This window comes from Watersipora subatra, chromosome 8 (assembly GCF_963576615.1).
Source record: "Watersipora subatra chromosome 8, tzWatSuba1.1, whole genome shotgun sequence".
In the NCBI taxonomy this organism is placed as follows: Eukaryota; Metazoa; Bryozoa; class Gymnolaemata; order Cheilostomatida; family Watersiporidae; genus Watersipora; species Watersipora subatra.
The window spans coordinates 13,734,497-13,806,585 of record NC_088715.1 but is presented as its reverse complement, the minus strand read 5'-3'; the positions used below and the strand labels follow the sequence as shown (position 1 = coordinate 13,806,585).

At 36.8% G+C, this 72,089-nt stretch overlaps 1 protein-coding gene across 1 annotated transcript; it reads right to left on the bottom strand.

Annotated features, from left to right (window-relative positions):
• Positions 1–55,110: 55,110 nt before the first annotated feature.
• Positions 55,111–56,877, bottom strand: LOC137402308 (uncharacterized). Its single transcript, XM_068088805.1, has one exon. The coding sequence runs from the start codon at positions 56,875–56,877 to the stop codon at positions 55,111–55,113; it is 1,767 nt and encodes a 588-aa protein (XP_067944906.1).
• Between the last annotated feature and the right edge of the window lie 15,212 nt (positions 56,878–72,089).

Genomic DNA, 72,089 nt, shown 5'->3' with positions numbered 1-72,089 from the left:
TAGATGAAGAAGAGCTAACAAACTAAAGATTAATTTTTATACAGTCTGAGTTCATGTTCTCACATTAGATATGTTTACTATTATATACAGGTGGTGTTCATCACATCTCATGTTTTAGACAAAAAAGAGAAGCAAAATCCTATTTACACTACTCTAGTTCCAAAGTCAGAATAGCACCTTCTCCAACCAAATAAACCACAATATACAAATCCTCTCTGTGAAATGGCTTTAGTTGCATTTCTGGCATGAATCTACAACAGAGAAAAATTGTAGCACAATGAATAAGTGACATACTTTACTATTAGATGCCTAGTTTATATCACAAATATGGTTGTTATTTTTCTCTTAGAGAACATATTACATGTACACTGCCTCAAGTATAATAAAAGTTAAAACTGATTTCGGCATTTTTGTATTGCCTAGAATGCTAGTTGCTTTACAACACATCTGTAGCTACTTAATTTGTAGCTGTCTCCTTGCTGTAATCAGGAAAAAGGAACTATTATTTAAAAAATAAAATATCATGACAAGATATAATCTTTGATTTGTTCTTCAAATATTTGTAGCCATTTATTTATAGCTTTTAGTAAGGTTATAGTTAGATTAATAGCCACAGATTCAACAAGATACTTAATTTTTTAGCTCATCAACTGTTTAAACTATCAATAAAATTTGATTCAGAAAGCTTGACTAAACAACTTGAAAGTTGCTTTTTTATGAGGAACACAACTCCTAACATGTACTGCTTTAAAACTATACCTGCCCTACTTATATTCCCAGGACTTTAAAAAAACTTAAGCAATTCAACTGACATTGTAAATATGTGTTGTTACAGTTATGTCCAGAGTATATACCATTTTATTAAGGTTTCTAGCATACTATAATTTGCAAAAAGTATATTTACTCCTTAAATTCACACATTGCAAAGTTGTAGACAATGGAAGTTGCTTCCTATGGAACCCGTGAAATGACAATTTCTGCAAAAAAAAACATTTCATATCATGCATAAAGACCAGCTATTTAAACCATAACTGTCACGAACAACTTTTATCGTATTTACTAGGTAAATCAGACACGCTGATTCCAATTTTGTACGCAAAATAAAGATTAGTCCACTAACTTTCAGAGTAATGAAGGCTTTTTTACAGCGTTTTAATATTGGTCTTGAAAACAACACGATCGGCACAACAAGCTCCGCCCATAAATACGTGACCTAACCTAGCTTTTTAGGAACAGAAGTTACGTAGGTATGTTTAGACCGATTTAGAATCATAGAGATGGGTGTTTTGAAATCCATTAATATCTAAATTCAGCATTAAAAATAATATTGGTCTTTTCTGAAAGGTAGATGAGCTATTTAACATTGCATATTTAAAAAATCGCGATAACAACGCTAGCTTGTGATAAAACCGCGCTTGTTGAGCTCATTTTCCTCGGCGTCCAGCCCATTTAAACGTCATGTAACAAACTACGAGCAATTTTAAATAGTTTATATACCTTTCATAAAAATCTGAAATTATTTTACAGGCTGGGTTTAGATAATAATGGGTTTTAAGACACCCATCTTTATTATTCTAAATCAGACTAAACATTCCTAACTTCCGCTCCTGAAAAAGCTAGGTTTCGTCACATATTTATGGGCGGAGCTTGTAATGCCGATCGTGTTGTTTTCGAAATAGATATTGAAACGCTTTAAAAAGCCTAAATGACTTTGAAGGTTAGTGGAGTAATTTTTATTTTGAGTACAAAATCGGAATTAGCGTGTCTTATTTACCTAGGAACAACGATAAAAGTTGTTCGTGACAGTTATGGTTTAAAACAGGGAAATGAAAACAGGTACATCTATGTGATTCATTCATGTTAACTTATTTCCCCTAAACTATAATTTTTAGTACAATTAAAAAGACATATGTTACTAATTCCTTTATGTTCTTCACTGTGAACATTATTCTCTATGATCACATGACTTGTTAATTGCTAGTCACATTTGTGTCAGATCTACTTGCTAATCATCCCAACTTCCCATATAACTACCAAATAAAGAACCAATAAGATAAGATGCTATTAACTATAATAGTTTACAGACCTGCCATAGTTGTATTTTATTTCTACCGGACACGTAATGTATGTTTAACATGGTGTGAGCTCATTCTCACATTGCAAGCATATCGGTCGGCCTCAGGCAAGGATGCACAAAGCTGATGCAGAGCAATAAGACCTTCTAACGACTTACTAGAAAAGTTAAACAAGAATAATGGGAAGTAGTGTAAGTGTGTCAACAGCATGAGTGTCTCAACTTTGGCTAAGTAACAAGTTTGATCTCAAGTGCTACATGATTGCACCCAAGCCACTTCCCTCTGTTGCCATGAAGGAAATATGTCTGAACGTAGCTCAGCTTTCCAACTCTGGACTACAGAAGACTGAACCAATATATCTTTTTTGATGAATCTGCCATCCTGCAATTGAACTCTAAAAAAAGATTGTGTGAGTTCCAGCAGGTGAGAGTCACACACTCAGCGTACTGGGATTTCATAAAATCATCCTAAAGCTTCCTAATCTGTAAATAAAGACGCCACCTGATCTTTAATTTTCTGAGCAGATAACATTTTTAAACGAGAACAGGTACACCCAACTGTTGAAGAAAAACTGATACCATATATGGGCATTCGACAAACAGCAATTTTTATACAATATGTGGCTCATGGCTACAACATCAGACATATAAAAGTGTTTGTTTTGTAGATAACTTATGGTTCATTTGGAAAGATAAAGCAACCGAACTTAAAATCTATCACAAGCTATAAAATGTATTTAAATCTGTCACTATAATTGAAATGACATCAGTGTATTGCAGGATCATGATGTACTGTTTGATGGCAGCTATTAAATAGACTAAACACTGAGTTAAGTCTCATGTAATGATGGTTAGTGTTGGAACTATGATGCTTTAACCTACATGTATAGTGATAAATACCATAATAATAAACTATTAAAGTATAAAGAACTGCATTCAAACTGACATACGAATGCCAATTCATGTGAGAATTTTAAGCTACAAGGAAACTTCTGAGCAAACATTCGCTTTGAGACACAAAAAAAAGAGATATGAATATGTGAGTCAGTTTTTGAGTCAGTCACTGTAATTTTATCATAGAGATATTTCTAATAGATAGCGTACCAGTAGCCTCTTTTGCAGCTGCTTTAGCCTTCACGAGGTAAATACATGATAAATATCTGTAGCTCTCAAGATATGTTCATTCATCTGCAAAACTCAAATGCCAGGCTTGAAAAACAAAATAGTGCTACAGCTGTTCCTTTTCATTACATACACCTGTAGAATTTCTGTAAATTTATCTAGGAGTTGTTTTACCATTATGAAGTGACCAAACAATTGTTTACTATTTAAAAGCAACATAAAAAATAGGTTTGCAGATTTATTCTATATTATTTTCAATTTTAAATGATTCTAAAGCTTTACAAATAGTCACTTCTGTTGCTAATTTAGGGATGTTACAATACGGGTACAAAAGATAATAATCTACTTTAAAAGTAATAAAAACTTGTGATGAGGCAAGTTAAAGACTAACTAACATGCTATTTGGAGCAAATTAGTTAAACTACAGCTGAGCTAATTAGTTGAACCTTAGCCAATGTTCTTTGACATCCGTAACAATTCTAAGGTCTGTGCATTCGGCACTCTCATTCTTTGAAAAATACTATGAATGGAAATTAATCAACACTGAATTTACCATTTAAAATATTGTTTAAATAAAATATTTAAATAAGCCAAAAGAGATGATTAGGTCATTTCTTACATAGCTCAATGAGGGCTGAATGGGCAGGTTGATTGACATGTCAGGCAGGTGCTATAGGCTGCTAAAAGAAACCAGCAATGTGCTGACAACCTTGGCAAGTTTTCAAGATTATGCTTAGCCTTCTATTATACTGGCCACACATTAACTCTATCAAGATTGTGTGAGGTCTCAGGAATATTAGGTTAAACCTTAACCGCCATGAGCAGCTTCCATTGTTTTTTCTAAGTAAATCAGGCATGCTGATTTCGGTTTTCTACTCAAAATAAAAATTGGTTAATTAACTCAAAGTCAAGAATGCATCTTTACAGCGTTTCAATATTGGTCTCGCAAACAAAGTAATCGGCGCAACAAGCTCTGCCCATAAGTATGTGATGCAACTTAGCTTTTTAGGAACCAAAGTAGGGGATGTTTAGTCTGAACTAAAATAATAGATGAGTGTCTTAAAACTCATTATCATCTAAATTCAGCCTTTGAAATAATTCAAAAATTCTGTAAAATTTTTTTTCATTTTTTCATTCCGTTTGTATGTCTGTGAATTTTTTGAATTAAGGTGTCTTAGAACTGATCAAATTTTCCAAGGTCATTTTAAAGGTCACTAAAATTTAAAGCTTATCAATGTTGTTTATAATAATAATAAACAGACTGTCTTTCATCATTCCTTAGAGAATTATTTTAAATACTTTGTTGAATTTTAAAAACCCAACAGATAATATTTTTAAGATATTTCCATATTTGGTTTTAACTATTTATTATTCTAGATGGTTATTTACATTTTTTCATAAATAAAATTTAAAAACAGCAAAACACTTGTTTTTATATTTATTTGAACGTGTGTTGTTAAACAGCAATTGTTTTTTAAGAAGGACATTGCAAATTATTATTTAAATGTAAATAATGTTTAAAAGATTTACATTTAATACACAACATTTAATACAACACTGAATATTTAAAAAATTACATTTAATACACAACAAGTAGCAAATAATACTTTTAGAGCAGTTACATGAACGTAAAAGTCACAGGATCTCAGGCTATTGACAGTAGTTGAAGTATGGTGTAAAATACAGAAGGTATAATGATGTAGTTGGTTCTATTTTCACTTCATAATCTCTTTATATATTTAAATCAAGTTAACATAACAAACAGCAAAACAATCATTTTTACTTGAATGTAATAATTATTGTATTATTAACCAGCAGGTGCTTGTTTTAAGGTGGCACAGTCGAATTAAAATAACATCAGATCTAGGTCAATAACTATACTTACCGCAAGAAAAGTTGCAAAGAAAACTTGTTCATAGATTAAAGGCAATAGATTCAAAGCAAGTTCAATAACAATACTGCCAAAAAGCCATGTTCAGACATGTTCAGACACGTTCAGACACGTTCAGACACGTTCAGACACGTTCAGACACTCTAAGTCTATGTAGCTTAGTTTATATTGTGTATCCGCTTGCAACATAATGTTACAGCAAGAGTATACCTCTATGCTGCCAGAGAGTCAGCACCTCAGTGTACAATGGCTGAAGGTCTACTGCAACTGCAGAGTACATGATGTACCTAGATAAGGTTGTTACTGTTCGACAGAACTTACAGTGGAACTCTCCATATAGCTCATGACAGCTACCAGCCAAACATCATTTCGACCTTCATACGACCTCACTCAAACACTATGTTTCCATGGTGCGCAGTACTGCAAAGCAGCCCCCTCCGAAGTCGAGGGGATTGTACGTTTCCATGCTGCGCAGTGGTTTTCAGCAAATTAGCCATAGAAGAGAAATTGTATAAATCGAATCGCCTGATGGAGAAATAGAATCAATCAAGGATACCGAATGACCGAGACAGTATTTTTATGCTTCTGTCGTCATTATACTTTTATTTACAATACCCATTTGCAAGGTTTTACAAACCTTAACACAATTTTTACAAAGTAATATATTTTTAATAAGTAATTTCAAGTAATATATTATTTAAACATTAATTTAGGACTTGCGATCTATTTTTCGAAGTGTTGGCATCGATATCAAAGTCCAGGAAATTAATCACCTCATCATCCTTGTGAATGCAGACCATATTTAAATTTAGGTGAAAGAAGATCGGAAGAATAGAAAAAATAACAAGATTAGCGGGATAACTTTTGTACTAGTTTATGGCCCTCGAAGAATCTGTCTCCACAGCATGAGAGCTATGCGCAGCCACTGCGCAATCGCTGTTTTTTGCTGCGAATTTGCGCTGGCTTCGCACTGATCAGTGCGCAGTGATTTCAGTGCGAAGACGCCGTTTCCATGATTCAGAGATAGCGCAACTCCGAAGCACTGCGCATCATGGAAACATAGTAATAGTCAAGTAGTAGAGTAGGAAGTCTTTTGAGCAGCTTGATTTGTTCTACTTTTGTGTGAAGAAGATAAGATAGATTTAGCTTGAACTTTACTATGAATAACTTTATTAATTTGTGATTATCTCAACAATCTGCTAATTCTTATGCAATGCTTCCAGAGAGTAGATGACTCTCGAGAAGGGAGAAGATACGTACAAGACTAAACCTTCCGGTTTGTTCCATTAGTTACCATTTAGTAACCCATTGTAATGAGTAACTCTAATAAACCTGCCAATAACAATATCATGCTGTCTCACATGCTGTTCATCATGCTATGTTAGTTCACTGAGTCAGCAAATTTATTAGTACTTACTCTAGTGATAAGATAATGATCATGTGGTACATTTTAACTTACTGAGTAATTGTTATTATTATTGTATTCATATAGTTTATTATACTAGTATCTTGGTGGGAGAGATTATCAGGTGGAATAACTATGTAAATACATGTAATTATTCAAATATGTCGAATTGTAGCTGGTTACCAGATGTGTTACAATGTCAGTCTAGCAAGCTAAGTATCATGAGTTCAGATCTAGCACAATGTAATCTTTTTTCCCAATTTTCAATCAATGCTTCAGACAAGTGGACTCAACTCTTAATATAATAAATATTACATTTGAACAATTCTACAAATCGTTATACTTGTAAAACTTTGATCATTTTGTTAGCATTCCTAATACTGTCACACTTTCACATCGTCACACTTTCACACTGTCACACTGTCAAATTGTCACACTGTCACATTGTTATACTGTTACACTGTCGTACTGTCATACTGTCACACTATAATACTGTCACACTGTCACACCGTAACACTGCAACACTGACGCGCTGTCTCGCTGTCTCGATGTTGCACTGTCACACTGATTCATAAAACATAGTTTTTAAAGGTTTTGAACTTGTGACATTCAGGTTAAAATACCAAAACCCTAGGCTACTAACTGTGCCAATCAAGCTATTGTCTAATAATCTATACTATAACAATGATGGTGTTCTGTGAGTTTAATGAGTTTTGTATGATGGAAGAGTTTTAAAAACATACTGCCAGATTTTCACGAATTACTTTCAGCTTATTCAATGGGAAAAGTCAAGATCACTTCATGCAATGCCTGTCTCTATTGGCAATCTAAGAACATTAGTATTCATATAAATATGCCATGGTATATCTGAATAAAAACTCTAAAACGCTACATTGCATGTATTAAGAACAATTCTTCCCAGTCGAAGCTTTCATCAATTGTTGTAGCAAAAGCAAAATTGAAATTTGTGTTAAAAATAAATCACGAACAAGACCAAATTTACGGTTAAATTTTAATATAATAATAGACGTGTCTGTCTGTCTCTCTGTCTGTCCAACTCGACACCAAAAGAAATAAGATTTGCACCAGATAATAATTGAAATAAAATAATTGGATTCCAGTCAAGCACACTACTATCTGCAGCAGTCAACTGCTTGTTTGGCATCTAAGAATAAATATGCGAATATTTACTACACAGGAAGATCTCTCACGACGCGTGAAAGCAGTGTTGATGAGCTTACTAATAATTACCAATAAAACTAGGTATATATCGGAGTGACATTGCTGCATAATAATATTAATAACTGAAGTTGTCCCTTGCAATCTCTACAGCTGTTCTCTTTATAAAACAATTTTACTATTTTGCAACTGAATTGAAGAGTCATATTGGTTTAATTACTGGTAGAGTTACCAAGAAGCTGGTCATTCATCACTTGTACTATAATTATTATATACTGAGAACACAACTCCAACACACTGTTCATACAAACTTCGATACAGAACCAGACTAGAATATACAGCTTGGTTGGAGTGTAGCACTATTAGGAAATGAAACTGGTTTTTATGTTAATAGAATTGTTTCTTTTAGCACTGTGACTCAGTATTACACGTGTAAGGACTACGAGTACCCCTGATACCTGCCCCACAGTTTACCAATGGCAGTTCAGAACCTAATATCGTCTGCTACAATGGTTATGTCTACTACCCAACAATTGGAAACTGACTCAGACTATTATTTTATATGTGAGTATTAATCTCAATTCTTATTGGTCTAAAAACAACCCTGTAGACTATTTAAATCTCAGACTCTACCTACATGAGTATCACACAATAACAACACTGCACTGACAGTGGAAAAAATAAACATTAAAGTTTTCACATTTATGTTTCATGTGGAATTAAACCTCAACATATACAAATAATGTTTCACAGCTTTGATGAAAAATTTTAAAATTTTGGGTATTTATCTAATTTTTGCAATTTTGCATTATTTAATCGCTGTACTTTAGTCCAACTATTAATCATATAAACATAATTTTATCACAAAATATAATAATTTTGTTATTAATTTTATTATTTTGTAGCATTTTTTTTATAATTTTACATGGTATAATAATTGTATTTCAGACTTTATATTCTCATGAAAGTTGAATGTAATAAATTTAGTTTATAAAACTAGAAATTAAAAATGCAGCTTAAAAAATGCTTAATGGTGTTTCTCTATTTTCTATTCTTGTTCATTTTCTTATGAAAATAAACTGGTGTGATATAACAACAATTTTAAATCAAGATTTATATCTTATAGTAAAAACTTTTTTATAAATAAATTTGAAATAGAAGCGTAGAACGATTTGTTTATAATTATATATGCTTCCATTCAGAAGGTTCAGAAACTTCTCATGAAATGCTAATATTTTGGAACTATTTTTCACTTAAATTTGTATTAATGTATTCTCCTGGCCACTTCTTAATCTTGTTCATTAAGATTCCAAAAAACTTTTGAAAAGCTTTTTAACGCTGACACTCTGTGAATTTAAGTAAGGTATTGTATTCCAGGATGACAGTTGAAAACGCTTTATCTATTTAAAAGCTGCAACAACTCCCCAACTGCATCAGCAAAAATCTATATTTATTACTGCTACTTTTCAACAGTTGGAAGATATACTCAGTTGATCAGTGAGAACCTGGAATGACTCGACCTACTTAATGCATTCATGTTAGGATAACTCCACATTTCTATTATATATTTCTTTTAAGTTTAATTACTTAGACCGAAATCATCAGTATTCTTATACTTTTGTGTTTGTAATGTTTTACTATCAATTTCATTATTGTCCTTATGACTCCACACAGTCAATCATGTCTCAGCTTTTATGATTTTGTGCTTAACTCATTTACTAGTGTATTTATTTTTAGCTTTAACCAAGGTTTTTAATTCACACAAATGTTGACATATTATTGTCATTAATTTTGTGATAACTTGAGACGGAATGAAGATACCCACTCAAGCTAGAAAAACAGGTTGTTGATAACGAGATAATTCATTGGGAAATAAACCAAAGTTTTATATTTTCTCTATTACAAAACAACAGAAATTTCCAGAACTTTACCGACAATATTTTGCCAGCAGTTTCGATAGTCCTATTTTGACTGTCATCATAATATTCTAATGTTATACTGGTACTGCTGTTACTACTACTATACTGGGCTATTTCATAGCAAGATTCGTTGCTAGAAGATTTAGATTCACCCGATAAAGAGTTACTAGAGTCCAAATGGCTAAGAATGTCAGAAGCTACTAGAGCTGTAATCGGTCGCAGTATTCTTTTTCCGTCCAAGCTTTTTCTGTAGTAAATTTTCTGTTTAAAAATTAGTATGAAATCAGAGCTTCTAGTGAGAGGCCTGCTGTTTGGTCCATATTGTTAGCAACAAGTTTGTTTCAATGGAGACCAGAACTTATTGGGCTATCTGAAGTGAATACTAAGTAATTATAAATAAACTAACCTCGTCTAAAAGCTACAGAGAGAAGATAACCCGAGCCGATACACCGGCTTGCAGTAGTGAATGAGTATGTGAAACATGGCTTTGTTAGAATATTCACCATATCTTGATGTCCACATTATTGGAAGTCAGAGGATAAACATACTGTAATATTTTGGTCAGCTATATTATATTTTTGCCTGTATCACAGGTTAAAATGTCTGTTTTGGTAATATTTTTGTCGAAAAGCTAAAATTTTTTTGTATTTGGTTTTTTAGTTATTCTCATATAATTGTTAACACATCTATGTTAGTACTGAATTTATTAAAGGGCAGTACTTCTTACAGCAAAATTTGAATTAGCAAAATATTTAAGTAAACTTCCTGGGAGAGTATCAATATTTTTCAATTGTTTGTGATTTTTCTGTTTGAGGTGTTCCGACTGCTTGGATGTTTTGATGATAAAATTTGCGAAACTTATAGTTAATCGTTCATGGTTAAAATGCTTAGAAGAGAAATATGTTGAACGTGATGAGATCACTAGTTGCTATCACTGCTATAGTTGATATCTGCTATTGCGATCAAGTTAGCACATTACTTGTCTCTATTCTGTCAGTCTCTTTGCAACTATCACCGACGCCATGGTTATACTTTCATATGATCAAAGTATTTTTGTAACTTTCATGCCAATTTACTACATCACCTCCTATTTTTGTATTCTGCCTCAGAATGGACTAGTTCGGTGCCTCCGCCTGTAATTGATTGAGCCAGTAACATTCAAGGTGCAAAGGTTTTTGAGTTTGCCTCCTGGGCCGTCTGGTATGACCTTGAGAACTAACTCCGTCAACCAAAATTGGAGCTGTGTTCCACCATGTGTCGTTAGGGAATGGCAGCTGGGGTAATCCTTTTCCATTGGGTTAACATCTAAATCTAACTTTTCCGATTCTTCCAAATACAGTTTGATATGCCCTTCATGTTGTACTGTCAACTTCTCATTTCGCAGCATTTCATAAGTTTAATAAGGGAGACTTTGTGATATGGTAAGGACCGACATATTTTGGCTTGAGCTTAGTCCCTTGCCTCCTGAGTAAAATGATTTGAGCCAAACTCGATCCCCTTTCTTAAAGGTTGAAAGTTCATTGCTGGTAGTTGAGCGCATTATCCACTGTTATTGCTGTAGTCGCTGGCCTGCCACTTGTAGGTTAGTTTGCAACTGAGTGGCATATTCCGCTTAGGTAAGCAGTTCTGATGTTATACCTGTTTGTACCAGTGTTTCAGGCAATGTAGTTTCCGTTTCGAACATATTGAAATTTGCCTTTTGTTTAGTGCTGCGATGTGGGGATTTCCAGACTGCCCTCATAATTTGTGGCAGTAACTCGTACCTATCTCGGTGTTCAATACCACAGAAGAGTGCTCGTAACGAATTCCCCAACGTACGATTCAGCCTTTCGACCATGAAATTTCCTTGCAGATGATATGGGGTGGTTCATGTTTTCTTGTTTCCCCACAGCTTGCAACATTCGGCAAACACATGCGACTCGAATTGACTTCCCTGATCGCTATGTATGACTTCCGATATGATGAAGTAGGAAAACACTCTCTCGTCCAATGTTTTGGCAACGGTCTCTGCTTTGCCATCTGGAATGGAAATGGCGTCATACCACCTTGTAAAATGATCTGCTAAAACCAATATTTAAGGGTTTCCTCGGGTTGTTTTTGGGAATGGTCCGCACAGGTCAACAGCCACCACCTGCCAAGGTCTTATTACATGAAGATGATTTCCCTTTGAGCTATTTTATGTGTAATTCGCTTTGCTTGTTGACATTCTTGGCAGTGGGCAACAGATAGCCTCACATCCCCTCTCATTCCCGGCAAAGTAGTTTTAACTGTTCCAAAGTTTTTTTAAAGCCTAAGTGAGCCTGTCGGTGAACAGCTTGAATAGCACTCTTACGCTGCTCATATGGACAAATAGCTTGACACCTGCGCTGTCCTTTTATTGGAAGCATGATTCACAGTACTCCGTCCGAAATCAACTGCAATAGCTTTTGCTTATCAGCCAGACGCTTGGTGACCCAGCTAGCCTGTTGTGTTTCTGGTTCGATTCCCTTGACAATCGCATGGTAAACAGGCCCAATGTTTGCATCGGCCTGCTGCTGACTAGCTAAATCAGCTAGTTGGAGCGAGTGGATGTGTTGCTCGACCCTGTGGGAATTCATGCGGCTGCACTGCTGACAATCTGTGCAGGTCTGCCGGCTGAGCCCATTTGCGTTATTATGTTTCAAACCTTTCTAGTGACTCAGCTCATAATCCTATTTTGATAAGGCCTCAGTCGAACGCGCGAGCAGTCTGACAGGTGTGGGTTTTGTGCAGCAACAAAGTCAAGAAGGCATGATCGGTACATATCAAGAACTTTCACCCATACAACTGAGGACGGAAATGTTTGACAGCCTTTGCAATGGCTAGCAACTCCTTTCATGTGACACAGTAGTTGACTTCCTCAAGCTGGAACATCTTTGAGTAGTGCGCAATTACTTTTTCCTTGCCATTTTTTATTTGTGACAAAGCCGCACCAGTAGCCACTTGATTAGCATCAGTATTAAAAATGAAGGTCTTAAAATAGTCAGGATGTGCCAGTATGGGTGATTGTGTCAAGCGTTTTTTCAATGCATCAAAATAAGTTTGACAGGCTTCTGTCCAGACAAAGGGTGTGTGCTTCGAGCTTAATTGGCTTAGCGACCTGGATAACTCAAAATAATTAGCGATAAACTTTCGGTAATACCGGCAGGTCCCTAAGAAAGCTTGCACATCTCTCTTGTGTTGGATGAGAGGCCAATCCCTCACACATTGAACATTAAAAATTTTATAAATACTTTACCCTCTGTGCAAAGAGGGTATACTTGCTTGGCTTAAGCTTTAGTTTCGCCTCTCTCAGATGCATAAAAACTTCTTTTAGGCTGCTCAAATGACACTCTACGTATTTTGAGAACACAATGATGTCACCTAGGTAGATGAGAAAGGTTTTCCTTTGATACCCTTTTAGGATAGCCTCCATAAGCCGCTCAAAGGTAGAAGGAGCTAAGGTCAACCTGAAGGGTCGCACTTCCCCCCCCCATTAGCTAAGCTTGTTCGAGTCACAAAAGCTGACTTTTCTTTAGCTTTTTCATACAATTCAACTTGCCAGTAGCCACTGGTTAGATCTAACGCGCTAAAAGAGTTTGCTTCTGCCTAATGCATCCAGGCTGTCATCAATGCGGGACAGAGGGTAAGCATCTTTTATAGTTACATCGTTTATTTGGCGATAATCTACGCAAAATCGCCAGGTGTCATCTTTCTTTTTAACCAGGACTACAGGAAAGCTCCAGGCACCATGCCCATCTCTAATGAGCCCATGTTCTTTTAGCTCCTGAACTTGTTGTTCAACTTCATCCTTTTGTGTCGGACCATGTCGGTAAGGTCATTGCTTGATTGGGCGTGCATCTTTGATCGTGGGCATCTGATGTCTGGTAACACTGTATCGGCCCACGTCAAACTTTCCATCACTGAATACACTTTGATGCTTGATCAACAGAGTTTGTAGTTGTTCCTTTTCGAAGGGTGCTTAGATGTTGTCCCCATTTCTCTATGTGCTCTTCTAAACGCTTTGGAAAGTTTTTCTGTATCAAAGAGCGGGGGTGGTGGGTATGACATTAACTGCTAAGCACTTTCCCAATACTTTACTCAATTTGACGATGATGGGCTTATTAGTTGTATTCATTAAGCGAATTGGAATGTCTTGGCTTTGGGGTGTGTGTAGTGAAGTCACTACCATTAAGCCTGGTATCTGGCTTGCATCTTCAACATAGGCTGTTCCTTGTGTCCAAAGCTGATTCAATCTTGCCATAATAGTTGGTTCTGATTTTGGCTGTATAATGTTTTCCTGCTTAGCTTATACCTCGGCCAAAAGGGGATGTCCATCGGCGGTGCAACGCAATATAATTTCCTTGCCACACCCTAATTTTGCATTATGAAAGTCTAGGTAAAACTGATTAGCTTCCAAGAAATCCAGTCTGAATAAAACACGGTGATCAAGATCAGCGATCATAAATTTGTGTTGATATTGACCCTCTCCGAGTTTGAAAGTCAATACTACTGAACCACACGACTGAATTTTATTTCCATCGGCCAAAATGCTCATACCAGTTACCAGTCCCATTGAACCGTGGCAAGTACTTGGTAGTCGGTCTTAAATTGCTTTGGGGAGGACTGATTGGGTGCACCCACTATCCAATAGCATCACATATCTTCCCCCGCCAATGTGACTGCGAACGTAATAGGCATTGATCAATCGACATAATTATGTTGATATATCAATGGCCCAAATTGTCAGTTGATTCATAAAAGTTGGGCATTAACTTTCCTGGACAGTCTCGTTTCTCGAACTTTTGGGTTTTTTACAAAATCGAGTGATGTGTCTAATTTCGTTGCAGTTGTAACCGCACTAAGCTTCGGGACATTCTGACATTTGTACGAGCATCTAGCAACCCAGGCAGAAATTCTTTTTGTGATGCAGCGAGCCTTTCATGCGTATCTGCCAGCTGTTGACTAATGCTGGTTTGAAGATCAACAAATTGCTGCATCATTTCATTTGGTCTAGTCTGAAATGTTTCATTCTGCTTACTTAGTTGTTGATGCAAATCACTGGCTTCATCAAGCTTTAATTGGTGTATACTAGTGCTGGGCACGGGTAGTAATACTCGTTGAGCTCGCGGGTTTATCTTCTCTCGAGTATCGGGTAATAGAGATTTCGGGTATTCCGGTCCTTCGGGTTCAAGTTTTGACTTTTGAGTTCGGGTTTTGGTACACGGATCCGTCGGGTAGTGTGAACAAAAACTCGGTCTATTGCACCCTGCGCTCTTAGTCTGGGGCCACAGGGCATTTCTGTGTCATTTTTGCTAAGGAGGCACGACAATAGGGTATAACGAGTCTTTAATTTAATATATAGCATAAAGCATCTCATACCTTATTTACCATACCTAGCGAAGATATTGTAGTCAAGCAGTGATTATTTGTCATTAAAAGGTGAGCAGAAATACTTAAATCAAATTTAATTTGCAAAATTAGCCAAATCAGCTTCGTAAACAAATCTATGCCTTTTTTAATACGGCGCGTGTTTGCTTACACCGATAACACATAGGTCCTTAGTCTGTTTCCGCTATCGCCTTGTTAGAAACTGCCATCAGCGTTGGTAGTAGCAGTAAAGATTTAATAACTCTGTTTAAATTTATTAACACAGCTAGCTATTATGGATTACAAAATTCATTATAACCAAGTTTTACTAAGCCAACAAGTCTTACTAACGGAAAAAGCCGATAATGTTAAGTTTTTATGAGATTTGGAGCACCATCTACAGAAAATCAGAGAGGTCCATAGAACATGCTTAAGTATTAGGCTACCATAGACCCTATCTTCTGCCACCTGTTGACACGAAAGTTCCCTGTGGCCCAGATTATCTAGAGTGTTTAACAATCCGCCTGTTAACGCTGCGAGTACGAATTTCAGTCTATAAAAACTGAAAAATGATAAATAAATTGAAAAGAAATATAATTGCTTTGTAAATTTGAAGATATATCTGTTTAGAAAATTTAAACATAAAATCCATATCAACAAACCCGATACCCAAAAAACCCAAAGGCAAAGAAATACCTGAGCCTAGCACTACTAGCTACCCGATACTCGAAAAACCAGAACAGAAGGGGCGGGTTTAGACCCGTTGACCAAGAAGTACTTGTGCCCAGCACTAGTGTATACTCACATCTGTATCCACTAGAGTACAATATTTGTGTATGACATCCACTGCTTTAGCCAGGGTACTGGGTTGGTTCAATCGCAACGTCCAAGTTAACTGGGGAGGAAGCAACTGTGCACACTACTTTCAGTCTAACTTGCTGGTCTTGCTGCCCAGGAGTCAGATCGGGGTAAACCATCTGAACTAGTTTCAAGACTTGTTCTCCAAATGGGTGCATTTTATCTTCAGTTTGTAGTTTGAGGTTTTTTAATAATGCACTGGCTGTTTCAGCTGTTAGGTCATATTGAGAGCGCAGTTTCCTGTTTCCTTCCAGAAATCTCTTTGAACCCCACAACTAGCAGCTCTATGCATGCTAGCAGCTATCCATGCATGCATGTGTGTGTGCATGCGTGTGCGCGCAATTATTTGCATATGCGCATGTGTGTGCTAGTGTATGTGTGCGTATGTGTGGGTATGTGCATGTGTGCGTATGCGGGAGTGCATTAGTTTGTGTGTGTGCATGTGTGTACTTGAATGTGCATGGATTTTCAAGTGCAAGTGTGTATGAACTTATTGTGTTGTAATGAGATATTGCCTGAGAATATTTTTTAAAAATATATAATGTTAGCAAAAAGAACTGCCAGATAGTTTAGAACTAGAGACCAGGCACCCAGTCACATTTACACCTACTAGAAACATCACTCGCTCCACCTATCCTCTCATGTAATTCCATTCAAGCTGTAAGTCTCCTACAGCCATGTTCCAGTCAGTCTAATTTTTAATCAAGCAAATAATTAAAATATTACACTTATCAAAGATGGTGTAAAGAGCAACAATAGACAACAATAAAATTTGCTGTGAGAACCAACGACCAACCAAAAACTGCGCCAATCAACCTAACTAGAGACTCTAGCAGTTGGTAAGCAAAATGTGTACATTCAAATTTCTTACAGACATTGTCCTGTTAGTAATTCTGTATTAGTCACACCTTTCTCTATAATCATCGTGGCTGTTAGTGTGATAGAGCAACCTTTTTTACTTGAAATTGTTTGCTGTCTCATAATACTCATGCTGAGTTGAGTAGAGCATTGCTAAAGCCTTATTCCCATATACGCTGCAAAGCACCAGCAACAGCACCACAGGCTATCAGCGGTGAAATGTTAACCTACACGCCGAGTAGTGTCAGTAGCTGCCTTTATGTAAACAGAAGCCGCCGAGCCTAACGTTGCGAAAATTTTGCTGCGCAAGATTATTGCCGGGGTCTCGCAACCGATATGGAAACCAGGCTTTAGGCCTATGCTGATTGAATATGTTAATATATAATCATGAGATAGCCTAAGTTCTGAGTGAAGAATTTATTTTGTGGTGGTCCAACAAAGGTTCTGTGGTTATATTATATATAGGAAAAAGGCTGTTTGCAAAGTTTGTGCCCAAGTTCCTGTTTATGTTCCTTTCCATGCTCATGTCCCATATTCATGTCAACTTCAGTCCATAATAATTTTCATGTATTAAAATTATACATCAATTATTATCTAGTAATACGCAGCAAAACATAAATAAATAGGAAGGTAATTACTGTACAGGAATCTTGTTCAAAATCATCCTTATAATGAATAATGTTTATTAACCTCATTGTAAATGTATAATTTGATGATCACAAAAGTATATAAACTTCCTGTGCAAATGTGTGTTAACCCTTTGGCTGGGGAAACGACAAAAATGTTGTTCATCGGTTACGTGGGGAAACAATTTTTATGTCACTTTCGGTAGACGTTTATAAAGCTGTCGCCTAGTATTGTTAAACAAAGAATAGAAAGGCTAGTAAAATTTAAATATCATCAACAAGATATTCGTTAATAAATTACAATATGAAACAATTATCTGAGAGGCGTTGCCTTGTGCTAAAAGCTAAAGAAATTGCGCCTCCTTGGAAAAAAATGGAAGCTGGAAAAGCCAGTCAACATCGGCTAGACATTCAAAGCAGTAACAAAAAAACTATTCGATCCTGCGATCATTAGTGGCTTTTGTCAGATCAGTATAAAAAAATAAGTCAGATGATAGAAGTGATGTAAACTTTTAGAACTTTTGAATATACAGAGAAAAGTGATCATTATGGTAGCTCGCACGGCTACGATTTAGTGTTGGACTCTACCGAAAGGAATGCGTTCAAGCATTTCATACAGGAACAAATGTACATAGTCGTAACTTTTTTTGAAGTAGTACATATCTAAATGAATGTTTATGGACAAAATACTTTTTTAATAGAAATATTTTTCAGTTTCAGCAGTTTGCATGTTCATAAAATACTGATTTTATTGAGTTTTCAAAGATAAATTACACGATTTTTGGGTGTTTTTGCAGGGCTTCAACCCAGCAAAAGGGTTAAAGGGTGAAACACAAGTACTGTGCAACCTCGGTTCTCGACCATAATCCGTTCCTGAAGGTTGTTCAAACACCGAAATCATTTTTCCCATTACAAATAATGTAAATCATTTTAACCCGTTCCAACACCCTGAATGTTTACCTTGTTAGTACACATACATTTATTTGTACAGCAAAATGGCAAAGACACAAATAACATAAATGTAACCCGTAAAACGTAATGTAATTACTATCGTAATCTTCCATCTGAAAGATTACGCTAACATGAACGTGTAAAAATAAAAAAAGGATAAAGAAAGGAATTATGAATAGGATTTTTTAGGATACAGGATGTTCTTTTCTCTTAAAATATCTATCCAATGACACTTGCTTCTGCCTTCTTTTTAGCACTTTTCGGAAGTGGTTCATGATAGTGCCGTTAAAGTCATTGATGACTCTTGTGGCTGCAGCTTTATCGTGGTGGTGGAGTTCGCCGAAATTCTGTAACTCAGCCCATTTGCTACACATTTGTTTAATCTCGGACGTCGGGGCATCCTTTCTTGGCATCCTTTCTTGGCATCCTTTCTTGGCAACAACAGTTGGTCACGGTCAACGCCGCTCAGGATCCGGCGTTCGAACTCCGATTTTTGTTCGAACTAAGAAGCAAGAATTGCTTGAATTTTTTGTTTGGACTCCGATTTGTTCGAACTGAGAGTCGTTCGAAAACCGAGGTTACACTGTATCATAATTTAGAAAAAAATATCATGATGTAAGACCAAACAATTGGTTTGTTCTGCTCATTTTAACAAAAGAAGGCCGTCGCAGCGGAGCAGAAGGTAAAGTTTAACTTCTGACAGCACTACATCTAAATAAGCAGTTTAAGATCATACAGTCAACCATTTAGCTAAGAAAGTAGATAAAACTTCACTGTAGAGTAGTTAGTCTTGATTAAACCTGATCATGAATATTGTTATATGATGATTAATAAGAATGTGATCCTTATTTCTCACTCAGTTTATAGAAGAGCAGCTTGTCAATCTCCCAGCCACATTCGCAGAAGGCAGAAAATGAATGATAAGATACAACCAAAGTGTTACCAGTAGCACTCAAGCTTGTGATACGGCTTTCAAACCCACAACCATTATAAGTATCATCATCTATATCGAGATCAAGATGATCAACTGTCAACTCTGACACTTTCTCACCTGTAATAAAAGTATATGAATATCTTAATTATTTACTGTACAATCATCACACCTACACTTATTATATACTTGTATGGATAATCACTATACAGAGAGTACATGACAATACTTTTATTAAAAAGTTAGCATACACCTTTATTAAAAAGCTAATGCAACTCTGATTTAAAAATACTAATATTGTAAGTGATAACAATTAAATTTGTTTACATTTTCTATAATAAGATAGGTTTCAGGTTCTATTTGTAATCAATAAAAATTTAGCCATGGCTACCATTTAGTTAGCAAAGTGCAACCATAACTAGATTAATACAAATAAAAAAATCAATTAACCCGGGGAAATAGTGCTTATAGAAGAAAGCCATTCCAAAAGAACCTCATTTTCCTAATAAGTAGTCGCAGCATCAGAAAGCAACAAACATTGCTACCAAATTGTGGACGTGGCGGTCATTAATTGTAACTACCATCCCTGACACAACTTTTACATGACCACTATATATTATTACTGTAACATTCATTTGTATAATTGTTTTATTGCTTTCCAATACTCTTTTGCATGTCAAAACCGCCATAAGATGGCGCACATATTCCCATAAGAATTTACTGTATTTTCATAAATTCATTTCACAATAAAAAACTTTATGTTGGCTACATCTGGTAATCATATATAAATCTAAAAGAAAAGCATAAAATGAAACTTCAGCCAAAAGTTACTGTTATTGTACTTACAGTTACTTTAACATTCACTTGTATGATTGTTTTATATAAATTGCAAAAGTTGCTAGAGTAGTGCTCGCTAATAACTGGTTTAGTAGTGGAGAAGCAGCCCAGAGCTATCTTTCATTCTTATTTATATAAATATGGACAATAAAGTAAGACCAGATTCTTGGCCAGAATTTTATGCTGAGTTTAATGATATAGTTTCTACACCTATAACCGGTCACGTTTAGAAGTTCTAAAACGATTTTATTTTGAGAGAGGACAACTCCTAAATTTTCAGAAAATCGGTATTTTTCGTTTGAAATTACTGCTACGAGTCAAGTTTTCACATTTAAGAGTTATAAAAGCATGGATGATAAGGAGTGTGTCTCCCATTGTGTGGAAATTTGTGGGGAAACCTTGGTTAGGGTCACAGCACAGCAGTGGGAATCTGCTCAGGAGTACACACAGAAGTGGACTGAGTTGGATGATGAACTTAACATAGTAATTGCAGCTAACGTTCTTGAACATGAGTCACACATAAACCTTGTTTGTCACTATGCATGCTACAAAAAATACCAGCCAGCAGAGGAAATTATCAGCAAATTATCAGCCAGCAGAGGAACATCGATCTTAGAAAAGTACTTTCTTATTCCCTTGGCAATGTAAGCTGTAGCCTGGCAAATGCGGATGGATTGATGATGAAGACAGCTAAGTCTACCCTTATGACAGCATTGGAGAAAGAGCTAGAGCCTCATCCAACATGTTACACAAAATTTGAAAACCTTCCAAAATTTGATGCTCTGGTCATTGATGGAATGGCTGAGATTCAAGCTTTGAAACCCCCCAGCAACATTCGGAATGGTTGCTAGTGTCCTATTGAAAAGGCTAGCATCAATCGCTACGTCATATGGTTCTTCTCGGGTGGATTTTGTCTGCGACAGCTATCCTGAGGCTAGCATCAAATCAACAGAACGAATGCGTCGTGGATTGAAAGGTAGTCAAAAGGTGACAATTTTTGGATCGAATCAAATGGTACCAAAATGGTCAGACTTCCTGGCAGAGGGAGTTAACAAAGAAGCTTTGGTGGCTTTCTTGAGTAAGGAGTGGAGCAGTGCACAGATCAAACAGGATCTTGATGTATACATAGAATTTTCTTCCAAGTGCAACAAGATCAGTTTTCAAATGGATGGGAACACTAGTAATAAAATTATAGTGAGTCTAGCATCAGATCATGAGGAAGCTGACACAAGAATGATAGGACATATAATGTCCATCATGGAAGACAAAGGATCGAGCTGTACGGTGATGATAAAGTGACAAGATACAGATGTGTTTATGATTTGTATATCTTTGGTACATGAGCTTCCATCAGATCAATTGTACTACTTCCGTGGGAAGAAAGAACGAATGCGATACATACACATTGGAAATGTATCAGGTATTCTAACACCGCCCTACTGCCAGGCACTTCTGGGTCTACATGCACTCAGCGGTTGTGATAGTATCAGCGCATTTCATTCAAAGGGAAATAAATCCTTTTTGAATTTGCTCAATCAGAACCCTGAGTTCATCAATGTATTGAGCTCTTTGGGCTTAGAGTTTGAGGTAGATGATGATACTCAGCACTCTATAGAGAAACTCATATGCAGTCTTTATAATATTGACACAACTGAAAAGGTCAATGAAGCAAGATATTTGGTTTATTGCTCTCCCTCAAGGATTTCCCAAGCTTACTTTCCTCCAACCCAAGATGAATTGAGGCTGCATGTAATGAGAGCTGGTTACCAAGCAGCCATATGGCGTAGAACAGTGCAGCCAACAATTGATCCTCCCCTACCCACTAATCATGGCTGGACTTTGTATAATGGAATTCTCAAAATCACATGGATGACACAGAACCCAGCGCCTTCTGATGTGATGAAAGACATGTTTTGTCGATGTAAGACAGGATGTTCATCCAATAGATGCCAGTGCCAGAAGGCTGGACTCAAATGTACAGATATGTGTCAGTGCAAAGACTGTGGAAACAAAACTGGTGTTGAAGAAGAGAATACAGATTCTGATGAGGATGCTGGTAAAGGTAAGTTATTATACATTAAGTATCAGGTTATTTCTTTGAAAGTTTGCAGAATATTTTCACTCATGATACCTTTCCCTGATACCAGACAGAAAAAAATTCTACATCTTGGTCCAATCTTTAAACAGCTGTAACAGTTTTTGATTCATTTTTCCTTTTTGTAGATGTGTAGGAGATAACACACAGTCATGGTGCTACATCAGACCGACAGACAGACAAATTATGTAATCCATTATATTATATAATAGCATGTATAAGTTAAACTCTATGCAACTTGGAAAGATATAAATATTAAATCTGAAATATACAACAAATTCTGATCTTGATTGATGTTTTGCAACCTCTTTCCTTTCCCCAAATGATAAACAGGCGAAATTTGAAATTATATCATTAAATTTATGTATTACATAATACATTATGAAAATGTTGTTGCCAGTTGAAAGAATTGTCAATTACATACTTAGAACAAGCTCCAAATTTTGGTCCAAAAACACATAATTGAGTGGTATTCACAATTATATTTAATACATACTTCATGTTACGCATATAACTTACATAATAAAATTATGTAATATAAATTCAAATCCATCCGTTTTTGAAATCTCATAATATGATATTTGAAATCAGCTACAAATTTGGATCTAGTTTGATGTGTCACAGTCCCGCTCTGTACTGGTCGAACTTATAAATTATAAAAATTATATTATTAATTTATTGTATCACGTAATACATTATAATTAGTCTGGTGGCTAGTTTAGAAGTGTAGAAACTAGATATTCAGAATCAACATAAAATTCTGGTCTAGAACATTATTTCAGCATATTGTCCATCCTAATATAAAATAAATCACTTTTTTTGAGCACTTTATGGTAGGCTGCTGCTCCACTATAGCCAATTAAAAGCATTTTGTTGATGATTTCGGTGTGCATGCAGAGCTCTGACAATTCTGTGAATTTCGGCCAAATAATTCTGTGTATTTTGTTCAGTTCGTGATTTTGGTCAAAACCAACAAGAACATTGCTATGTGTGGCTGCACCTTTAAGGTACGGCCACACGTAATAAATCATTCGTTCATTATGACCAAAATTACGTAATGCAAAGAATTGTTTGAGCTGTGCATACACACCGAAGTCGTCGACAAAATGTTTTTAATTGGTTGAACAAACTATTTATGAGCCCAATTTTAGCATATTTTGCTATTGGTATAGTCCAAGACACGTACCACAACACACAAGAAAAGTATCAGCGCAATTCAACCCGATACATACGAGGCAACTGCCTAGATGCGCTAGAGATGGCAACTGTTGCTACATCGGAACGTCTGCTGCTAAAAAAACATATTAATAATGAAAAAATAAACGATGTGTAGCCATAGTGTCCGAACGATAAAAAATGAAAAATAGCAATCTAGGCAGTTGCATCGCATGTACTATGTCGAGTTGCACTGGTACTTTTATTGTGTGTCGCTATACGTGTCTTGGACTATATAAATTTTAAAAGCTGCTAGAATTGTGCTCGCTAATAATTTGCCAAATAAGCCAATTAAAAGCGTTTCATCGATGATTTTTGTGTGCATGCACAGCTCAGATAATTCTGTGAATTTCGGCTGAATAATTCGTTCATTTCGTGATTTTGGTCAGAATGAACGAAAAACTCGTTACGTGTGGCCGTACCTTCAAGCTGGTACCTGAGCCCTGGCCTGCCCTGAAAAAACTATAATTTGGCTTTCATTTAGGCGTTCACCAAGTTTACTAGAAGAAAGTTATCAATTTCCGTGTTTACTTGTACAAACCAATATGTAACATAGCCTGCCACTACAAGAAACAGAAGGATGTACCAATCAATACTAGACTCCATCTGTTAATATTTTAATTTAAGTATTAAATAAAATCAGTGTTGTAAACTCATCGTTACAAGGAGAACTGATCCTGACACAACAATTTAATAACCACTCCGTATTTTCTTTCTAAGTAAGTGAGCTTTTGACTCACAAAAAAATTATAAATATGAAATTTTACATCAAACATCTTCTGTAGCATATTGAATTGCTTTTGAACTAGTCATAAACAAAAAAATGACTTCTCATATCTCTTACGAAAACCCAACTAAAGGATATATCCATAATATCTTACTCGAAAGGACTATGATTAATATTCTAATTGAATTTTAAAAATCATAAATGGAGAAATGATGTATTTAAATATATTTATAACATGATTTTAAAACATCTCTTTTAATTTCAACACATATTTTAGCAAAATACTTTTACTAAATTATGAAATGCTTCATACGCTAACATGACACTCTCAATAAATGTTACTAACCAGCACCTCATACATACAACTTACCTGTAGCATAGCTGAGTGTGTAGAAGATATTGCTGTTGTAGGCAGCTACCAGTATGTAGTCTCCATAGCACACCAGATCTTGTGGACGAGCAGAATGGGTGAAAGTCCACATGACGTTACCAGCGGTGATGTTAAATCTGAAGACTTTCTTTGTGTTATAGTCAGCTATGATGACATCATCACCATGTCCAGTGCTTATCGAGACTTTACCACTACTCAAAAGGGGGCAGATGATGTTACGCAGAGTCTTACCAGTGAGAGAATAAATAGTTAGTCTCTTGTTACGAGAATCCGCAAACACAACATTACCTGCTACAGTCAACGTGCTACAGGAAGCGTAAGAGTACTGCCAGGTTGTGACTACTTGTCCTGACAGATCATAGACACTAACTGTTTGAGGCTTTGTAGGTAGACTGTGACACGCTATGTATAGTCTGTTCTCATGCAGGCTGATGGACTCAACATTATCAGAAGTGGAGATGAATGAGTCATGCAGCTTGTAGTTGCTATCAATCCTACTGACTGTACCATTATCCAATCCTACATATGTAACTCCTTCATGCTGACATACTGACACAGCAGATGATGGTAGTTCTATGGATTTGAGTAGAGTTATAGACTTTGGAGGAGGGGATAAATGAAGTCGTTGTGGTCGTGGAGGAACTACAGGGGGCTGGTTACTGTTAACTACTATGTCATCAGCTGAACCAATCTTCAACTCAATCTCACGCTTTTCACCTGAAATATTCATAATATAATAACATAATGACATACTTACAAGGTGTAATAAAATATTTGTATGTAGGCAGCACAACACCAAATCCTAGAAAAGAGTAAAGAAAAATTACTTACTCATTTAATTTAAATCATTAAGACTTAATTATTCACTGGCTCAAATCATCTACGAGAGACATCAGAAAGTTTAACATATTAAATTGTGTAATACGACAATAATAAGAATAAAAATACAAATTATTTTATAAACTGACTGAAATATAGAGGTGCTAAAAGTTTTGAAGTGGCAAAAATGTAGATTATTTAAATAAAGATACAATGTGTCCATGATGTTTTAGCCAGAGAGCAGATCATGCAAATAGAGACTGGGTAAAATTTGCTAGCTCAGCGTTCAAAGATTTTTAACAGTGGATCTGTTATATTTTAGCCTGAGAGAATAGATTGCATAAATATATATACATTTATGTAATATCATAGCCTGAGTGTAGAGTGTGCATATCTTTGCATTTTCATTGCATTTTATCATTTCTGTTAACTTAGAGGCAATTAAGGGATAAATTGTAAATATTTGTTAACTATTGAAAGATGGAGAGAGAAAATATTACTTATTTTATTCTACACTCATCTTTAACATAAATCATATAGTTGAAGTCTTAGTGTAGACTATAATTATTATTATTTATTTATTTTTATTTTAAAACACCTGTTGGCTTCACTTGGAGTTGTCCTCTCACTTCCAGTTTGGGCAACTCCTCCACAATAAACTTGTCCATTTGTTCCTTCAGTTCTTTGAATCCTCTCACAATGTCATCCTACATGATAGACTTATTATATAAACTGTTATAACCTTGACATGTTACACATACAACCAACATAACCAACAGATACACATGCTGTTGGTCTGTTGAACATAGACCAACAGCATGTGTATAAGCTATTGAAATAAAAAACAAATGTGGTTTATAGCAAAGAATACAATGTTACACCTTTTAGTTGATTAGCGTTCGTACCTGTTAAAAAGGCTAAACATTCATAAAACATCCACTTTCTGATGTTTTTATAGCACTTGTAGAACTGAAAAAATTTATAATAGCATTTGACTGATTTGTCTTGATCCTTTATAAACACAAATATGTTTAATGTTAATATATTATAACTTCTTGTAGCCTAGTAAAAGTTGTTATTTAATAAAAAAATTTGTGCAAGTAAAAAATTAATAAGTAAATGATAATGAAAATGAAATTTGTGTTAAAACCATAATTTTATTTAACATATACAACATATAAAATTGTAACAGTTAAACTTCCTATCATGAAAAAGTGTTTTTGTGCAGTTCAAATGAATTAGGAAACATAAATACAGAAGGAGTTTATGGAAGTTTGTGTATAAAAAAAAGATTACTTTTGCAGCAAAAGCTCGTGGTATCAAAGTTTTGATGGAGGATACTAGTACCACTTGGTAAAAAATTAAAAATGATATTGTACAGGACGCCGCCAGCCCTTCACTTTCCACAAGACTTATCAGATAACTTTACAAGCTAACTGTTTATTCAAGATAATATATTTAATTGTAGGTTCAAGCACAAACAAACATGCACGATGCATTAAAACTACTTGAAACTTTAAATCATTTCTATATATCCCGTAAAACCTCTACTTGAATGCCACTTTTTCATGGCCAATAAGAGAGAAGAGAAAAATAAAATGCTACCCTTTATCCGAATGCCACCTCTACTTTCAGGCCAAGTTTCAGGCCAAAAGTTACGTTTAGCGAGCAAAACATTTACGTGTTGCCTTTGTGTTAAATGCGGCGTGTAAAGGTTTTGCTTGGCCAAAAAAATGTTTGAATCCTAATACCAACTTGTTCAGCAGTGCAGTAGAAAATTTAATGTCAGAAGACAATGTGAAAGGTATTAGACAACCAAAATATGTTAATTCCTTCAAAAGCAACAATCAGAATGCAGCTATCTAAGCAAACAATGAAAATACTTTTGTTTTAAAAAGCGTTAATTTTTTTGCATTTAATATAACTATGGTTTGTTTATGTCGCTTGTTTATGAATATATATTAGTAGCATTTGATAAGTTATTATTATATAACTTATAGATTTGCAGGTTTATAGCATTTTTTAACAGCAATGCGGTAATCTGATCTTACAATTGATCAACTGTTGTAACTCATATTCCATTGCACATAAAAAGCTAGTTGTGGCTGCAATCTGTAGCAAACATATCAATGAATGCAATGAACCTTTATGCAACATTGGTAAAAATTCAAAAAAATAAAAATACTTATTAAAAAAATGAAATAAAATTTGCAAACTCGAACAAATTGAATAGCAAACCCCAGGTTATAATATCATTGCAGGTAAATTGTAAGCAACTGGTAGAGATAATTCTCAGTCTTTCAATGCATATTTATTAAGAGATCTTTGACAAGTTTGTGAAGAACAAAAGCAGAGTCCTTGCATCCAAAAAGTTTAATATCACTCCACCAAAAATGAGGGCAAAATATAGGCGACATTCTTACAATTCTGACAAGCCATTGGCAAAACACAAGACCAGCCTTCATTTGAACGCCACCTTCACTGTAGTTCTACTATAAATACTCAACTATATATGTACTTACTGGTGGAGAATGTTTGATTTTAGTTTCTAACATTTCTCTCTGATTCCTAAGACTTCTCCACTTGTCAAGAACCACATCCTCCAGAAAGTCAGTCATCTGCACTTTAGACTTCTGCCTGTTCTCAAGCACCTTCATCTCTATTTCATCATACTGCTCCGTCAGTGAGTTTATCTACAGTTATAGTCAACTCTAGTACAAACATGAATATAAACGGTACTCAAGAATGTTTTTCTAGGTATATAAAGTTGTAAACTCACTTTCAGCTTAGGCAGTTCACAGTTATATTGAGTTAGTTTTAATCTGAATAAAAGCCATTTGCTTTCTACTCACTTTTCTCATAGTGATATCATCACTATTAGAATAGTGATGTCATCACTATTAGAATAGTGATGTCATCACTTTAGTTACATGCAAAAGCACAATTCTCATAATAATCTGTGCAATAATTATGATGCATTATTGCTTGTTTGTTTGCTTTATTTAATTATTAATATATGAATATATATAAAAGAAATTAAAACTAGACAACGAACATCCAGAGAAGGTGATGATGAGGCTATGTGCGCGATAGCAAAAACTAATATTTAGCTCGGACCTAGGTGGCAGATTACAGGCAAAAATTAATAAAATATAGTTACAAAAACTATCCCAATAGCCATGCCCTTAAGCGCCTCTTAATATATATATAGTACTTTATTGGCAATAATTTCATTTCACAAATAGAAATTTTTTTTAAATTAGGCCATACAACAATAGTAAAACAAAAAAAAGGGAAAAAAGCAACAGTTAGCAATTAAAATTGAATAAATAGTCTGACAAATAGTGTTTAAAATGCCTTTCTCTGCTAAGAGAACGGATATTTGGTGGAAGATTGTTAAAGCAGCTGGCAATGACATTTTCAAAATGATTGTTAGTGATTGTATGCCTATGCCTCTTAAAACCTAACGTGTATTGTATACTGCAAATAGAAATGGGCAGAGTGTTCCATAAAACAGTTTCTTGATAAATTGTTCTTTTGTGACCAGCAGCGGAAGATGATTTGGGTAGAGGTAAATTGAGTTTAAAATTTCGAGTGAAATAGTGCTGTGAAAGATGAGAATATGATGAGTAAAAAAAGATATATGAGCTCTAAGCAAAGTCCAAAATTTAAACAACTGACTAACATTGAAAATTTTACATTTTTTAAATAGATCTCCAGTCGAGAAATAAAAAGGTTTCTTGTCAATGATGTGAAATGCTCTTTTTTAATAAACAAATAATTTTTCAATATAAATTAATGGAGTTCAATACAATATGGAATTGAGGCTTCAATACAATATGAAATTTTGGAATTGATCAATGAGTTATAAAGTAAAATTAGAATATTTTGTGGAAAATGAAAAGATAACTGGTGCAATAGACTACTAAGTGGACTTAATTTTTTATTAAGCTTCCTGTATGTAATTTCCAGTTAAAATTGTTGTTAATACTTATTCAGAGAAATTTAACAAGGTCTGTTTTCTTGTTATGGCCACCTTGACAATACCAACTATATGCATAGTGGAAACTATAGCATCACAATTGAATGCACAATTGTACAATAGAGTGTCCATATATCATACGGACGTCAGAGAGTCCATATGTCATACGGACGTCAGAGTGTCCATATATCATACGGGTGTCAGAGTGTCCATATATCATACGGACATTAGAGTGTCCATATATCATACGAACATTAGAGTGTCCATATATCATACGGACATTAGAGTGTCCATATATCATACGGACGTCAGAGTGTCAATATATCATACAGACGTTAGAGTGTCCATATATCATACGGACGTTGGAGTGTTCATATATCATACGAACGTCAGAGTGTCCATATATCATGCGGGCGTCAGAGTGTCCATATATCATGCGGGTGTCAGAGAGTCCATATATCATACAAACGTTAAAGTGTCCATATATCATACAGACGTCAGAGTGTCCATATATCATACGGACATTAGAGTGTCTATATATCATACGGACGTTAGAGTGTCCATATATCATACGGACATTAGAGTGTCCATATATCATACGGACGTCAGAGTGTTCATATATCATGGGGACGTTAGAGTGTCCATATTTCATACGAACATTAGAGTGTCCATATATCATACGAACGTTAGAGTGTCCATATATCATACGGACATTAGAGTGTCCATATATCATACGGATGTCAGAGTGTCCATATATCATACGGAAATTAGAGTGTCTATATATCATATGTACGTCAGAGTGTCCATATATCATACGGACATTAGAGTGTCCATATATCATACGGACATTAGAGTGTCCATATATCATACGGATGTCAGAGTGTCCATATATCATACGGAAATTAGAGTGTCTATATATCATATGTACGTCAGAGTGTCCATATATCATACGGACATTAGAGTGTCCATATATCATACGGACGTCAGAGTGTCAATATATCATACAGACGTTAGAGTGTCCATATATCATACGGACGTTGGAGTGTTCATATATCATACGAACGTCAGAGTGTCCATATATCATGCGGGCGTCAGAGTGTCCATATATCATGCGGGTGTCAGAGAGTCCATATATCATACAAACGTTAAAGTGTCCATATATCATACAGACGTCAGAGTGTCCATATATCATACGGACATTAGAGTGTCTATATATCATACGGACGTTAGAGTGTCCATATATCATACGGACATTAGAGTGTCCATATATCATACGGACGTCAGAGTGTTCATATATCATGGGGACGTTAGAGTGTCCATATTTCATACGAACATTAGAGTGTCCATATATCATACGAACGTTAGAGTGTCCATATATCATACGGACATTAGAGTGCCCATATATCATACGGATGTCAGAGTGTCCATATATCATACGGAAATTAGAGTGTCTATATATCATATGTACGTCAGAGTGTCCATATATCATACGGACATTAGAGTGTCCATATATCATACGGACGTTAGAGTGTCCATATATCATACGGACATTAGAGTGTTCTTATATCATACTAACGTTAGAGTGTCCATATATCATACGGACATTAGAGTGTCCATATATCATACGGACGTCAGAGTGTCTATATATCATACGGACATTAGAGTGTCTATATATCATACGGACGTTAGAGTGTCCATATATCATACGGACATTAGAGTGTCCATATATCATACGGACGTCAGAGTGTTCATATATCATGGGGACGTTAGAGTGTCCATATTTCATACGGACATTAGAGTGTCCATATATCATACGAACGTTAGAGTGTCCATATATCATACGGACGTTAGAGTGTCCATATATCATACGGACATTAGAGTGTCCATATATCATACAGACGTCAGAGTGTCCATATATCATACGGAAATTAGAGTGTCTATATATCATATGTATGTCAGAGTGTCCATATATCATACGGACGTTAGAGTGTCCATATATCATACGAATGTTAGAGTGTCCATATATCATACAGACATCAGAGTGTTCATATATCATGGGGACGTTAGAGTGTACATATATCATACGGACATTAGAGTGTCCATATATCATTCGAACCTTAGATTGTCCATATATCATACAGACGTCAGAGTGTCCATATATCATACGGACGTCAGAGTGTCCATATATCATACGAACATTAGAGTGTCCATATATCATACGGACGTCAGAGTGTCCATATATCATATGGACATTAGTGTGTCTGTATATCATACGAACGTCAGAGTGTCCATATATCATACGGACATTAGAGTGTCCATATATCATACGGACATTAGAGTGTCCATATATCATACGGACGTCAGAGTGTCCATATATCATATGGACATTAGTGTGTCTGTATATCATACGAACGTCAGAGTGTCCATATATCATACGGACATTAGAGTGTCCATATATCATACGGACATTAGAGTGTCCATATATCATACTAACGTTAGAGTGTCCATATATCATACGGACGTCAGAGTGTCCATATATCATACGGACGTCAGAGTGTCCATATATCATACGAACATTAGAGTGTCCATATATCATACGGACGTTAGAGTGTCCATATATCATACTAACGTTAGAGTGTCCATATATCATACAGACATCAGAGTGTTCATATATCATGGGGACGTTAGAGTGTACATATATCATACGGACATTAGAGTGTCCATATATCATTCGAACCTTAGATTGTCCATATATCATACAGACGTCAGAGTGTCCATATATCATACGGACGTCAGAGTGTCCATATATCATACGAACATTAGAGTGTCCATATATCATACGGACGTCAGAGTGTCCATATATCATATGGACATTAGTGTGTCTGTATATCATACGAACGTCAGAGTGTCCATATATCATACGGACATTAGAGTGTCCATATATCATACGGACATTAGAGTGTCCATATATCATACGGACGTCAGAGTGTCCATATATCATATGGACATTAGTGTGTCTGTATATCATACGAACGTCAGAGTGTCCATATATCATACGGACATTAGAGTGTCCATATATCATACGGACATTAGAGTGTCCATATATCATACTAACGTTAGAGTGTCCATATATCATACGGACGTCAGAGTGTCCATATATCATACGGACGTCAGAGTGTCCATATATCATACGGACATTAGAGTGTCCATATATCATACGGACGTCAGAGTGTCCATATATCATACGGACATTAGAGTGTCTATATATCATACGGACGTTAGAGTGTCCATATATCATACGGACGTTAGAGTGTCCATATATCATACAGACGTTAGAGTGTCCATATATCATACGGACGTCAGAGAGTCTATATATCATGGGGACGTCAGAGTGTCAATATACCTTATTGAATGTCACCGGCATGAGTTTTAGTCTTGTCCAAAACTATATTTTAGCCTAACATTTAACAGAGAGTTAGGCAGACATTAAGCAGAGAGTTAGGCAGACATATTTTTCGGTATAGTAAAGACAAATTTTTTGCTTTATTTTATTTTAGACAGTGCAAAAGGATTTTTGTTATTTTTAATTTGTTTAATAGACCATGATTTCTATAAAAAAAATAAAAAGAATTTTAAAAATCAAAATCAAAAATTTTTTATTTGCTGTGGTAGGTGTGCGTTCTCTTACATCATTGAAAAAATGCCATAAATTTGAACCATGAGCATAAGTAAAACTCATAGAAAGGGACAACATTTTTTAAACTAACCAATAGTGCTACAGTTACTGTACAGTCATTTGTTGAAAATGTTAAGTCGAGGATTTTCTCTTTTTGAAAGGAGCAAAGATGTGCGTTGGGGAGATTCTTCAATTTTTAAAATTTTTAGTTCGAGTTCAGATCTATCAACATAGAGATCAAGGTCAACATACGCCATAAAAGGAATTCTTCTAGATATACGATGTGAGTCAGCTTTACTTAGCTAGCTGTTCTTCTCTTGAAGTAGATAATAAGTCAGAGTGATAGTTCCGTTTTGAACCAGCTTTTATTTACAAATAATTCTAGTTTTCTCACTATTCTATTATTGATGTATAATATGGGAAACAAACAATAATTAACATTTGCTACTATAAATACAAATCAAAAAGTGCAGAAAATAATTAAACAGAAACCAAGATTGAGCTAATACCCCACCTGCTCATCTCTTTTCTTATGAATCATCTTTAGCATATCTTCAGTCTGACTGTCATAATCAGAGACCATCTTGGATATTCGTTTAAACAGTCCTTCAAACTGGTCATCTCTATCTGAACTCTCAGCAGATATTGTACCTGTTAGAAGGGCTAATGACAGGTCCTCTAATGGAAGCAGAGAATGGGTAGAACCTAAATCAATAAAATAATTTAATATTAGCCAATCATAAATAACAAACCATAACTTCTGTAAATTGATAAAAACATTCATGTGTTTGTTTATGCTTATATTATAAGTAGACAAATGAAAAATACTTTCGCAAAAACCAAAAGCACATATCTTGATACAACTTTATCATGCTACACTGAGAAAAAGGGTAGCTTATAATATCACAACGAGTCACTTGATGTCCTGAGTGAATAGATATCGTACTAAAACTAATATTTTGTGTTTAAAAAATCCTACACACATCTACAATAAACCTACATACCAGTGTCACAGGTTGGCAAGTTAGGAACACACTTGAGGCAGCTGAGCACATAGCAGACTCCACATCCAAGAATGTATTGTTGGTCTGTATGCTTGGGACAGCTGCTGACTTTATCTTTTTGTTGTTGAGTCAGGTACTCAAGTATTGTTATCTTATGATGCTCCTCCAGCATTTCATCATGACCCTTAAATATAAAAGCAGCAAAATACTGTGACTTTTGACTAATATCTCATGTTTTGAAATTCAGAATGTTGAGGAACACGTTATTGGTAAAAAAACATTTGAAGACTTCAACAGAACAATGAGCAATGTCACATTTCTTCAAAATTTTAGGGTTATCTTCCTTAAAATAGTTCTGGCCACAAAGTATAGCCTGTGTGACAAATTTTCAGCAAAAATGATCAAGGTCCAGAGATATTACTGCTTGAAATAAACTAGCCCTTTGCAAAACAGATCAATGCCCAAGGGCTACAAAACAATAATGATAATTGTCCAGTCACGTGATTAGTTTCAGCCAATAGCAACGCATCACTTGCTTGGGAATTTCCAACTTAAAAACAAAAACTTTTTGTATAAGTTTTGTAAGTACCTCCCGAGTTAGAAAACAAAGAATTACTTATGGTGATGACATTACAGCTAATTCAAATTCATATTTTCGTGATTATACAAATAATTAAAGTAGCAGCCCTTACTTTAATAGTGATGAAAGTAATTGTATTGTAAGAGAAGAAACATTGTAGAAGATCGTTTTAGCTTCGTAGCGATTGAAGCTTCACATAGCTTTAGCAATGCACAAAGCATAGATACATTGGATTTTTTGCATAGCACTATTTGTTAACATGTTGGCAACATAAAGTATATAACAAAAATGTTTTAAATAGAGTTTGAAGTTAAAGGAAATTGTATACATATCACGAAGCAAAATCGTCAATTTTTGGCAAAATTGCTGGCAGTAAGCCGATAGCTAAATTTGTATGTGGATGGCAGTGAAAGGGTTAATAACTTGATACAATGGACATAGGCAGTGGGAGTGAAAGGAAATATCCCAAGAGTACTGATAAGCAAAAAACAAGTGTGTAAAAAAGTGTGTAGCGTAATGTAAAACAAAATATTGCAGTTTTAAGGGACACTGTCAGAAGGGTTGTTGTTGTAGTATTGTGACCTTTTCACTTTGGTTTGGTTGAAATTTAGATAGCAGAAACCCCATATGTTACTGCAATATAGCGTTTAAAATCAGAATATTATAGCATTGTAATATTATCATCTAATAAAACATAATGCGTAAAATTTTGTCAATGATTTCTAAAGTAAAACGATCAATGTCGATGTAGTGGTTTAAACTTAGGCCATGTTGTGCCATCCTAATTTATGTCTACCGCTTCTTTGTTGATCATATTTACAGGTAACATTCTTATTGACCAATAGCTAAAAGGTTTCTATGATATAAGTTGTGATTCTTTCTAAAAAGATTTGTAAACTTTAAAATGGCTATATCTACAGTTTGAACTATTGTGACATTGATCATTCTTTCGTTGAGGTCCACATATACAACTATAATAAAGCTAGTTTAGAACATAGTCATATCAGGTTTTACCAAAAAATAGTTATTATGTGACCCAGACAGTTTTTATTTTGTGACTACTCCATGAGCAGTTATTAAGACCTAGGCTAAAGTATGCTGTCTGCTGTTCAACATACTGACTCAGTAAGTTATTATTTCAAAACAATAAAACAATTACGGCTTTAATATTTAAATTATCGTCACTTTAAAAATGAAGAACCTTAAACGGCAATACAACCCACAATAAACCAAAGTCACCATAGGTGAAGTTACCAAAGTATTAAAGATTACTGCACAGCCTCCTTTCAATTTTTTTCAGCAGGTAGCAATGGTTTGTGAAAAGAAAAATTTGAACGTTTAATTTAAACATGCGTAAATTTTTTGTTCATGAGCAAGAAACCTTTAATTGCATTTCTATAGTACCTCAAAATTGCACCTCTCACAGTTGCATAGTACTATAAAGTGCTCGGTTACCAACATCAGCTACATGCAAAGTAATAATATATACTAACAACTTCACACAGAACTACTGCTCAAATCATATTCAAATTATCATATAAAGATTTGAAAAAGAAACACTAGTACCTCCAGTGAAAAATTCCACTAGTGAAAATTTTAATTATATTAATTAACATATACAATTTGAAAAATGTTATCTTTAAAATTTATTGAATCAACATCAAATTGATTACGTAATTTAAAACTAATTGAATATATGTAAATAAAAAAATACAATATACTCAGGACAAATACAATCAATGAACATTAATACCATAATAAGATATTACAAATATAAGTTTCTTAACTACAAAACATCACATGAGTTTATTTGGCGAGAGTCAAGACTATTGCTACAATTTAGATAAAAAAAACTCTAAACTCATTTGCTGACCGATCGATGCTCTAACAAAAAATTGCTTAGGAAACTGCTGCGTGGGCACGCGCAAACACTGAATCGAATCGTGATGTAAAATTCGGATCATACACAGTTGTCTTCTCCTTCTGAATCAATGAGCCGAGAGAGAACAACTATTGAAAAACCGTATGCACTCGAATCATTATCTAGCACTAAAAAACAGTATTGGTTTGGGAAAAAGTCCAGCCTATAATATAAATAAGCAGAACATTTTTTCCTGACGAGAAAGCAAGTTTTTATTGCAGTTTTATAGTACCTTCACATTGTACCTATTTGTAGTTGGATCATTCTATAAAGAGTCTGATTACCAACATCAGATCAATTTTAATTAATAATTTACCTGAGCAACTTCATACAGAACCAGAGATGACGACCTATTTAAATGATGATCTTACAGATCTGAAAAAGAAACCTTAGTACCTCCAAATGAGCAGGGCAGAACTTCTTACAGCAGTAAGTACAATAGCTCATAGCTTTCTGCCTTGGTGAGCTCTTCTTTAGACAAACATCACAGAGTGTCTTGTCTGCACCCAAGTCATAGGATGGGAGACTGTCTGGTGGCATCTCAAACACCTGGCTGCGAAGAATTGGTCATAAATGATAAACTATTTCCTACATGGGTCAAACTGTGATAGGTGTGATATGCTGCGAGTCATTTCATGATAGGTAAGTCTCTTTACGATTTGTACAGTGATAGGTGATAAACTCTATGAGTCATACTTCGGTAGGTGTCTTGCTAAGCTTGTTCATTGGCAGTGGATAAATCTATGAATCTACAACTGTAAAGGGTAAAGCTGAGAGGTTTTATTAATAAAATTTAAGCTGAAGTAGTTGGAAAATGTTCATATGACTGCATCATTGTTATGATAGCTACCAGGAGACATGAATATTAAACAATCTTTTTTTCTCTGCGTATCTCTTGCTTACACTTGAAGCAAACATGAGGAGAAAGGAGATACAAATACTTGATGTTAACAGAGATTAACTTGCTACAAGGAAGGTCTACAGTTAGACAGAAGAGGAGACTTAATGATTCCCTGTCATCCCTGCAGATTTAGAGTAGGGTCTCTGTCTTACTTGGATACCATTAGAGACAAACATAGAGATTATAACATATCGGAATATTACGGTTTTCTTTAAACTGAACAATCTATTTCTAACTCAAAGATGAACTACCACTATATTTTGGTAGATTTTATCAGAAAGAATCGGCATGTTTTATCATTTTTCGACATTAAAATCGACGAAATTTGATCTCGGTAAAATGCTCAGATCAAACGAGACTGTGATTATCATGGCCATAGTTGCAAAGAGTCTGACAAAATAAAAACACAGAACGCAAATTGATCGAACTTGCCGATACCAACCAAAGCATCAGTAGCAACTAGTGTCATAATTTCAAAAGTATTTTCCCTTTGAACATTCTATTGGCGATGAGTTTTGACAATATCAACCTTGAAAAATCCTGTCAGTCAGATCAATTGAGACATCAACAACAATCGCAAATGATAAAGATACTTATACTTTCTGATAAAATCCATCAATGTTTAAACAGCAAAGATCTTGCAATAAACTACAAACATAAATGTAAGCTAAAAGTTGAAAGCATGTTTCTAATTAAATATTGAGTGTTGAGATGGCCAATTTTAGCACAATTGCAAGCATGCTATGAGATAATGATGTGGCCCTTGGGCAGGACTTTGGTTCGAGTATAATTAAAAGATGTTTGTATAGCTAGTGGATTGGTTTTTGCATAAAAAATTAAAGATATGTCAGTGTTTGTATAAAAAGTTAGTAAGTGTTCATATGAAGGTTTTTTTACTTCATACTATTTTACTGAATTTCAACTTATCACAAAAATTTTATCCTTTATCAGTTGCTGTTTTCGCTTTCACTATAAAATTTAGCGTGTCTAGATAAAACCTCTTTCAAACTAAATCAGCAAAAAAGGCCGAGCGATGCAGTTATTGAAAGTGGCCACTCACACACTTGCCCATTTAATGGCTTTCGAAAAACAAAAATTTTTATTTACTATACAGAACGTACATACCTTTGGAGTAACGTGAATTGAACTGGTACATGTAGCGAGTAGAGCAGAGAGGAGACAAAGACGTATCAATGCTAATTATGTTACTGTGCACTTAAAAATATATTTAATACGTAATGAAATAAAAAAAATTTAGCAGGCTAAAAGATGTTGTCTAATCTTGTCCAATTTTTTTACTAGTTTAAAAGAAAAAGTTTACCACTTTCGGGTCCTGAAAAGCAGAAATAGCCAGGAAGAGACAGTTTTTGTGCTGGTTCAGAGACTGCTCTAAGAAAGCAAACTAACTTGGTGCAATGTAGAAGATAGCATACTTGATCGCATATTGAAGAGGATGCTTGCTGGTGCAGTGTAAATGCTGGCGCAACAAAGAAAATTGCTAGCTAGCAAAAACTGCTAGCTTCTTAAAGAATCCAGAGAAGATTGTACAGTAATTTTTCTTGTATGAAATGTGCACAAGAATCAATGTAACCATGCATACAGAAGTTTGTACATATTTATACCGTAGAGGACAGGGCTTTAGCAAGTTCTAAAAAGTAATGTGGATGCGTCAACTATCTTGAGTAGCTAGTTATATGTGAGTCACATACATACGATGATTTTTATTTACGTAGTAGAAAACAGGCTCGCCTGCAAAGGTTGGCTGTAGGTGCAAAATATGTAAAAACGTGATTACAAGCTTTTGAAAATGAACAGTTACTCGCCGCCACCGAAACTATCGTAGATTAGAATCGCTTTCCAAAATGGCTCCAATTGGACTTGGTTGAACAAAATGGCTTCTGTTTACACTTTCATGCAACCTCATTCGCCGAAATATTTTCACAAATATACTTCACGCGTTCAAAAAAACCATGTCTATTGTCCTTACCCATCGATTTCATCATTATTGTAATGCTGTAACTTTGAGCACTGATACCTCAAAACCTACCGTGAAAATTCGTTTAATTTTTTAACCTTAGCTCGAAAGAGTGCATATCATTCTCTGATAAACATGACAAGCCTGTTGGTCACCTGTGATAGTCGGAAAAGTGCTGCAGAAATTATTTCCGCTGTTTGGCAAGAAGTATGAATCACATGATCAGATTACGACTAGGCGATTAGACCAAGCCGAAACAAAACTGTAAAGTAGCGAGTATCTATGTTTGATACGGGCTCTTCGGTAAAACCCGAAGTGTTTTTCATAAACTAGTGCTACGAGAAGTTTTATATTGAGCCTTTTATTGGCTTTTCAATTCACATGTGAACATCATGTGTCAAAACCAAAAACCAAATGGATTGACTACATCAGTGAGATAAACTGTTTCCAATCTAGGACGATTTTGTTATGGCTGCGATTAACTGTTTGTTTTTGAGATTTTAAGAGCTTGTAATTACATTTCCACATATTTTGCACCCACAACACAGCAGAGTAAGACATGGTGAATCTTTTGATACCAAATAACTGTAATGGGAATTTTGTTGCAAGTCAACCTTTAATAATAATTGCAATTGTTGATTGGTTGCGACCATATCCCTTGGCAATGTTAACGTTAGGGCGCTTTCTTCCCATTTATTCTTGACCTCCAACTTTGTTGAAGAAAAAAATTATTTTTCCGTTGTCTTGTAACGTTTGTATCGGTCGCAGATCCCATAGTTTACGAATTAAATATAGATACTTGTAGTTACATGCGTATGTTGAATAAAGGTTTATAGTAAAAATGAGAATAACGCTAAAAATGAGTATTTGCTTTCGCTTATGTACTTTTCACAAAATTTCTCATGTAGAATGTTGACATGAAAGAAGTCGGTCATAGTGTCCCTTCTAAAAACGTTGTGAAAATAGTGTCGGCAACCTGCATTTTGGCGTCTTTGCTATTTCAACATTTGTAATAAGCACACCGACTGCCCAATTTAAACTCAGCAAAAAAATTTTTGAATCCGTATGGTGAAAAAAAAGTTGTATGATGAGATGAAAATCTCACCATGTTGAATTTTGTAAGGTAAAAAAAACGTATATCAGGGTAATCGTATCTTGAGAGTGCACTATACTTTGAAGTACAGTGCACTCTCAAGTAAGTGCATATACCTATATACAAAAACGATTTAAATTTACGTTGGTAGATGAACTTTGAAAGCAATGCCTTAGAAATGATCAATAACTATTTCAGGCTAATGGTAGTTCCTTGTTTAACGCATTTTTTCTACTTCGAAGGAGCTTACATATACAAAAATGGTTCAAATTTATGATGGTAGATGAACTTTGAAAACAACACCATAACAATAATCACTAACTGTCTGAGACTAACTATAGTAGTTCCTTGTTTAACACTTGGTCTTAATACTTCAAAGTACGCGCGTCTAAAAACGGTTTGCAAGTTTTGGGCAAAAGGTTATGTTTGCAAGCAAACTTTTAAGCATTGCATTTGTGCTAAACGCAGCGCGTAAAAGTTTTGCTGTGCCAAAATATTGTTTGGACACTAATATTGATTTATTCAACTTTGAGAAATATAGCGGAAAAAATATATACATATACATATACTTTGAGAAATATATATATTTCTCAAAGTTTGTTGTAGGTGTATTCGTGTATTCATCGTTGGGTTTGTCCAGCTATAGCTATAATTATAACATTGCGTCCACGCGTTACGATGATCCTATTTTTGGGACCTCTAAAAATTGTTGGAGAAAAAAATATAAATTTTAGAACCCAAGTGTATACAACACGATGCTTCCTTGTCTTTTTCCGTTAAAACTAATTATTTCCGCCCAACGATATCGACAAAAATTTATTTACGAACTTAAAATTTGGCGATTTGTGTACTGATTATATATCTTATTAAAAGATATACTTCGGTGAACTCGCCAATGCGAGTTATCCGTATCCGTCATCCAGTATATCCTGTGTCCGTTATAATAAATACCGTTTGCGAAACTTTTGTTAAAAGTTTGAAGTTTACTAAAATACATATTAAAGCTTCATTCAAGTATGTGTTTAGTAAACTAAATTCTTTTAAGTTAGATTCAGCGTTTATGTTGCAGGTCTGTTTTGAAGGTAAAACTCTCCGCCTAGAACATTGTACGTGTACTACGCGGAGATAATATATTAGTCCAAGATAGCATTTGCATATATTATCTTGGAGATCATAATACACAAAATGCACAAAAATCATTGAAGGTACCTATAGTTATTATGGTTAACATAGTATTTTGGTACTAATCTTAATGATCATGATTTTTACCATGAGGTGATTGCAATACATAATGATGATGGGATTCTATACCACTCTATGTATGTGTATATCCTACAATATTTTCATATGCCAACACTGAAACGAACTAAAATCATATAAGTGTATCCCAAGTAATTCTTATTGTAATCGTAACAAAGCAGACTATATTTATCCATTAATTGCCAATGATTTCACATTCCAACATCTTTACATTTTTATTTTTGCTCCTAATTTAGTTCAACGAAATACATCTTTCCAGTTATGAAATTTACAACTTTTCTCCTTTCATTTATTTCAACTACACAAAACACTTATCTGATGATATGTAGTTTGAAAAATGAAATGGCAAATGTTGTTATATATTAAAGAGAAATCAATTTTTGGTCTGAAGACTTTTTTATTATCCGGGCAACGCCGGGTAGTACAGCTAGTGCAGTATAAACACTTGGAAAGTCAGCAGTGTAAGCTGATCCATAGTATTAACCCCCTACTAAAGCACAGCTGCAGTACATGTGCAGTTTCAGATTTTGAAGAATGTGCATGTGTAGTGCACATAAATTGATGGGTTTACTTCCATGTGCATCATGAAAGTAAATCTGCAGTTGAATGCAGGGAGAAATTTGTAGTGAGAATGCAGTTCCAGTAGCATTAAGTGTCACCTGCATATTAGAAAGCTGTAATTGATTGCAAAATTACTGAATATTGCGCTGCAATGATGCAATGCAGTTTTAATGCATCACAGCCTTGGCTATGTGCAATATTATATAATCTAAGTTTAACCAACAAATAGTAAGACTTACCCACATCCACTGTTTCCACACAGCAGCAGGTGTTTGCTGTCATAGTAGGTGGTCAAACAGGTCATACAGTGAATATGACTGCATGGTAGCACTTTGGGGTCAACAATGGTATCACTTTTACGGCAGCAAAATTCACACTCAACATCTGCTACAGCTTCAGCCATTGCAACCTAAAAATACAAACACACCTTGTCTGAGATTCATCTCGCTACATATATAAAAGTATAACACCATGGCTGAACTTTCAGCAGCACATTGTCACAAAATTTCTGAAAGCTTTTGGTTTGAATCGATCACAAAATTAGAGACACTGTTGAACCATCAGTGCCATTTCATGCCCTAGCCAGCAGCTCTGTGGGATAATAAGCAAAGTTTGTATGAGCTTTACTTTAAAACGAGTGAACAGCAGTTTACATCTTGTTCAGTGTGTTGAAATTAAGTTACAACCATCTAGTTTGATGCAATAATATAATGATTAATTAGGGTGAAATATGTATGTAATACTATCAACTACATGATTTTAGGCTATTTTCAGTAACTATACATAGAAATGACTCTGCTATATTATAACCTCTGGCTGGGAATATACTGCCAATGTAATGATGAACTCTATTCTGTAGCATAGAAATTTATCGAGTGATTGTGAACCATAATACCGTAATATGGATAGGCATGTTTTTTTCAATCATAGCAATAAGTTATTTAAATTATTTGCAGTATCATTAAAACCACTACTTCAGAGACACGCATATCCCTGAAGTATTGTCAACCTGCTTGTCTATTTTTACCAACCATGCCGACTTCACACCACATCAGTATTATGAAATCTGTCTTGTCTTGTTATATAATTGACACTGTGATACTCATGCCAGGCATGCCCTGCCGTTCATCTCATCAATATAAGCGTAATCAATTGCAACAATTGCTATGGGGAATGGCTATAGGAACGAGCCCTCTAACATAGGTAGGCCTATTATAGAATGTTTTGTTTATTTTAAACTCAGTGGTATAATAATTGCTTGGTCATTTAATAAATTCCTCTTGTCAGACAGCAACTAGCAGATAAATATATAAACAACAGATAAAATAATTCGTAGTTTATGGTATAGCCTGCGTAATATTGTAAAGGAATTTGCTGGCCTTTACTTGGCACGATCTAGACTATTTCATATAGAAATAAATTGCGGGTGGTTTCGTTCAATTTTTTATTAGAGAAAGAAATCCACTAGCCGAGGAGCGTACGGCCATTTGCTCTGCTCAACTAAGTGAGTGCGCTCTTTTATGTTCATACAATTGTATAATAACATGACCCGTTCCGGCTAACGGCAAACGGCAAGAATACCGGCTAACAAGGAGAATAAACAGGATCGCTAGTGCGTCGGTATGACAAAAATTTAAGTGATAGCATTACGAATAAAACAACGATATAATAAAAAGGGCATACAATAAAATAAGACAACAACATGAGCGACGACAAGTGACAGCATAGCGAGTAAAACAACGATAAAATAAAAAAGAAAACACATCAATAAAATAAGAAATGTAACGTCATGGCCCGGCGTCCACCACACAATGCAGCAACTGAAATTGTTTTTATTATAGATTTGACTAGTGGTGTGGCAAACGAATAAATAATAAAGGTGATACTAATGGATTTATATCATAATGCACAATTAGCACACTGTTATTAGAAATATCTACTCACTAGATTAGTACTCTGTGTAAGATCAGAGCTTTAACTGTCACACGTTAATAAATTTTAACTTTCGTAAGCAACACGGAAGTTAGCCCCAGCGTGATGTGGAATAGATCCTTGTTTTATGCGGGTCTCCGCTATCAGTCATTTGGCTAGCAGCTGAGCGCATGGTTGATCAGGCGTGAAACAAGTAAAATAGAAAGGGAAAGGCCTACGTTCCATACGCTTCGTGTCAAATGTTGAGTACAACAAAGGCTAACTTCAAAAGGAATCGTAAAGCTGGTCTCGCTCAGTCACTCGTGTCGTATAGGGAAAGTTACGCCACCAACGGAGTCTATAATAACGCGTCGAAAGTGCCAAACAAACATCGGCCGCGCCTACTTTTATATAGAATTACAATAGATTGTTTTTACCTTTCTTTGTTTATCAGGTAATAAAACTACTTTGGGCAACCTTAGATCAGTATCAAATATACTACAACAAGCACAGGTTTTGCTCTAACTCACACTGCAGTTATAAAGGTGACAACTCCGTATTTACAGGTTTGCTGCTACTTCATGATAAATAACTCCTATTATATGCGCTAGAATGTCTTAGCTAAAATGTGTTTACTTGCAATTTCACAACTTTAGGTCCCCAAACAAACAATTTAATGTATTCACAATGTCAATCATATTTATAATGCCGAAACTTGCCAATTTTTTGTTTTTGAAAAACTATAAACAGGCTTGTTTTATGCAATTGAATAGAAAACTGCAAATTTATTACGAACAATGATTTTAACTAAACTAACTGAACTGCTTTCCATACTAAAAATTGAATACTAAAAGAGCATATTATACTACATGTACATAGAAAAACTTTCGTAGTAATGTTACAATAACAATTATTAACTTTGAACAAACAAATCAAATACGCTAGGAGGTGCTAGTACTATAGCAAGCTACACCAGCATGATATTTTGTGTACATTGGCTGACCTACACATGTTTATAACATATATACATATTACACTAGTCAACAAGAATGAGTACAGTAAGAATACAGAAAGCATCAAATTTCAACAACACTTAATGATGACTATTCTGAGCTAGTGTTTGCATGGCCATGTGTTTGCTACCTAGCGGCACTGACTGTGGGGTGGAGGTATGATTAAACATAAAATATAAAGTTTAACATTCACAAACTTTCTCACTAGTTTCTGTAATATAGGATGACAAATGGGCAGTTCACGGGGAATATCAATATTCTCCATGCATTCAGAAGCTATCAAAGTACCTATATGGTTATTTTTAAGATGAGGTTCAAAGCTTCTTACGACTGACTCCCTTTTTTTGAACAGAGCAAATGTGTCACCAAAAACTTCTCACACAGCACCCTCTTTAAAGTTTTTTAATTGCAGAAAACCTGACCTACGGTGCAGAACATCAAATGTGTTAGATAAACTGGTGCAACAACCTTCACATACTTGCTTTTATTTTAACAAACTGTGTAGACAATAGCTAGCTAGATAATATAGTGACTCTTCTTCTGCTGCGCTGATTTCCTCATGTGAAGCCATAGGTGTATCTATGAGCAGAGGCTCTGCAGTTGGTACTTCTAAGGTAGATGGCAGCAAGTATCCGAAGTACTCTCGCTCATCTTGTACATAATCAAAAGCTTTGGTCGGTTTGAGATACTGTACCACAGTGATCAGTTTTAGAGCATATTTAAATTCTCTAGCTGTTGGCACAGGACTTCTAAATCTTACCGAGCTGAAAAGGTTCTCGACACAGTCTTGTATCAACCTGGATGTGAGTAAGAACTCCATGTTGAGTTTGGATTGTGTAGATAGGTGAATACCAGCTTGGACTGGCTTTCATGTATACTTGAATCCTATCCGCATTGAGTGAACTATTTGTATAAAATCATCAAAAAATGAAAGAGCTTCAGCATAAGCATCAAGTTTGTGTTTAGATAAAGCCATTACCAAATGTCGAGAGGGCATAAAATCAAACCAATGATCGACTGTGTCAATAAACCAAGCTGTTGTTAAATACTCCTCAGATCTCCCTTTGTTACTAACAAGGTACCTCAGAGCAGCACTAACAGACTTACTAAAGAGATTCATGGCATTCGCCACATTCATCTTGCTGAAGTGTCCTGTAGACAAGACAATTTTATCAGACAGAATAGGTGCTAATTTTAAATATTTACCAGACTGGAATTCAAGAAGATCCAGAACATGGGAGAGTTTTATGCAGTTAGAATGAAGATTATGTTTTCTACAAATATCATCAGCTATTGTAAAAACTTAATGAGTGGCAAACGCATTTCTTAAAACTTTAATAATGTGAGGAACGTCAGCTAAGAAATGAAGCACATTTATCACCAGACACAGGATGTGGAACACAGCTCACTAGTGAGACCTTTTGCTTTCAATACCAAACGTCTTCTACATCGCTTGGTTGCTTGACCCCATTTCTGAAGTAACAGCAACAACTTTCAGTAACAGCTTGTGTGTGTTATGACATCAATAATAAGGCAAGGTAGACTTTCCCTTGAAAATGTGCCGGAAGCAAGTTATTATCATTGGCAATGAAGGATTGAAGTCATTAGTAAATCCGTGTATGTTAGACAGATATTTAAATCATACATATCATTTATACCTCAGCACCTAAGTTCTACTGACCACAACAACTCAAAAGATAATTGCTGTGCAGCTAATAGGAAGAATATTATAGAAGTGAGTGTCAGCTAGAAAAGTTAGAGTGTGTAAGAAAGCTACATGTATAAAGAATACAATTGAAAATCACACAGCGTTTTTGGTTCCTATAATTTTTGTAGTTACCTGTTAAAAGATACATGTAAATTAATAACTGAAACTGATTGTAATATAAAACTTCTTTTGAAAAAATCTGTTGCACGGTTTGATAAATCATAAGCAATAAATGAGAAACCTACATTGGATATAGAAATTAAGACAAAGTTTCCTCACCGGTATTTCAGCTTGTGCTGGGGGATGCAGAAGAGCTGCAGCTTGTGATTATAGCGTTTTTAAAGCAGTTTTTCTTTCAGAGACAGGTGGTGGCCTGGGAGCAAACAGAGTAGGAATGGCATCACTTGTCAGTCGACGTTTTTCAGTTTTAGTCAGTGTAAAAAACTTTTCTTCAAAATGTCTCTATAACTAAACAAAAAAGAGGAGAGGTAAGCAAGGGAAACAGTAATATGAATACTACTGCTACTATTAAACCTACTAACAGGGCTACTACTATTACTATTCAACCTATTCTTGGACGGCTATACAACTTTTTCCAATAATCTTAGCTAGTTATCTATTAATGAATGCAACGTACTATATGCTATTTTTTATTAACTTCAATAATAGCACAAATACAAAGCAATACAACAGATAAGAAAACCTTTGTAATAATAATAAAACATGATAAAAAAAATAGTGGTACTGTACAAACAACTAAACTTATGAATAGCATTTATTATCATTATAATTGTAAAATGTATTCTATTTACATAATTAGCAGCAATAATTACAATGATAATAAGGATACCAATATAGTTTAAAAACTGATATACCTATGTGTATAACACGATAATTCTTAATTATACTTTGACCAACCTCACAAGGTTTAGATGAAGCAGTTATCTGCAGAAGTATTTGAATTTCTTTTGCTACTTCCAGAATCCAGCCTGTAAATTTCAAATTGACATTTTTATTATTTTTGTAATAAAAATAAGAAAAAATGACTCCGAATATTCTACAACTATCTTTAGCACTGGTCAGCTCAACATCAAATTAATAGTAATATCTAAGTCTATACAATTGCAAACACTAAAAACAACGTGAATTTTACCTGCCCACTTTAACCATCCATGCATTCCTTTTTTTCAGGATGTTTTGGAAGCTGAAACACTTGTAGGTCTAACTCTGATCTGCATGAGCGTCCCACAGTCCAGCAATTAACCACTTTAATGAAGATGCTGTTTAAATTACTATTAAATTTAAAATTATAAAAAATTAAGTAGAACATTGTTGGCGCAAAGATTGAAATAATTCTCACGCTATGAGATAAACGGAATATTGTTGTTAGCTTGATGTAAACCTAACTAACTACAGATAAGATGTTTGCGCTATACATGAAAAAATCAGAAAATCCTGGCGATCTTTGCGGTGTATGAAAAGGCTACAAAAATAGGGATTTCGACTGTGTATCAGTCATATTTCTGATTTTATACCTTAATTTGCAACAGAACTTTATATAGCCAAGCGAGTTTGTTTGGAACTCTCGAAAATGGCGTAACTCCAGTTGGCCTAACTCTCCTTATAATACACTGAGTCACTCAAGTAATGATTGTGGTAAAAGCTAGTTCCCATCGGAAAAGTCTCGCTGTTGTATATGCAGGCGTCTCTCGTGTACCTGACTATGCTACAGGAACTTGGGTTAAGGAAGCCAGCTTGGCTTTAGAAGGGAAAGTCTTCTCACACAGGCTTGCAGGATTATGTAGCTTTTGCAGCTTATTGCAGCTTTTTTCAGCTTATTGAGGTCCCTAAGTACATGTATATGTATATACATCTATACAAGAGTGAATTGGAAAGCATTCTTCTTCTTGTTTCAAGCTAGCGAAGACATGGTGAGTGCTCATAAAACACTCACAACAACCCGCTCTATTCTTTCTCATTTTTATCTTGCTTCTAGTTCATTGAGAAAATAATAAATTACCGTGATCTGTTTGAAATATTGCACCAATCATTTTTGCTACTAGCTCAAACTGAGGTGAGTAGTTGCTGAGTGGGGTTTTGTTGTAAATTGATGAAACAACCACAACAACCTGTGCATCACTAGCCGTATATAAACCCATGTTTGGCTTGTATATAGGCTAGTACATCCCAGAAAAAGAACACAAAGTTCAGCATCATTGTTATTGAACTTTGTGTTCTCTTTTTGTGGTGAGCTGGTTTTTCTGTGTGTTTTTGTTTATTAGGCTTATTTACCACGAGGATTATTTTATTACGAAATATTTGCGTTAACATCCCATACTCCCACTCCTTTATCTCCGTTAATTTTGTCATTTGTTGTGTGAGAGGTTGACTGTGATGGAAAACTGTTGATTGTGACTATCTAGATTTATTAAGACAGAAGGTTAGCTTAAAATCTCAGTAAATCGATAATTATGAGAAGCTTAGCACAAAGCAAGGAGTAATTTTATTAGTAGCTGAAAGTGAGTAAAGTGTCTCATATTTATATCGTACACAACATTACTTAATTACTTAAAACAACTAGCTGTACATTTGTGCCTTTTTTGTAAGAATCATCATTTTGAAAAAAATGGCATGTTTCAGCAGGCCTAGATGTATCTTAGTAGCAGTCGAAACCAATTACCGGTATAACTTCCTAAAATTTTGTTACAGTATTCATGTTGTTTGTTTACAGCTTCAAGATGATGGCTACTCCATCACAATTTATACTGTATGTGCATTCAGCTATTTAGTTGATCCTCAAAAATACATCAAATAATATTGTGAGCTGAGACAGACGGTCAAGTATGTGGTCAAGCAGCAAGACAAGAGATTTACTGTTCCACTCAATGCCAATACACTTTAAAACTGGTTACTTACAGGGTCAAGAATGTATACAAACATATATATATATATAATGTTCAATCAGGCCTACTCAGGCTAGGGTATAGTTTTGTGTGACAGATTTTATTGCATGTATAGCAAGTTTGATTGATCAACTTTCGGTTTTTGTTTAAGTGATAGCACACTAGGTTCTCAGTTTAGGTGCAAATAGCGTATTAATTATCGGACCCTTAAGAAATGATGCGAACATATATATATTTAAAGATTCATATACATATAACGGTTTATAAATGAACAAACTTTGCTTGTTTGCAGTGCTCTAATTTATGGTTTAATCAATTTTTTCAGTGCAGAAAGTTTTGCTAACAGGTCAAGGCGCTTCATCGGAATGATCCTAAGCACGATTGTTGGTTGGAAGATGATGTTATGCAAACATGGTAAAGATATCGACAGAAGGAAGAACTAGTCATACAAAGTTTAAGTCAGTGACATAGCAGATCTTTGTGTGTAAGGGGATGGCGTACTGCACGCACATTAGTAGTCGATAGCAATGCTAATTTTCTACATGTATCAGACTAGTATGTTATTCCTTCCAAATTTATGTATTTTGCTAATATAGGAAATGAATTCCTACTTTTTGTTGTTTTGGCATAATCTTGGTATCTGATTCACTCAGTAAGTTCATGCTTTGTTGTGTCATATGGAATATTTTTAACTGTGTTACATATGAGATTTTGTGGCGAACAACAGGTTGAGTAAGCACCAGGGACCTGTGATATCGTTATCAACAACTACATCTTTTTACTGGACAGTATCTACGAATGTGTTCTTTATTTGCATATATGCGAAATAAATTACCTTGAAATAGAATATGTGCATGTTAGGCTAGCGTATCTGACACAATATCTGTTTTATAGTCACATTGTCTTAGATATCAAAAGGAAAGGCTCATCTTCTACCTCACTCATAGAAAAGCTTTAAACAAATTGAAATATCAAGAAATCTATAAACAAGTATTGGTATATCTCTCAACGTATGTACACTAGGATAACATGAAAAATATTAAACATACCACACTGATGGCTTCTGGTGCTAATCGGCCATAACAGAAACGGTGGAACAGAAAAAGCACCTCTCTTATCACACAAATGAGATGTTATATAATATAAACAAACAATTCCTGTTGACACAGGCAAATTTAAACCTTCATCCTAACCATAACAAGTTTATAAATCATTTTACATAAGTCATAACATAAATTTTGCATCATGTATGTGAATAAAAACCTAACCTAAAGGATCACACATTTTACATTGCCATTCACGATCCACAGCACCAGTGAAAGGGTCAAAATCTGTGCCTTTCATAATAATGCACCAACGGTGAAACCACTCGTTGCAGCTGCCACGCAATATAATCTCTCCACCAAGCTAAAATGAACATAGATTGGCTTGCCAACAGAAAGTATAAAAATCAAATCACAGTGCACCCTCGAGATACGATGCTGATTCGTCTCAAGGTTGGTATCATAGGATGAAAAAGTTGTATGTAGGGATTTAGAAACCATTGTAATTATACAATGCAAAATAAAAATGTTGAAAATCTTCCAAAATTTTATAAAAAATGCTTTACATTTTTAAAATTTGTGACAAAATAGTATGCTAACTTTAGTAACTATAGTTACCTATAGTAGCTGCATTGTATTAAGTGCACCTATTTAACATGATTTGCAACACTGTAAAATGCAACATCATAATGTGTGTACCAAGTGCAGTACATACAGTAACAAGTTCTTACCTTTAAGACCTAAGCATAAAATAAACTTTCAATTCACTTCAAGTAAGTTTAGCTTACTACGTTCACACTTGAAACTAAGTTTTAGTATGTTTTTGAACTATTTTACTGAATTTCAACTATATATGACAAACATTTTATTCCTCATCAGTTGCTGTTTTCACTATAACATTTAGCGTGTCTGGTGTAAAATTTTTTCAACCTAATTCAACAAGGAAGGCTGAATGATGCAGTTGTCGAAAGTGGCCTCTCACACACTTGACCATTTAATGGCCATGGAATAAAAAATTAAATTTTATTTAATACGCAGGGCATACATACATATGGAGCAACTTGACTTGAGCTGGTACATACATGTAGCGAGTAAAGCAGAAAGAAGGCAAAGACGTGGCAATGTTAACACTTATGTTACAGTACACTTAAAAAATAAATTTAATACGTAATGAAATGGAAATTTTTGGCAGGCTAAAAAAGTTGTCTAACCTGTCCAGTTTTTTCGACTGGTTTTGAAAAAAGTTTAACACTTTAGGATCATGAAAAGCAGAAATGGCCAAGAAAAGGCAGCTTTCTTGTTGGTGCAGAGAGTGCTCTAAGAAAACAAGTTCACTTGTTGCAATGTAGAAGATAGCTTACTTGATCGGATATGATGCTTGCCGGTGCAGTGTAAATGCTGGTGCAATGCAGAAAGTTGTTAGCAAGCTAATGCTTGTAAAAGGATCCAGAAAAGGTTGTACAGTAGTTTTTCATAGTAGTAGTACATAACTGCAAATAGGTCATAATCAGAGGAGCCGTTTTCTGCTTGAACTGATTCAGCCGCCACTACCAACTCCTTGCCAGGATGTTTTTTTAAGTTTTAGAGAGACAATCGTTAAGTTGCAAAATATTTTTCCCCACAAAGTGTAGTGACCAAGTTGGTTGCTACAACAGAAAAAATGGCTTTCATTTGACATTTAATTTTTTGCAGGTAAAGATTTCAAGGAGAAAAATCTGAAAGATAACGAGATGACGAGATAAAACATAATGAGACCCATTACCTTGACAAAGAAATTATTTTGGACAGTACCCAGAAATTATTTAAAGCATAATAAAAATGGGCAGATATTTATCAGCTGACGCTGCTATTTTGTATATTAAGGTAACATTCATTTATTTTACTCACTGGTTATGGCACATCTACATGTAGTGCTGTGAGGAATGGCGAGATTCTAACAGTTAAAACACTTTACTGTTTCATATGAAGCTCCCATATTTGTAGCTGACACCCAATGGTGTTTTTAAGACATCTGGATGACTTGAGCATATCTCTCTGTGCCATACTGCACACCATACTGCACACCATACCGCACACCATACCGCACACCATACCGCACACCATACCGCACACCATACCGCACACCATACCGCACACCATACCGCACACCATACCGCACACCATACCGCACACCATACCGCACACCATACCGCACACCATACCGCACACCATACCGCACACCATACCGCAAACCATACTGCACACCATACTGCACACCATACTGCACACCATACTGCACACCATACTGCACACCAGCATCAAACCATTCTGGTCACTGGATAAGGTGGCAATCTTGAGTGACAACATCAGGCCACTGTTTGCTGATGAGCTTGAGGCAAGGGCAATATCATTTTCATACATACAATACTTTAGTTGTAGGGTCTGGCTATAGGCTAGAGTTATCTGTAAACCTAAAACACAATCCAAACATGTTGGAAAAGGATTCACATTTACAAGCGCTTTAATATAAAATTTGTCCTACACCGGCAGTATACTGTGTTTATCGATATAACGCTTTAATCCATAATCCGAACTAAGATAACTAAAGGTATAGACAGCTACGCACACAGTACATACATGCGTACAAGCAAATGTACATGTATGTGCTAAATATCAAGGTGCTGTGAAGACGAAAAACTTCAAATAGCTACTACCATGTAAATGCAAGTGTGAATATGTTAAAACATATTCAATTAACTCCCAACCAATTTAAACCAGATATATAGATATATACATTTCGCTTAAATCACACAGATTTTACACACAAATATTCTATATATTATGAGAGTCAATCATACAAATATATCCAAAGACATTAATTGTAAAGACAATACTTTAAACATCTTTGCCAACTGGGTGATTTTTATGGCATTCCACTTTGGGTAGACTGAGTAAGAAATGCTCCTCCACTCTCAATGGCCAGGCATCCTTCAAGCTCCTCAGCATCTTAGTCTTCTGTGTTTTGACAGCAATGTTGTCAGACATCGATTTCAACTTAGAACTATATAACAGATGTTGTTGGTATAAATTTCATCATTGATAACTGCATAAATGACACTGATCAGATCAAACAGACAAAATAAATGTTTAATATCACTAGGAAGTTGAGAAAAATTTGATGCACATGTATATTACTGACATAAGACAAAGCCTAAAAAGTTTAATTAATGGCATATAACTTATTTCAATACTGGTATTGCTAACTAGAGTAGTGAATAGTTATGAAAGGCATTTATACTGACATTGTCACGTTAAAACCAAAATTTAAAATGTTGGACGACTTTGAAACACCAACCTTAAAATTGAAATACCCAACTATTCTTTTTATTTTCAATCTGGCAGACAATCCATCTTTATTGAGTCCTGAACCAGATTTCGCCGTTTTCTGACAGATAGATGATCTGATGTAATCTCATTCTACAATGCAGTTGAATAGATATTCCATATGGCACAATGAAGAATGAATTTACTGAGTGAAGCAGATACAAACATTACGCTGAAACATGTTCACAAAGATACCAATATGTCACTCACTTGCACTTTGCCGTTGTATGGCTGTTTCTTTTTTTTTGTTGAAAGAACAAGTTTGATATTTATATTTTTGTGTTGTTGATAGAAAATTATCTTCAAACCAACAGTCGTACTTTGGATCTTTCCAATGAAATATCTTGACATCGTTGCAAAATTTTTTAATATAAAAATATTAACTAAACAAAAAAAATTGAACTACCCAACCAGAAGCAAAGTTTATATATCAATTGCGTAACCTTTTAATGGTCCTGTAAGTTACTAAGTAAAAATAACGCAGTACCAGACTGCCAGTCGTGACACTCCAAAACCTCCCCGTATGTCACCCTTACTCCACCTGCACGTTTTACCAGAAAACACTGTAGTGCCAGACTACACCAGTAGGGTTACTCACGGGTCACCAAGACTCAGAAAGACTCTTAATAATTCTTTTTAAAATACGACAAGCACAGAGTCACAAGCTACGCAAACGGAGCTTGGATTCTCAATGACAACATGGCCGTTTTTGCTCGTCCGGTGGCGCATGCCCACGAACCCTTCCGAGCTATCGGCGGGCACCACGTGACTACTAACTCACATTTCTCCCAGCTTTTAAGAAGCTACCAGCTATCTCTCATAGTCATCTAAATACCGAGGACGCCGTTGCTCTTGTTGCGACCGCCTGAGCATTGACGGTTGAAGCTCAGGCTCATCAGGATCTAAATCCCCGGACGGAACCCCAGCAGTCTGAGGCTCACCATCCATGTTTTAAACTTCATCCTTGGCGATCTGAGGACCGTCCTCCACATCCCCCTCTGAGACCTCAGCCACCTCACAGGAATGCAGCTGAGGCGGTGGGGGAGCAGCAAACCCGCGTAATCTATCTAGATTAGGCTGACCGTCTTCGACCAGTTCACGGATGCCGTTTTCCCTACTACGGTCAGTGCCAAACCGCCGTTTGCGGACATCCCTCACATGCCTCGGCATGCCATCCATGCACACGTTGTGCTTTGAAACGACTCCGGTAATCACTCTCGGTGCCCACTGCCTAGTGCACGACAGAGTCGAGGGTTCCACCCACACCTCATCGCCGACAGCAAATTTGCCCTGCCTGACCTCATCCAACCCGCGTAGATTGACGTCAAAAGGCACTCGCCATGAATATCGATACAGATTATTTGAGGGTACCGAACCCCCATCTGTACCCTTGCGAGGCGTGACATTATACCAAAACGTCGCCTCCTCGGGGCTAATTCTTCCCCTCTCAGCAATCCTCTTGATTGTCCGGTGATTCCTCTCAACGATTCTGTTGCCACTCGGGGCGTAAGCGGCACGAAATCTCAGAGAAATCCCCCACTCGTCAGCGAACTGTGCAACAGTTGCTGACCTAAACGCCATAGAATTGTTCATTAACGATTCGTCACACGGCCCTCGTTCAATTACGATCGTGCGTAACTGAGTCACGATGTGCGCTGCCGTCTCACTTGGCAAGCGGCGCCAGATAGCGAAATGTGACGGCCCGCAATCAACCATGGACAAGAACACCTGGCCGCCATAATGAGTCACATCTATGGCCACCCGGCACCAGTTCCCCTCGACAGCCAAGCTGCTTGTTTCCACAAGGTTCTCACCTCTCGGAGCCGGGTCAACGCGCTGACAGGCCTCACAGCCAGCCAGCTCGCGTTTGACCTGCTCCCGTGTCAAGTCACTGCGTACTTGCTGAGCAAGGTACAGTGTTCTCTCGACACCCAGATGGTGAGTCAAATGAGCCGCCCACACAGCATCCCCGAGGGTCTTGCCGGTGAAGATGGCAGCAGCCATGCTCTCGGCTTCACCTCCACTCATCCCACGATGCCTGAGCCACTTCTTGGGCACCCTCGTCATCCTATCCGCCTTGTTCTCCACAGTAGGTACAAGACGCATAGTGACTGATAAGCCGTACTCGGTGATCGTATCACGGATCACCCCCAGCCGACGTTTCACCAGCATCTCTGCAGCACCTTTCGTGCGAACACGATTGCACCCGTCAATTGTACTTGACATCCAATTGACAACTGTAAGAGAGTCAACCGCCAAGGTGAAGGTCTTGAACCCCCACGCGATAGCCAGGTTAACACCTTGTCCCACAGCTTCCAACTCAACAACATTGATGCGTGAATGGTCTGACTCCTTCCTCAGCCACGACGCATCCTCAACAATGCTGCCATCAACCTCAACTGCCACACCGAGGCCCAGAGAGCTAGCATCTGTCCACACAACGACCGAACCATTCGGTCTTACGTGCCACGGACCCCTAACAGGGTCCTCCTGACATGCCCTTGTGTAAAGCTCACTAGCTAGCGAGCTGACCTCCTTTTCAACAGGGGCATCCCAGGCTCCATTGCATCCCAGCCGCTTCAAGAAGCTGCAATAGGGCCGCAACCACCCAGCCACTGGATAATGACCGACAAGTCGGCCACAAAACGAGAAAAGCTCTCTCTTAGTCAGCCCAGCTGGCTTGAGATGAATTTCGGAGAGTGCACTTCCCCTCGACATCTGCAAATGTCCACGAGTATTTCCCTTCAGAGAAATGCCCAACAACCGACCTCCATCAAGGCCCTCTGGCTCTTTCGTCGCCAGTCCATACTTAGCAAGGTGCTTTCTCAGCTCCTCCACGCCAAGCACAGACTCCTGAACCACTATATCGTCGATATAGTGGTCAGTTCCTCGTCAGACCCGCTCGTCGAGCGAATGAACCTTGCCTAGGATTTTGGTCATGATCCTAGGCGCACACGAAAGCACGAAGCCTAAACGTGTCAGCGCATAAAGGACCCCCTTATACTTCACGACCTGGTATTTCCACAGGTCTTCCAAAACATGGATTTGTAGGTACGCGGACTTGAGGTCAACTACCCCAAGTTCTCCACGCAACTGTCTCCACTTCCGGATTTTCTCGCCGCACATAGCGACCGCGTCACCTCCCGTGTGACTCTCAACAAACGCGTTCAGTTCACGGTAGTCCATGACTGGTCGCACTTTGTCCTTCGTTGTTTGGAACACAGCCAAAAGGGGGATAATACCCTCAATAGGCCGACTCCACCTTTTCAATCAACCTTTTGAGATTCAGCTCTCAATTTCAGCACAGTACCGCTCATGCAGGTTAGGTGCCCGAGTACACTTGTACTCCGCGACCCGGGTCTGCAATCCTTTCGGAGATTCTCCGGACCACTGCCAGCTAACGGTCCATCGGCCTTGGGCAACAGTGGCAACAAAATCGGGGTCGTCGACTCGCAGTGACACCAGATCACCACCCAACCCCGACAACGGTGCCACCCTTGCCACGCCGCATGTGCAGCCAGCCCCAGTATCTTGCCCTGCAGGTACTCCACAGCATCCATTCTGATAGGGCTGTCAATGTTCTGATCATGTGGTCAATGACGTCGCCACCCAGCAAGCAGTCAACCCCAAGAATGCACAGCTTGTCCATAACAAGTGCCGTAGCGCCGAAACAGTGTCCCTGTACACCGACGTTCACCCGACACTGACCCTTCACATGAGACGCCTTACCATCCGCTGTCAACAGCGAGTGGCTCGGCCTAAGTCGGGTTGAGCCTGTCAACACCTGCGGACTTACCAGAGTCCTCTCGCTTCCAGTGTCAACCAGACACTAAAAACCGCAACCATTCAGAATTGCTCGAACGACCGGCATACAACTGCTCGTCGTAGGCACGCCAGTCGCCCCGGAAAGCCAAGGACTGTCCCGCAGTACACTCTTACTGCTTGCATGTGACCTCCAGCCTCCCCCTGTCACGCCAACGCCACCTCGGGTCCCCCTGATGTTATGGGACCCCTCGTAAGCCTGGCTTACACGGTGTCCATATAAGAGGATGCGGCGCCCCGAGTTGCATCCTCCTGATGAAAACCCGGCTCATCCTCCGTGAGCCCTGCCGCCGCCTCAGGCGGTGGCCGTACAGGGCAGTCCCGTACAAAGTGCTCCGTGCTGCCGCACCGGAAACACCCGACCCTCTTGCCAGAAGAGGTCTTTTTTGCCCCCGTACTAGACGAAGGCCGCTTAATACGTGGGCAGTCCTTCACCCGGTGTGGACCCCCACATTGAAAGCAACTGTCTTTGCCTCCCGGCTGCTTGCTAGAAGCAGCCCCCAACTGCTTGCCAGAAGCAGTCGCCGGCCGATTACCAAAACTGGCCGCTGAGCTAATTATTGAGGGGCGACCCTCAACAGCTCTCCGGGAAACCAACTTTCCCCTCACTCGGTTCAGCACCGAACCAAAGTCAGCAGTATACGCCTGATCGTGCGTAATTGCCCACTCGTAGACTGACTCGGGCAGCCCTTCATAGAACTTGGTCCTAAAAACCATGTCCTCCATCGTCACCCCCAGTCTACCGATGAGCCGCTCCAAGCGGTCCAGGTACACGTCAACTGTCTCCCCGGATTCGAGTCGACAGCTGACAAAGGGACGCCATGCCTCCTGTCGAGGCATGGCGTACTCGGCAGTCAAAACTGCCTTCATGACATCCCACTGGGATGCCTCGCCCACCCTCATGCGTCCATGGACTCTGGCAGCAGTGCCATCGAGCATGTACGCAATCAGCGTGCACGGAGCAATGTGCTCCAACTCACACAGTCGCTCGTACTGCGAGAGCCATGCGGTTACCTCAACTGCACCATCACCGGCAAATGGCTGCATCTGCTGGCTCAGCCTTTCTAAAATAGGCCCTCGTGCCTGGTTCATCAGATTCGCTAAAAAAAGCGGCATCTAAAACCAGCGGCACTGTTACACCGCTCGCGGCGCCCTCGGGTGGCTGACCACCTCCGCCAACGGTAGATGGCTCAGCCTTTTGGCTGCTCCCGGGCTAGCTCATGGCTCGCTCGTGCTCACCTCAGCCCAGCTGAGTGGCACCACCTAACAACAAGGCAAAATAAATACAAATATATAAGCCGAAATAGCTTGTAAGTTACTAAGTAAAAATAACGCAGCACCAGACTGCCAGCCGTGACAATCCAAAACCTCACCTTATGTCACCCTTACTCCACCTGCACGTTTTACCAGAAAACACCATAGTGCCAGACTACACCAGTAGGGTTACTCACGAGTCACCAAGACTCAGAAAGACTCTTAATAATCTTTTCTAAAATACAACAAGCACAGAGTCACAAGCTACGCGAATGAAGCTTGGATTCCCAATGACAACATGGCCGTTTTTGCTCGTCCGGTGACGCATGCCCACAAACCCTTCCGAGCTATTGGCGGGCACCACGTGACTACTAACTTACAGGTCCAATGATTCATACGCTGTTAGTACCTAAACTAAAAACCTAGTGTAGTATCACTAAACAAAAACAGAAAGCTGATCAATCACACTGGCTATACACGCAATAAAATCTGTAGCTCAAGACACATTGAACATTATATTCAACCTATATACATATGTGTATACATGTTTTCACTTCCAATTAATCCAAGTTTCAGAGCTTACCGACATTCAATGGAGCAGTAAAGCTCTTGTTTTGCTGCTTGACAACAAATTTCACCGTGTGTCATATTCTTCTATGTACTCTTGGAGATCGCCTAAATTGCCGAATGTATGTACAGTATACATCGTAATGGAGTAGCCACCGTCTTTAAGCTGTAAACAAACAGCATGAATACTGTAACAGAATTTTAGGAAGTAATACCGGTAATTGGTTCCGACTGCTACTAAGAAACATCTAGGCCTACTACGCGTCTCCTGACACATGACATCTTGTTCTAAAGAGTGATGCTGACAAGAAAAAAGGCACAAGGCTGTTTCAAGTAAATTGGTAATGTTGCGCACGGTATAATATGATACGTTGTACTCACTTTTAGCTAGGAACAATATTTATTGTTGCTTTTGGCCAGGCCTGTCCTGGTTATTGATAACTGAAATTTGAGCTAACTTGCGAGCGGTCACAATGGAAGGTTTGTGTTATGTTTCTGCACAGAAGCAATTAAATAGAGTATTAAATTAGAGAAATGGTTTATTGCACACTCCAGAGACAACTGATTTGGTAACAGAAAACCCAAGTATTTATATGTTTGGTCATAGAAAAGCTTTGTAAAAAGCTACAAGCATTATTAATAGCTATAATGAGACAGTACTATATAATATTAGCTTGTATAAAGCTTTAGCTAAAAAGCATAATGTTTGTTGGCAAAGTACCAGTAATACTTGGCACTTGCATGACACCTCCTCACTAAGCTAAAGGTTCTTTCTGGTTCTCTTAGACCTTCGGGGTTTGTCTCTGCTATACTCATCTCCATCAGGTAGACGAGGGTTGCGTGGTCTTCTTCTAGACGGAGGTTGCTCTGTTACAGTTGTAGGGGCTGGTAGTTGCAGTTTTGTCTCCTCTGTTATATCAGGTTTATCTCCAGGGTCTTGATCTTCTTCTGTTGAGTATCTTGGTCTGAGTTGTTCAACATGTCTTCTCCAAGTAGGTCCCTTTGGTACCACTTTGACATTGAGACTACGAGTTCCATATATCTTAGTAACAATGGCTGGAACCCATCTAGGTTGTCTGTTGCGTTTAGGTCCATGATACAAGGCATAGCATGGTGCTCCAAGATTGTAGCTGTGTATCTTGCTAACTGTCTTTTCTGCCGATCGGTTGACTTCTCTGGATTGATGAAACTGTGCTATGTGTGCGGGTGATGGCAATAGGGTGTCAATCTTGCATCTCATCTGTCTTCCATTCAGTAGCTGACTGGGAGAGTATCCTGTAGGAAGTGGTGTCCTTCTATAGTGCATCAGGAACTGTTGTAGTGCAGATTTAGGTGAGAGTGACGATTGCTTCATGGCTTGTTTGAAGGATTGTACTAGTCTTTCAGCTGCGCCATTTGTAGCTGGATGGTAGGGTGCTCCAGTGAGGTGAACAATGCTTCTCTCTTGACACCACTGCTGAAACTCTCCTGAGGTGAAGCTGGTAGCATTGTCAGTGACTATGGTGTGAGGGTATCCAAAGTGTGCGAATATCTCCTCTAAGATGTCTGTGGTAGCTCTGGTAGAAGTAGATGACGTCCTGTGTATGCATGGATACTTTGAGTAGGCATCTATCATCACTAGCCATTGGCTGCCCATGAAGTTCACTGCATGATCTAAGTGAAGACGACTCCATGGCTTCTCAGGTAGCATCCAGGGATGTATAGGATACTTCTGTGGAAGCTTCTGGTGTTCAGCACAGGCAGTGCACTGTCGGCTTGTCTCCTCTATATCAGAGTCAATGCGAGGCCAATAGACAGCAGTTCGAGCTAGCTTCTTCATTCTTTCCATTCCAAACTGTCCAAGGTGAAGGATCTTTAATACTTCCTGTTGTAACTTGACAGGAATGACTACTCTGTTGCCATATAGAAGACAACCTTCAGTGATAGAAAGTGAATCTGAGATCTTGTGGAAGAGTGACAGCTGAGTCTCCTTCATCTCTTTGTTACCAGGCCATCCTTCTGCTGTGTAGCGCATTACTGTGGCTAGTGTTGGGTCTTTCTTTGTCTCCTTTGCTAGAACATTGTAGTCTGAAGAGTTGAGCTGTTGTCCAATAGTGTGAATAGTGCATACTGTATCAACATCATCCTCATCTTCTCTTGCATCAAACTCTTTATCAGGTCCAACTGGCAGTCTTGAGAGGACATCTGCATTTTGATGATGCTGGGTAGATCTGTATTTTATGGTGTAGTCATACTGATTTAGTACCAGTGCCCATCTTGCTAGTCTGTTGGCTGCTAGAGCTGGAACTCCTTTGGTAGGTCCTAGAAGTGTGAGAAGAGGTCTGTGGTCAGTTACCAAGATAAACCGTCGACCATACAGGTACTGGTGATACTTCTTTAGAGCAAATATGATTGAGAGAGCTTCTTTTTGTATTTGTCCATATTTCCTCTGTGTGCTGGTCAGTGTTTTTGAAACATTGGCTATTGGTTTCTCACTTCCATCAGGATAACGATGAAATAGTACAGCTCCCAGTCCAGTTTCTGAAGCATCACATGAGATTCCAATGTCAAGATCTGGGTTGAAGTGTGCTAAGACACTATCAGTTGATAGCATATCTTTCAGTTTGCTGAAGCTCTTTTCTTGTTCAGTGCCCCCCTTCCAGGTCTCTCCTTTGCGTGTCAGTTTGTGCAATGGTCCTGTGAGTTGTGACAGATTGGGTATGAACTTGCTGTAGAATTGTGTAGCTCCTAAGAAAGATCTTAGCTGAGTTAAGTCTGTTGGGACTGGCATCTGTTGTACTGCATCTGCCTTCTTTCCTTTAGTGATTCCCTTTGAAGTGAGTTTGTGTCCCAGATACTCTACTGTAGGTTGAGCAAAACAGCACTTGTCTTTTCTACATCTGAGCCCTCTTTCTTCTAATCTTTGAAGAAGTCGATGTAAGTTTTGTAGATGGCTCTCTGCATTGGCTCCACTCACTAGTATATCATTTAGGTATACTGCTACTCCTGGGAGGTCTTGTGTCAGTTGCTCCATGATTTCTTGAAAATACCCAGGTGCTGAGCTTATGCCAAAGGGCAACCTCTTCTGTAGTAGTACTCCTCGGTGTGTTGATAGTGCTAGTCGTCGTTGACTTTCTGGTGCCAACAATATTTGATTGTAGGCATCTGCTAAATCAATCTTTGTGTAGCAATAGCCTCCACCTAGTTTTCTGATTAGATCTTCTGGTAGTGGGATAGGTTTCCTATGTGTTTCTAGCTGATTATTGATAGTCTTGGAGTAGTCTCCACATACTCTGATCTTCCCTGCAGCTTGACCTGTTGTAGATTTGCGTACAGGTACAACTGGTGTTCCATACTGGTTGAATTGAGTTGGTTCCCATATGCCTTTAGCTACACCTGCTTCGTATGCTTGGTTGAGCTCTTCTGTCAAGGCAATAGGAACTGGTCTGGGTCGGCAGAAGACTGGCTTTGTTGAAGGTTTGAAGTTTATCTCTAGTTCAAAGTTCTTGAGACATCCTAGCTCGTCTTTGAATATTTCTGGAAATTCTTTGCACATCTCCTTACACTTGATTTGTAACCTCCCATCTGGCTGGTTCTCTGTGATTGTTGATACAAGGTTCTGTTGTAGCTTGTCATCAATAGAGATGCCTAGTTGCTGTATAGCAGTTCTTCCTAGTAGGTTGAGATCTTGTACAGCACTAATCACAAATGGTAGTCTGACTTCTTTCTGTGCATCCAATTGGGCAGTTAGCTCACATCTGCCAAGCGTCTCTATGAGATGTCCTGAGGCTGATTTGTAGTTAACTGTAGTAGGTTTTAGGTTTGGCTTTCCTAGCTTCTCCCATATTGATTTACAGATGAAGTTGTCACATGCTCCAGTGTCCAGTTCAAGTGTGAAGTTGTCTCCCTCCAGTTTGATGTTTTCAGCAAGTTTCACCATCTTGGTTGATGTGCATTCTATCATCTTTACTGGTTTTTCTGCTGCAGATGATTTCTTTTTCTTGCATGCTCTTTCTATGTGACCTTGTTTAGAACAAAAGTTGCAGGTGGCTGCTTTGAATCTGCAGTCATCCGCTGTATGGTTAGTTCGGTCACATCTGTAGCATAGCTTTCCTTCCTTCTGCTTGTCAGGTGTAGAGTTGTTTTTCTGGATTGGTTTGTATCTTGATTTCTGTTGAGCAACCTTGTTGACTTTAGACGAGTTTCCATAAACTGTCTTTTTGGCAACTTTAGCTGCTTCTTCTGTTTCCTGTGCTACCTGTATAGCTTTGTTGAAGTTGAGTTCATTGTCCTTGACCTTGAAGAGAGATTTGAAAACTGCTTCATTGTTTACAGAGCAGATAAATCTTGTTCTGAGAGCCTCATCTAATGGATATGTAATGTCTATGAAGGCACATGTAGTTGCATCTTGACGAATTCTGGCAGCTAACTCTTGAATAGTTTCTCCAGGTTTCCTCTGCATGTCACTCCAATACTTGTAACGCTCTCTAACAATGAAGCGCTTAGGGTCATACTGGTCTTTGAGAAATTCCAGTATTTCATCCATGTTGAGGTCGTTGATCTGCTTGGGTGTTGAAAGCTGAGCTGCCATATTACTAAGCTGCTTGTAGAGTGTAGGCTGTTGGTTGGTGAGAAAAGTGCCAGCAATCTTGTCTTGATGAATAGAATTTGCTGCAATGAATGTGTTGAATCTGTCTATGTAATCTGTTAGTAGCTCTGCTGTTGGGTCAAAACCTGGGAAGGCTGGAACAGCGGTTGCAGCTGTTTCTTGTTTCCGTTGTAGGTTTTGTAGTAGTAGCTCCATCAGTTTCTTATTCTCCTCCATTCTTTCATCTTGCTGACGTCTGTATTCCTCTTGTTGCTGCTTGAACTCCTCATGCTGCTGTTGTCTATGCTCTTCTTGCTGCTTTCTCTGCTCCTCTTGCTGCTGTCTCTGGTCCTCCTGCTGCTTCTGCATTAGCTTGATCAGGTCTGCTACTTCTGCCATTGTAGTGGTGCAATTTTGAACAGTTACTCTTGTAATAAACTAGAACTCTTTGTATCGATTTTATCAATGATAAAATCTGAACAAAACTCTTTGTAACTGTTCAAAAGAGAAATCCTTGTCGCCAATTAGCTTCTGTTATGTTTCTGCACAGAAGCAATTAAATAAAGTATTAAATTAGAGAAATGGTTTATTGCACACTCCAGAGACAACTGATTTGATAACAGAAAACCCAAGTATTTATATGTTTGGTCATAGAAAAGCTTTGTAAAAAGCTACAAGCATTATTAATAGCTATAATGAGACAGTACTATATAATATTAGCTTGTATAAAGCTTTAGCTAAAAAGCATAATGTTTGTTGGCAAAGTACCAGTAATACTTGGCACTTGCATGACAGTTTGCCACCACAATCAACCTGTCACACAATAAGTGGTAATATTCCCAAGGAAAAAGAGAGAGAGTGTTTAGGATATTATCACAAATATTTCGCAATAAAATTATAAATGCAAGCTAAACAGGAGGTTTATATACAGGCTAGTGACATAGTGGTGGTTGTTGTTTTATTAATTTACAATAAGGCTCTATTATACAGGTACTCACATCAGGCTGGTAGCAGGATGAGTATAAAATATATACCTCAACAATATACCTCTCAAGTCTACAATACACCACTCTTAAATTGGCAATATACTACTCCAATTTGGCAATGCAACACTCTCAAGTTATCAATATACTACTCCAAGTCGGCAATACACCAATCTTGAGTCGACAATACATAATACACCCCTGTAAGTTGACAATACACCACTCAGTCAACAAAACGGCACTATCAGTCAACAATATATTACTCAAGTTTGACAATATACCACTCTTAATCATCAATGAAGATGATGCATGATGTATTCCCAATAAATGAGCATTATTTATTATTTTTTCAGTCGAATATTTGCAGCGTGGGGATGAAAGAGAAATATGTTTGTGGGTTGAAGCAAGTTAGAACGGAAAGAAGACTTCCATGATGGGATCTTTCTACCGTATATACCACATGCTTGGGGAGCAGGATTTTTCTCATGGGAACTAGCTTTTACCGATGGTTGTACTTGTGGTTGGTCAACCGTGAAACAAGTAAAATCTACTTGTTTTACGGTTTCCATTTAATTAGAAAGGGATAGGTATTGAATGATGAGATCATTGAACTTAAACCCCCTAGAATAGCAATCACATGAATTTTATACTGACAACAACATGTAATGCATGCGCCATATTGGAGAGTTAATCGTGTACTAGTTCCGTATGTAAACAAACAGTGAAAAATGACAGAAGTGTACATGTTGAATAGTTATTTTTCACTTTGGTGTTAATGAAAACTTCTTCTACACAACGTTTAGAGTGCCCTGACAGAAGAAAACCTATTTTTAACATATGGAGTAGGATATAATAAATGATAAGTGGATGTAAAATAGGTTTTCAAATACCATAATAATTACTCATACAAACTGTTGTATTACATATGCATATGCCAAGCAAATGATACCATCAGGCAAAAACAACTGTTCCATTATATTACAGATTGTTACACATGCATAAGCCATATAATGGAAAAACTTAGTACATAAAGTATTTCGATAAAAACAACATATGCTGTCAAAACAGAAACTGTTTTCAAGATTTAAAGATGTGGTTGCATCAAATTTGAGTTGATTTTAAAAGAAAGCATTTTTTGTCCATCATTTGATATTTTGTTTGTTGTGTTAGGCGATCTCATTTTCAAGATATCTGAAGATTGAAATTGAAAAAAATTGATTGCAGTAAAAATGCTCAGGCCAAAAAAGCATGCACTGACTTGCCCAAAATGATGTAATGAGTGATACAACCTATCTCTATCTCTTGTATTCACATCGGCTATTGCGATAAACGTCTAGTACTATGAGGCTCTATTGGCATATATTTTATTTTGCATTTGCTCATGTTGGCTAAAATAAAATTTTAAACCTAGCTATTGATACATTATTATAAATGTCTCAAATGCCTCAAATGAGGAAAATTAAAACTTTGTCATATTACCTTCCTTTAAATGCTCTGTAAGCATCCGAGTACCGACTATGATTTTGTCGGCCTACGTTAATTAGGTCATCGAGTTAACTTATTTCATCGCGGCGTTTGTATTAGCTAAGTTTTCAGTTACTACTCACACCGGAAACTAGCTACTAAACAAAATAAGCATGCAGCCATCTTTGAATATAATATGTTCGAATATATAGCGAAACCATCTGCATCCCAAAAAGTAATGTATAGTCAACGTTATCTAGTCATCATTCTAATTTGTAGTAAAATTTGCTGTTCGATTAGTTAATTCAAGTACACAACGAATGGTATCATAAGTTGACCAAAATTTGAATGGAATACAACGTCAATTTCATTGAAATTGATTAACCCACCTATTCTGGCAAAGTATTACTAAAGCCATTCTTGCACTTGGTTGGCAGTTTGTGGACTCACCTGTCTTCACTCAGTAGGGTGGAGCATAAAGTTTTTGGAACTTAATATTTAGTCTGTTGGAATTGAGTGGGGTTATGCAGAAGTACCTGCCAATACAGCTCTGATTACACTTCATAAATCCATCCATCAGAGAAGGTTTTAGCACAGATGGCAACAGGGCTATGACGCATTGATTATGTGCTGCAAATTATGTTTTGCATTGTCTTCAACACTATTATTTTATTATATAATTTTTACAAGCCAAAAGGTTTTTGTCACAGCAAAAAGTTTTAATTAATCCAAGTTGTGGCCATTCACATAGTTTTATCTCATATAATAGGGCAAATTAATCTATTGCAGAAATTCAAACAAAACATTATGGTTTGTGCAGCCCACTTTCTTGTCTCTCTTTCCCATTTATGGCAGTTTCCAGACCGACACGACTGTTCCTCTATTGAACCACATGAACATCCTTTAACAATAAAACAAATGTCATTCATATATACATCGTTCTAACGCGTATCTACTGAAAGCTTTCAATTTGAGAGTTAGATAGAATGCGAGGGTAATTTTCAAAATAAATAAATGTTTAACAAAAGCATAAATATGCAAAGCCAACAATTCGAAGCTTTGTTTCTAAAAGTTGAACATGAGCATTGATCAATCGATGTTCTTCACTTTTCACAATTGACAAATGAACATAAATTCTAATCATAAATCTAATTTACCAGCTAAAAATGCCAAAAAAATTTCAAGCAAATTTTATAGCTAGATGAAACAATAAAAAATTGTGAAACGGTGATTCATGATAGCAAAAAGTTATAATTTTACTTATTAGTAGATGTATTTATGATACTCATAATTAAAGATAAATTTACCTGTTGATGCCTGTCAGCTCTAACCATAACCTGTCTGCCCCAATCTTTAAAGGTTGACTTGCAACAAAATTCACATTACAGTTATTTGATATCAAAAGATTCCCCATGTCTTACTCTGTTGTGTTGTAGGTGCAAAATATGTGGAAAGGTGATTACAAGTTCCTAAAAGCTAAAAAACGAACAGTTAATCACAGCCACACGAGACCGCCGTAGTTTGGATTTTCTTTCCAAACGGCTCAAATGTGACGCACTTGTAGGAGGTGGTTTTTGTTTAGACTTTCATGCAACTTTATTCGGCAAAATATTTTCACAAATATACTTCACGCATTCGATAAAACCATGTCCATTGTTCTTACGCGTCTATTTTATTGTCATTGTAATGCTGTCGCTTTTAGCACTGATATCTTATAACTTACCGTAAAAATTCTTTTAATTTTTAAACCTTACCTCGAAGGAGTACATATCATTGTCTGATAATCAAAACGAGCCTGTTGGTCACTTGTGATAATCGAAGAGTGCTGTAAAAATTATTTGCGAAGTATTGGGTCACATGATCAGATTACGACTTGACGATTAGATCAAGCTGAAGCAAAACTGTAAAGTATCAAGCATCTATAATTGATACAGGGTCTTCGGTAAAACCCAAAGTGTTTGTCATAAACTAGTGCTACGGTAAGTTTTATACTGAGCTTTTTATTGGCCTTTCAATTCACGTGAGAACATCACGTGACAAGACACTCACTGAACTGTGATGACTACGTCAGAGAAATTAACAGATTCCAATCTATAGCGGCTTTTTGTTTTTGAGCTTTTAAGAGCTTGTAATCACATTTCCACATATTCTGCACCTTCAACACAGCAGAGTAAGACATGGTGAATCTTATGATACCAAATAACTGTAATGTGAATTTTGTTGCAAGTCAACCTTTAATCATCTGATGCTCAGAAAACTTTGAGGCACCTTCGCATTGTTACAACTATGTTGTTCATCAATAAAATGTCTCGGTGCAGTAATTCAGTGAATTAACGATATCAATTAAATATCGATGCCGATGCATGTTGCTAGCAGAATCTACTACTAGCCAATGCGCGTGACTAACTAGTAATACAGGTAGAGTAAAATCCTTAATGACGAGAACTTTCTAAATCACAGACAACCCGTTTTACGAGCGATAGTATCTAATATGACTTTAAAATTTTGTGCTGATGATTGGCTAATGAAAAGATCTTATATTTATTGCTCGTGGATCCTTTTCAGATGTATCACTCATTAGGTCACTAATGAAGCACCCGCTGGAATCTGAGCTTGTTTAAAGATGGCGTCATTCAAACGCATATATCTCGGGACAGGGTTAGTCTACAAAGACAAAAATAACATCAAATTGTAGCTGATGTTTTAGCCTTTTATTGGTTTTAGTTTCATTAAATTAACCTTTTTGACCGAGCCACATCATCAAGTGATAATAGCTCATGCATGTATGACGTAAAATACAGTATCTGTGAAAAATGGAATAAACTACTGCAACAACTAAACGGAAATTAAAAACAGTGATTACAACAACAGCTATAGATGTATATCACAGTGATTTGATTGTTACTGGCCTTTAAAAAGTACTACTTTAGTATTTTATGCCGCAAAGATGCATCTTGCAGTTTGAATGTACATTTTTAGCATGATGATGCTGTCGGGGATCATAAATTGACTGAATAAGGTTTTTCATCAATGTAGCAGAGGTTGAATATGCCATCTGCTGTGTCTGCAAGGTGTTTCTTGAAGCATAGCACATCACTAGATCTTACACTACTGATAACATACGTCACATAATGAAGTGGATTTGGCTTTGCATTAAAACGAAAGTATCGATCTGCAGCTAACAGGATCCTGATGACACTGTCTGATGGGAGCACCAATTATCCATTGTTTTGTAGCTCGAGTAAAGTATACAGATGTCGGTACTGGATACTTGACTTAGTGGTAACCAGCGACTGACGACCAATGTCACGTGACAGCACTTTAGTTAGCTTTTTCACAATGTAGCCAGCTATATAGACTATACTGTTACCTATAACAGAAATTTGACATTTGAAATCTTTGTAAGCTCCACAAACTGATCAACTTCTGGAGTAGCCTGTGTGATGAGAATCTCGTTTTGAGCAGTAACATTACCTGTCTTACCAGCATTTGATTATGCACCACATTCGCTGATAAGTTTGCAAAAGGTAGCCTTAAACTGAGTAACAGTAGCATTATTATTCCAACCACCTAAGCAAAAAGCATCAATTATAACAATTACATAAAATCAACAAAAAAGAATGTTTTATTCACATAAAACATAGTACCGTTAATATACAACAATACAGCTATGGGCATGAATACAGCAGAAAACTGTAGTCATGATCCTGAAAATAAAATAGATCAGAATTCTACCACACCGCTATGTAAAATGAAAATGTGGCAATTTTCAATGGAAGTCATTTACACCCATCTTAGGCATAACGCTTAATGGAAATTTCATGGAGATTGTTTCAACAGAAGTGACAACATACAAATTGCAGAAATACTGCAAAGAAGTACAAAACATTGCCACAGATGCATTGCTAAAGAGAGTCATATCAACATCTTCTGCTAAGCTGCAAACATATACATAAGCATTTGCTGTGGCAGCTGTCGCTGTTTTGCTCGCTGTCTAAGATTTCTGAAAGAATTTTAGGTATACATGTATCTACTTTAAGTTGAACAACCTATTAGCATTGCGCTTGACAATATTTTTTTGAATTCAATCATTGAAAAGCACCATTCAACATTAAAAAATAAACCTTTAAACGACTGGGCAGTGTAAACAGTGTGGACACAGCATCTGGTTTCAGTCGAACATTTTTACCTGTTCTGTCAAAACATGGATCATTGAAATGTTTGTTGCAGACAAGTGCTAAAGAATCAGCCTTATTCACTCTTTTGCTGTTGCGATACCATTGTAAATAATGAGAGTTCTCACTTACTTTGTTTGGAATTCTAAAAATTAAAATGAAACTGTAGCAGTTAGTTAGCAACAGTAGTAATAACAATAGTATTATTACTCTTACCTCCTTACTTCTAGCTATATCCAGATATAACAATAAATAGTATTGTAGGCACTAAAAACAGTTTTGTCAAATACTAATTTAAAAATAACGCAATAGTTTATAGTTTCTAAATATTAATATAACAAAAACTTCAAATTTAAATAATAAAACACCTTTGTTCTAAAGGAGAAAAAAGTTTACTCACTAGCTAATGAATTGATCCAATCACCGACAACATACAGTCAAACTCGTAGACTTAGTAGTGACGCTGATCAACTCTCACTCACCCAGTGACTAGTGTAGTAAAACCAACTAGTGGCAGTACTAACTAGTAATAGCCCAAATAGTATTAGTAGTAGACTTTAGCAATAATGATAGAACTAGTAGTAGAAGTCACTCACTTGTAAAATTTCATGCCCCCTTTCCTTTGAAAGTACATTCCTATGGTTTTGGCAGTTCATGGAATAGCAATAGCACTGTTCACCTACATCATTCGGTATCTTACATAAATTATTAGTAGTAATCTCAGTAGTCTGCCCCTTGGTTTTAGCAGGGTATTCGTGATCTTCTATAGCTGTTAAATCTGAAACTAGATTTCTTTCTTACATTGAACAAAGTGAAATTTTTCTAAACGCTAACTCAACATGGCGCCAGCCCAATTTTCATACTCGCGAATGATGTTGGCCATTCCATGGGTTTTGAGTTCAATGGATGGGATATGTGATGCTTAGACTACCATGACCTCTGAGCACACGGGTGTTACGGTTAGTCACAGTGGTTATGATAACTAGAGTAAGCCAGAAAATTAAATAGTACTAAACAGTATATAAGTACATGTTAGTGCAAAGGAAGGTGGAGTCCTCTTTTGTAACAACACATGTGAGTATATATCTTCATATATTA

Coding starts and splice junctions, on each gene's coding strand:
- LOC137402308 (XM_068088805.1), bottom strand. CDS start 56,877: ATGTCGAGGGGAAGTGCACTCTCCGAAATTCATCTCAAGCCAGCTGGG.